The sequence below is a fragment of the Nicotiana tabacum genome, chromosome 23, assembly GCF_000715075.1.
Source record: "Nicotiana tabacum cultivar K326 chromosome 23, ASM71507v2, whole genome shotgun sequence".
In the NCBI taxonomy this organism is placed as follows: domain Eukaryota; kingdom Viridiplantae; phylum Streptophyta; class Magnoliopsida; order Solanales; family Solanaceae; genus Nicotiana; species Nicotiana tabacum.
In genome coordinates, this window is record NC_134102.1 from 8,286,508 (window position 1) to 8,358,596 (window position 72,089).

The window sequence follows — 72,089 nt, forward strand, 5'->3', positions numbered from 1 at the left end:
TCACACTTCGCTCCTACACCGGCACGTGTAGTTTCGGGGTTAGGTCATTTCAACCTACCCTTCCTCGGTGACTAATGACACTCCCAGGGTTTTTATTTATTTAAAGGGTTGACAACTCGTTTCATTATCTTTTATATACTATTCGTTTCATTGGCATCAATGGCCATAACAAAATATACTCTTGGCACGTTGGCCGTATTTCACACTTCGTATTCATCTCTTTCACTTTCAAACATTATAACGGATCATCAACAACAAAGCATTTCTATTCAAAATTTTAAGTCCACATATTGAGCAAATAAGAATGTGAAACACATTGAGATTTCTTACACAATTTGGCCTAATAACCTTCATTTGAATCACGACTTAAAGATATAACATTTAGATATGCAACCCATGCTTCAAGCACATTTTCAAATAGAATATAACATAACAAGAACATCGGAATACATATTGAACATATATCTTTCAACACAAGACTTATTCTGAATAATCAATTCATAATGAACAACTTGAGACTTACAAGGATATAACGGGGTTCAATTCCAAGAGATGAGTTTAGCCAACATACCTTGCTTTGAGCTTTTAAAATTACTACAATGTTCCGAAATTCTTAGCCTTTTTGATCTATTTAGAAATATAGCAAAATTGAACACAAATTAGGAGAAAGTTTATGGTTCCAACTCATTTGAGCATTTTATCAAACACTAGGTGGGTATTATGATTTCAAGGTCCTCCTATGGTGGATTCCTCCATCCCACTACCAAAAGTCTACCTAATTTAGCTCAATATTCTCCCCCCAACCCTTGATAGTATATGCATGCATAATGGACAACTCCCACACCCAAGAATCACTTTTCTCATTATCTATTTTCAGTAAAATAACAAAATTAAGGGCTAGGGAGTAGAGTCTTACCTCTAGGATGAAGACCTAGTAAATTTTCTTGTGAATTCTTCAATTTGGAGCAAGATTTAATGATCAATAAGCTTAGGAACTTCCCCTATCACTCTATGGTAATCTCTCTCTGTAGAAATAACAGATTTTTGCTTCAAAAGTGACCCTTTGCCTCAATATATCGAAATAGGGTCGAGTCAAAAATTAGAGAAAATAAAGCCCCGATGAAGATCTGCGGTCGTACATGAGATAGCATAACGCTTCTGCAGTCCACAAAATGGATTGCATAATGGTCCTCCGGAATTGGACATTTCTGCCTCACTTTGCGAACGGTCTGCGGTCCGCAGACCTATTCTGCGGTCGCATAATGCGCTGCAAAACCTCCCTCCGAAAATTTTTGTGCCGGGTCAGCGATGAGTTATGCGGCCCATAAAATAATTATGCGGCCGCATAATGGATCGCATAATGGTCTAAATATTTGCCCAGATTTCTGCCTCAGTCTGTGGCAGCAGATCAGTTCTGCGACCGCAAAGTGGTCCACAGAAATGCCCCGCACTTCCAAAAACTTTCTTCTACTCCCCAATGCACTGTATAACCCAAAAGGTCCGAATCGCGGCTCGCAAGCTGGCTATGAAGAATCTCTACAATCATCAACACATAGGTCCACTTCGGCACCACGAAACCCCAGGTTTTAGGTAAAGTTTTACGGGGCCTTACATAATATGATAGAGGGAACTGATAGAGCAGAATACTGTGCTCCCATCATGTAAAAATCGTGACTCTGCATCTGATGAGAGTTCCGAGCCATGAACCTATTTTCACCATCTAGAGTGGGCACATCACCTAGGTTGTTGACCAACAATGGAATAATTTAAAGAATCAAAATGTGCACTAAAATTTTCTCTCTTTTCTCTCTCCAATGGCTAGTAACATCTCTTTCCACATAAGTGCGTTTCTCTCATGCTCCACTTGATGAAGCCACCGGAAGGCCCTCTTCCGACGAGTAAACATGGGGAAAACATCCCACCATCAGTCACGAATCTTAACAATGAGGAAATTCCAGGAAAACCTTTTTATGCTACGACGGTCACTGCTCCTTCATATTCAACACTGAACCCTAGGACAAAAAAAGTCACTGCTAGACAAACGACTTACAGCGGGATGCCAACTGTGATATTCAAGGCCAAAGATTACTATGGCATCATGGCAGAATCTTGTAAGTGCACTATTGCGGGTCGATTTCTCAAACCCCGTCCCCAAATTGATAGACTTAGGTCTAGATTCAAAGAATTAATTACTTTGAAAGGTGCTGCTAAAATTGGTGTCTACGATAACTACAATGTTTTCATTGATCTTAACAATGAAGACGACTTCAAAACTGTGTGGTTTAAGAGGGTAATTGAAATAGAGGGTATGCAAATGTGGCTTCAAAAGTGGTCTCCAGATTTCAAACCGGAAGAGGACCTCCCTATTGCTCCAGCATGGGTCCTGCTACCGGGTCTACCTTTCCACATGCATGATTGGCATTACATCAAACAACTCTTGAGCTTTGTTGGCACACCTCTGGCCTTAGATGCATCTACATTTGGAAGAACTAGGCCGAGTATGGCAAATATTAGAGTAGATGTCGATTTGCTAAAACCTCTAGCTGACTCTGTTTTTATTGGTCAAGAATTTGATGAATCCCCACTGAAAGGCTACATTCAAAAAGTGGAATATGAGGGTGTTTGTCACGACCCAAAATCCCGCCACAGGCGTCATGATGGTACTTAGTCTCTAAGACTAGGTAAGCCGATTATAATAACAATTCAAGCCATTTGTTTTATATATAAACCAATAGCGGAATTAATTACAAATATAACAAACTCCCAAGACAGGTAATAATGATTCAGGACCAAGCAGCTCTATCTTGAATCCTTGCGATCACACTTTAACTTTGTCCGAGTCCGATAGCTCAAATAATGTCATGACCCAATTTTTCCTCCGTGTGACATCGTGATGGCACGTAGTCTCTACAACTAGGCAAGCCTAACATTTTGCCGAATAATGAAATAATAATATAAATTTAACCAACTATTCAAAAATACACAACGAATCCCAAAACCCGGAACATCGTGAATCACAAACTACAGAAGGAAAAATCTAGCGTCTCTATACATCATAGTCTAACAAGAAAAAATACAGAAGATAATGGACATGAGAAAGTGTAGAAGGGAACTCCGAGGTCTGTGGACGCGAAAAATATACCTTGAAGTCTCCAAAGCCGTCCCGGCTCACTAATAGTGCGGCTCATAAGGTGTACCTGAATCTGCACACGAAAATCATGTGTAGAGAGTAGCATGAGTTCACCACAATTGGTACCCAGTAAGTGCCAAGCCTAACCCCGGTCGAGTAGTGATGAGGTCAGGTCAAGGCCCTACTGGCAAATATATATAATAAAAACAATATAGAGTGAAATACCGCAATAAAATAAAGGTTGAAATTTAACAACAATAAAATCATAGAAGGTAACAACTCAGAACACAAAAACACAACAGGGGATCTCCCGAGATACCGTCTCATAGTCCCAAACGTAAATGTGCAGGGGGATCTCCCGGAATACCCTTCCGTAGTCCCAAAGTAAATATGCAAGACAGGGGGATCTCCCGGAATACCGTTCCGTAGTCCCAAAGTAAATATGCATTACATGGGGATCTCCCGGAATACCGTTCTGTAGTCCCAAAGTAAATATGCAGTACACAGGGATCTCCCGGAATACCGTTTTGTAGTCCCAAAGTAAATATGCAGTATATGGGGATCTCCCGGAATACCTCTGTAGTCCCAAAGTAAATATGCAGCGCGAACGATAGAAATACATCTACATCACGAAATTCTTACAATTTAGACTAAGTACCAGTGAGGGAAGAAGTAGGAAATTCACTAAGCATGCTGCACAGAATTAACATAAACAATTAAGACATGTAGACATGTTGTATTAGACTAAACATGAGAGCTACACATATTAGAATAACTAATTAAGAATGAAAATAGATTAGTACTCATAAAAATGGTATAACTCAAACTAACAGAAAAACATGTTGCTGCTCAGTAAGAAAATCGGGTTTTACCACAACTAGCCCGTGTACGTACTCGTCACATCACGGACACGGCGCTCACATATCACAATAGTTCCAAATCTTAAGGGTATTTTCCCCACACAAAGTTAGGCAAGCCATTTACCTCGAACCAAGCTCAATCAATCGGTCACAATGCCTTTCCCACGAATATCCGACTCTGAATGGCCCAAATCTAGCCAAAAGCAATTACATTTCATAAATACAACAATAATAGACTCATCTAATTAACGAAATCAACATTTTAGCCAAAATTTCAAAATTAACTCAAAAATCGTCCGTGGGACCCACGTCTCGGAATCGGGTAAAAGTCATAAAATACGAAAGCCCATTCACTCACTCACGAGTCTAACCATATCAAATTTACTAAAAATCCGACCGCAAATCCCCTTCAAAACTCGAAATCTTTGTTGAAGAAGTTCTTTCAAAATTTTTTCAATTTTAACCCCAAAAATACGAAATTAAAGAGCAAATTAATGATAGATTAGTGGGATATAACCATAAAGGAGTTAAGAATCGTTACCCAATCGATATATCTGAAAATCCCTCAAAATCTCGTCCAAATCCGAGCTCTATATCTCAAGTTTTTGGAAAAATGACCAAACCCCAGTTTTTTGGAAACTTTAACACTACCCAGTGATTCCTTAATCGCGATCGCGAAGAACAAGTTTGCTGCCCCAGAAATTACTCTACGCGATGGCGTAAAACACCATGCGAACGCGATGCTCTGGCTCCCCTACTCACATGATCGCGAACATACGCACGCGTTCGCGATGAGCAAAGCGCGTGGTCTAGCTTTGGTACATTTAACCCTACGCTATCGCGACCCTATGTCTGCGTTCGCGAAGCACCACCTCACATCACTATGCGTTCGCATGACCATGTCTGCGAACATGAAGAACAATTCCATCCTCTGCCCATCTAAGCCTACGCAATCGTGGATCACCCCACGCGATCGCGTATAAGGAAACCAGAACTTAGACACCAGAAAACTTCAGCAACCTCCTAAGTCCAAAAATTGATCTGTTGGGCATCCGAAACTCACCTGAGGCCCCCGGGACGTCTACCAAACATATCAACCAATCCTAAAATACCATACGAACTTAGTGGAGCTCTAAAATCACATCAAACAATGCTAAAATCACGAATCATCCTCTAATTCAAACTTAAAGAGCTTGAAACTTTAAAATTCTACAACCGATGACGAAACCTATCAAATTACGTCCGATTGACCTCAAATTTTGCGCACAAGTTATGATCAACATTACGGACCTACTCCAACTTCCGGAATCGGAAAACGACCCCGATATCAAAAATTCCACTACCGGCCCAAAACTCCAAATATTCGACTTTCGCCATTTCAAGCCTAAATGAGCTACGGATTTCTAAAACACAATCCGGACACGCCCCTAAACCCAAAATCACCTAATGGAGCTAACAGAACTGAAGAAATTCCATTCCGGAGTCGTCTTCATACAATTTTGACTATGGTCCAAATCCTAAGGATTAAGCTCTCATTTAGGGACTAAATGTCCCAAAACACTCCGAAACTCAAAACCAATCATCCCGGCAAGTCATAATAGAAGAAATAGATATGGAGAAAGCAGTTAATAGGGGTTCAAGGCTCTAACTCTCAAAACGATCGGTCGGGTTATTGCATCCTCCCCCTCTTAAAATAATTGTTCGTCCTCGAACGAGCATAGAGACATACCTGAAGTGGTGAAAAGATGAGGTTAACGGCTGCGCATATCCTGCTCGGTCTCCCAAGTCGCCTCCTCGACCGGCTGTCCCCTCCAATGAACCTTTACGGAAGCAATGTTCTTTGATCTTAGCTTTCTGACCTGCCTGTCTAATATAGCCACTGGCTCCTCAACATAGGATAGATCCTTGTCCAATTGAACTGAGCTGAAATCCAACACATGGGACGGATCGCCGTGATACTTTCAGAGTATTGAAACATGGAATACCGGATGAACTCCTGTTAGCCTGGGAGGAAAGTCAAGCTCATAAGCAACCTCCCCAACTTGGCGCAACACCTCAAATGGACCAATGAACCTTGGGATTAGCTTGCCCTTCTTTCCAAACCTCATAACGCCCAATCATGAATGCCAAATCATGAACCTTCCGATCCGCATAATTCTTCTGTCTGGACTGGGCTGTGCGAAGTCTATCCTGAATCACCTTCACCTTTTACAAGGCATCCTAAACCAAGTCCGTACCCAATAATCTGGCCTCGCCGGGTTCGAACCAACCCACTAGCGACCGACACCGCCTACTGTACAAAGCCTCATACGGTGCCATCTGAATGCTGGACTGATAAATGTTGTTGTAAGCAAACTCCGCAAGTGGAAAGAACTGGTCCCAAGCACCCCCCAAAATCTATCACACGTACGGAGCATATCCTCTAATATTTGAATAGTGCGCTCGGACCGCCCGTCCGTCTGAGGGTGAAATGCTGTGCTCAACTCAACCCGAGTACCCAACTCATGCGGTACAGCTCTCCAGAATCGTGATGTAAATTGCGTACCCCGGTCAGATATAATAGATACTGGTATGCCATGAAGCCTGACGATCTCACGGATGTAGATTCGAGCTAGCTGCTCGGAAGAATAGGCAGTCATCACAAGAATGAAATAAGCTGACTTGGTCAGCCTATCCACAATCACCCAAACTGCATCGAACCTCCGCTGAGTCCGTGGGAGTCCAACAATGAAATCCATAGTGATCCGCTCTTATTTTCACTCCGGAATCTCTAACTTCTGAAGCAATCCACCTGGTCGTTGATGCTCATATTTTACTTGCTGACAATTCAGACATCGAGCCACATACTCTATTATGTTCTTCTTCATTATCCTCCACCAGTAATGCTGTTTCAAGTCCTAATACATCTTTGCGGAACCCAGATGAATAGAGTACCACGAACTGTGAGCCTCCTGGAGAATCAACTCACGCAAACCATCTACATTGGGCACACATAGCCTGCCCTGCATCCTCAATGCACCATCATCTCCAATCGTGACCTACTTAACATCACCGTGCTGGACCGTATAGTTAAGGACAAGCAGTTAGGGATCATCATACTGACGCTCCCTGATACGATCATAAAGAGAAGATCGAGAGACCGCACAAGCCAATACTCGACTCGGCTCCGAAATATCTAATCTCACAAACTGGCTGGCTAAGGCCTGAACATCCAACGCTAATGGCCTCTCTACTGCTGGTAGATATGCTAAACTCCCCAAACTCTCTGGCCTGCGACTCAAATCATCAGCCACCACATTGGCCTTCCCAGGGTGGTACAAAATAGTGATATCATAATCCTTAAGTAGCTCCAACCACCTCCGCTGACGTAAGTTAAGATCTTTCTGCTTAAACAGATACAGCAAACTCTGATAATCGGTGTAAATCTCACAAGGAACACCTTACAAATAATGCCGCCATATCTTCAAGGCATAAACAATAGCTGCTAACTCAAGGTCGTGGATAGGATAATTCTTTTCGTGCACCTTCAGCTGTCTGTACGCATAGGCAATCACCCTACCGTCCTGCATCAACACCGCGCCGAGACTAATCCGCGATGCATCACAATATACAGTATAAGACCCCGAACCTGTAGGTAATACCAATACTGGTATTGTAGTCAAAGCTGTCTTGAGCTTTCGAAAGCTCTCCTCACATTCTTTTTTCCACCTGAACGGAGCACCCTTCTGGGTCAGCCTGGTCATGGTGCTGCAATAGATGAGAATCCCTCTACAAAGCAACGGCAATACCCCTCCCCCCAAACCAAGAAAACTCCCGATCTCTGTAGCTGAGGACGACCTGGGCCAACTCTGCACTGCTTCAATCTTCTTCGGATCCACTTGGATCCCCTCACTCGATACTATATGACCCAAGAATGCCACTGAGTTTAGCCAAAACTCACACTTTGAAAATTTTGCATATAATTTCTTTTCTCTCAAGCTCTGAAGTGCAGTTCTCAGGTGCTGCTCATGATCCTCCCGACTTCGGGAGCATACCAGAATGTTGTCAATAAACACAATGACGAATAAGTCAAGATAAGGCCGGAACACATTGTGCATCAAGTGCATAAAATTTGCTGGGCATTGGTCAGCCCAAAATACATAACAAGAAACTCATAGTGACCATATCTGGTCCTGAAAGCAGTCTTCAGGATATTCGGCTCCTGAATCTTCAACTGATGATAACCTGAATGTAAGTCAATCTTGGAAAACACTCTGGCACCCTGTAATTGATCAAATAAGTCATTAATACGAGGCAATGGATACATGTTCTTCACTGTGACTTTGTTCAACTGGAGGTAATCAATACACATCCGCATAGAACCATCTTTATTCTTCACAAATAAGACAGGAGCACCGCAAGGTGACACACTGGGCCGAATGAAGCCTTTATCAAGCAATTCTTGTAACTGCTCTTTCAACTCCTTCAATTCAGAAGGAGCCATGCGATATGGAGGAATAGAGATGGGCTGATTGCTCGACATCAAATCAATGCCAAACTCAATATCTCTATCGGGCGGTATGCCCGGAAGATCAGCTGGAAACACATCTGGAAAGTACCTCACTACTGGAACTGACTCAAGTGTAGGGGTATCAACACTGACATCTCTCACATAAGCTAGATACGCGTCACACCCCTTCTCAACCATTCATTGAGCTTTAAAAAAATAAATAACTCTACTGGGAGTATACTCTAAGGTATCTCTCCACTCTAATCGCGGTAAACCTGGCATAGCCAACGTCACGGGTTTAGCGTGACAATCAAGAATAGCATAATGGGGAGACAAGCAGTCCATGCCAAAAATAATATCAAAGTCCACCATGCTGAGCAATAATAAATCAGCTCTCGTCTCAAAACCACTAAGAGCAATCAAACACGACCGATACACGCGGTCCACAATAAGAGAATCTTTCACATGAGTAGATACATAAATAGGGGAACTCAAAGAATCCCGAGATACGCCCAAATACGGGGTAAAATAAGAGGACACATAAGAATATGTAGAGCCTAGGTCAAATAATACCGACACATCTCTATGACAGACCAGAACAATACTTGTAATGACAGATTCAAAAGCAACTACCTCTGTACGAGAAGGAAGTGCATAATATCTGACCTGGCCTCCCCCTCTAAGGCGACCTATACCTCCCCGGCCTCCACCTCGAGCTTGTTGAGCAGGTGGGGTGGCAGCTGGTGCTGTAATCATAACTTGAGGATCTGGTGGAGCACGTTGTGGCTGAAAAGTCTGTGGAGGTGCACCCCTCCTAATCCTGGGGCAATCCCTCACCATGTGGAGAGTGTCGCCACACTCAAAACAAGCTTTGGGAGGACGTGACTTCTATGACTGGCTCAGGCCAGGTCTGCTGGATTGGCCGATAGGAACACCCCGTGCAGGAGGCACACTAGATACTGGCGGTCCATAATAAGGCTCCTGGGGTCTAGAAGGAGTTAGAACACCGCTGGCGGCTGGAAGATCTGAATGAACGGGGCGGCTCACATAACTCATACCATGGCGAGTTGCTGGGACAAGAGCACCAGAATAAGAACCAGTCTCTCGGGACCTCTTGGCCTCCCTCTCCTCTCTATCCCGGGAAAGCATGCCCTCCAATCTCCTAGTGATACTCACAACCTACTGATAAGAAATATCCATCTCCAACTCCTTGGCCATACTAATCCTGATACTGGGGTGGAGTCCCTCAATAAATCGTCGAACCCTCTCTCGAACTGTGGCAACAAAGGCCGGTGCATGTCAGGCCAAATCACTGAAGCAGACTGCATACTCTGACATAGTCATAGCACCCTGGCGCAGCTGCTCAAACTCCGCGCGCCATGAGTCCCTGAGGCTCTGAGGGACATACTCTCTCAAAAACATGTGCGAGAATTGAGTCCATGTAAGTGAAGCTGCCTCAGCCGTACTACTCAGCTCAAAAGCATGCCACCATTGATAGGCTGCTCCTCTAAGCTGGAATGTAGTAAAAGAAACCCCGCTACACCTATAGTACGGAGAATACGATGACACTCCTCCAGAAAACCCTGAGCATCATCTGTAGCAAATTCGATGAAAGTAGGTGGGTGGTACTTCTTGTACCTCTCAAGTCCGAGCTGCTCCGCCTCAAAAGCTACTGCCCTAACCTCGGGCTGAGCTGGAGCTACCGGCTACATTGGTACAACCTCTGGAACCTAGTCGTCCTGAACCCGCTGCTTTGGAGTACCGACGACGGGAGTCTGTGCTCCTACTACGACCTTAATGTGGCCGGAGCAAGTGGAATCAATCCAGCCTGAGCTAAGGTGCTGAACATGCTCAGAAACTGGGCTAGAGTCTCCAGGAGGGCTGGTGCAGCAACAGGTATCTCAGGTGTCTGCCCTCCAGCTTGAGCTACTGGGGGCTCTTCTGTAGCAGCTCGTGAGGGTGCTCTGGCTGCACCACGTGGACGTCCTCGACCTCTATCCCGGCCCCGGCCTCTCGCGGCTCTAGCAGGGGGCACGAGTGCCTGTTCATCAGATCCGCTTGTACGTGTCCTCACCATCTGTGATAGAATAGAATACAAAAATTTAGAATCTCTGAAGTCAACAATTTTCGCACAACAAGGAATCAAAGCAGTGAAATTTTCCTAAGAGTTCCATAGCCTCCCGAAGATAAGTACAGACGTCTCCTTACCGATCCACGAGACTCTAATATACCGTCTTGTGACTCATGTCACCTACGAACCTAGAGCTTTGATACGAACTTGTCACGACCCAATTTTCCCTCTGTGTGACGTCGTGACGACACCTAGTCTCTACAACTAGGTAAGCCTAACATTTTGCGAAATAATAAAATAAAAATATAAATTTAACAAACTATTCAAAAATACACAACGAATCTCAAAACCCGAAACATCGTGAATCACCAACTATAGAAGGAAACATCTAGCGTCTCTATATATCATAGTCTAACAAGGAAATATACAGAAGATAATGGACATGAGAAAGTGTAGAAGGGAACTCCAAGGTCTGTGGACGCGGAAGATATACCTTGAAGTCTCCAAAGCTGTCCCGGCTCACTACTAGTGCGGCTCATAAGGTGCACCTGGATCTGCACAAGAAAACCATGTGTAGAGAGTAACATGAGTACACCACAATCAGTACCTAGTAAGTACCAAGCCTAACCTCGGTTAAGTAGTGACGAGGTCAGGTCAGGGCCTTACTAGCAAATATATATAATAGAAACAATATAGAGTGAAATACCGCAATAAAATAAAGGCTGAAATTTAACAACAATGAAATCATAGAAGGTAACAGCTCAGTATACAGAAAACACAACATGGGATCTCCCGAGATACCGTCTCGTAGTCCCAAACGTAAATGTGCAGGGGGATCTCCTGGAATACCGTTCCGTAGTCCCAAAGTAAATATGCAAGACATGGGGATCTCCCGGAATACCGTTGCGTAGTCCCAAAGTAAATATGCATTACATGGGGATCTCCCAGAATACCGTTCCGTAGTCCCAAAGTAAATATGCAGTACACAGGGATCTCCCGGAATACCGTTTTGTAGTCCCAAAGTAAATATGCAGTATATGGGGATCTCCCGGAATACCTCTGTAGTCCCAAAGTAAATATGCAGCGCGAATGATAGAAATACATCTACATCACGAAATTATTACAATTTAGATTAAGTACCAGTGAGGGAAGAAGCAGGAAATTCACTAAGCATGCTGCACAGAATTAACATAAACAATTAAGACATGTAGACATGTTGTATTAGACTAAACATGATAGCTACACATATTGGAATAACTAATTAAGAATGAAAATAGATTAGTACTCATAAAAATGGTATAACTCAAACTAACAGGAAAACATGTTGCTGCTCAGTAAGAAAATCGGGTTTTACCACAACTAGCCCGTGTACGTACTCGTCACATCACGGACACGGCGCTCACATATCACAATAGTTCCAAATCTTAAGGGTATTTCCCCCACACAAAGTTAGGCAAGCCATTTACCTCGAACCAAGCTCAATCAATCGGTCACAATGCCTTACCCACGAATATCCGACTCCGAATGGCCCAAATCTAGCCAAAAGCAATTAAATTTCATAAATACAACAATAATAGACTCATTTAATTAACGAAATCAACATTTTAACGAAAATTTCGAAATTAACTCAAAAATTATTTGTGGGACCCACATCTCGTAATAGGGTAAAAGTCATAAAATACGAAAGACCATTCACTCACAAGTCTAACCATATCAAATTTACTAAAAATCTGACCACAAATCCCCTTCAAAACTCGAAATCTTTGTGGAAGAAGTTCTTTCAAAATTTTTCCAATTTCAACCCCAAAAATGCAAAATTAAAGAGGAAATTAATGATAGATTAGTGGGATATAACCATAAAGGAGTTAAGAATTGTTACCCAATCGATATCTATGAAAATCCCTCAAAATCTCGTCCAATTCCGAGCTCCATATCTCATGTTTTTGGAAAAATGGCCAAACCCCAGTTTTTTGGAAACTTTAACATCGCCCAGTGATTCCTTAATTGCGATCGTGAAGAACAACTTTGCTGCCCTAGAAATTACTCTACACGATGGCGTAAAACACCACGGGAATATGATGCTCTGGCTCCCCTACTCACGCGATCGCGAACATCCGCACGCGTTCGCGATGAGCAAAGCGCGAGGTCCAGCTTTGGTACGCTTAACCCTACGCGATCGCGACCCTGTCTCTACGTTCGCGAAGCACCACCTCACATCACTATGCATTCTCATGACCATGTCTGTGAACACGAAGAACAATTCCATCCTCTGCCCATCTAAGCCTACACAATCGAGGATCACCCTACGCGATCGCGTATAAGGAAACCAGAACTCAGACACCAGAAAACTTCAACAACCTCCTAAGTCCAAAAATCGATCTGTTGGTCGTCCGAAACTCACCCGAGGCCACCAGGACCTCGACCAAACATACCAACCAATCCTAAAACACCATACGAACTTAGTGGAGCTCTTAAATCACATCAAACAACGCTAAAATCACGAATCACCCTCCAATTCAAACTTAAAGAACTTGAAACTTCAAAATTCTACAACCGATGCCGAAATCTATCAAATCATGGCCGATTGACCTCAAATTTTACGCACAAGTCATGATCAACATTACGGACCTCCTCAAACTTCCAGAATCGGAAAATGACCCTGATATCAAAAATTCCACTGCCAGCCCATAACTCCAAAATATTGACTTTCGCCATTTCAAGCCTAAATGAACTACGGACTTCCAAAACACAATCTGGACACGCACCTAAACCCAAATTCACCTAACAGAGCTAATGGAACTAACGGAATTCCATTCCGGAGTCTTCTACACACAGTTTCAACTATGGTCCAAATCCCAAGGCTTAAGCTCTCATTTAGGGACTAAGTGTCCCAAAACACTCCGAAACTAAAATCCAATCATCCTGGCATGTCACAATAGCAGAAATAGATATGAAAAAAGAAATTAGTAGGGGTTCGGGGCTCTAACTCTCAAAACGACCGGCCTAGTCAGAAGTGTAGTATGAGTAGAAGTTCGGGGCTCTAACTCTCAATAGGGGTTCAGGGCTCTAACTCACAAATATGTGCAGAAGTATAGTATGAGTACACCACGGTCGGTACCCAGTAAGTATCAAGACTAAAGTTAGTGGAGTAGTGGAGAAGTACAGTCGAGACACTCACTAGTCTAATAACTTGTGCAATATAATATATAAAAATAATAGAAAACAAATAACAATGATGGCAACAATAATCAACCAGTGATATACACAGCAGGGCGACAAGAATACTATAAATATTGCGCAACAAATAATGAATACAAGTACAACCAATTAATCAAGTCCTTCTAATATAAACCTTTCGCCTATATGTTTTTCAAATAGAAATCTTCAGGATGTAATACTTTCAAATAAATCTCTTTCAAATAAATATCTTTCAAATCTCTTTCCTTCAAATAAATATCTTTCAAATAAAATTATTTCAAATAAATCTCTTTCGATTAAAAGTCACCATGTGACACAACATTTCAAAATCATAAAATACGGGTCTCAGCCCACTTTCATATTTCCACGACACCTCGTGCCAATTTCTCTTTCACAACCGCAAAGACAACTCACGTGCCAAATATCATCATCATTTAATCACGGCACCTCGTGCCCACATTTCATATCACAACTGCACGGATAATTCACGTGCCAATATCATCATTATTTACTCACAGCACTTCGTGCCCACATTTCATATCACATCTGCACGGACAGTTCACGTGCCAATATCATCATTATTTACTCACGGCACCTCGTGCCCACATTTCATTTCATAATCCGCCTGGGAATAACCAAATGCTCCTAATTTCAACATAGATCAGACTATTATTAATTTACTAACAACAAGTCAAATTGCACAAGGTATAAAAATAAACACAAGGAAAATCACAACATCACATGAAAATTACCAACGCAATAACCCCACATCATCACATATCATCCTTGATAATAGCCACCTTTATCTCTCCTATAGCCAGCCTTATCACTCCGATAATAGCCTCCCTTATCCCTCCCCCCTAACAATATCAATAGCAACCCTTATCGCTCTTATAGCCACCATTATCGCGCCGCCCAGACAATATCCCAACTCATATAACAACGGTGAAATGCTACCCTTATATCCTCAAAATAATAACTCAAATAACACAATAATTTACATGAAATATTATCACGACAACATAACAAAATCAATTCATATCACAATTTGCCCAATGGCCACAACCAATTTCAAAGATATAACAAAATTAATTAATTTCACAAGAAATAGCCCAAGGCTCCACACAATGTGTATAAAAGTTCAAAACAACAACAGATATGGAAAATACTCAGTATAGGGCAACACCTTCATTAATCCAAATTCTTGATAATTATATAACGCTTCGGTTTAAACTTATTTCATTAATTATTTGCAGATGCAAAATTCATAATATAATTATTTTCAGAAAATATCAAATCACCAAACTCACTGAATTTACATAAATATACAAGCAATAACCACATCAAATTGTCATATAAAAATAAATTCAACAAACACGAATTGAGGCATGGCAAATAGATGATTTAATAAATCCCAACAATTATCCAATTTACTACACAATATGCCTAAGACTTTAACCCACTCAATTTTGCACATATAAGCCCGAGTACGTACTCACCACCTCGCGTACATGACTTTTCACATTTCACAAATGGCACATAAGACTCGATTCCTAAGGGATAATTCCCCCACTCAAGGTTAGGCAAGATACTTACTTTTTTGAAGTTAGGCCGATATTCTAAAATTACCTTCTTGCTTGAATTGACTTCCGAACAGCTCAATTCTATCCAAATTAACTCAATTCAGTCAATACTAATTATAGGAATTAATTCCATATGAAAATACTAATTTTCTAACAAAATCTGAAATTTAACTCAAAAATCGCCCTTGGGGCCCATATCTCGGAATCTGACAAAACTCACAAAATTCGACAACTCATTCAATTACGAGTCCACCCATACCAATTTTATCAAATTCCGATAACAACTTGACCTCCAAATCTAAAATTTTTGTTCTTGAAAAGTTTTGCAAATATCTTAATTTCTTCCATTTAAATCCGAAAAAAATGATGAATATAACCATGGATTTATGAAATATAATCACTTTTGGATATAAGACACTTACCCAAATCGAAGTCATGAAGAAATCCTCAAAATCGCCCAAGAACCGTGCTCCAAAAATCCAAAACGAAAAGAAGAAAATGACCATTTTTTGGTCCTTAAGTTTCTGCCCATCCGTCACTAAAAGCCTATTTTTCGTCACTAAAAGTTCATTTTTCGTCACTAAAAGTCCACACCAGAACTTGCTTGCACCAGCAATTATTGTTTTCACTAAAAAGGCTCTAACTCTATCATACGAACTTGGAATTCGACAATTCGTATTCCTATAAGTCACAAATAATAATACGAACCTAGTCGTTCAATTGAAACTCAATTCGGAGCTCATTTACTCAATGCGATACCAATTTCACTCGTTAAACAATTAACTCATGTTTTGCGCTAAAAACCCAATCGCGACTTGATAAAATTAAACCAAACTTTCCAGATCACTCCTATAATTCATTATCAAAATTTCGGAAGTCTCAAAATCGAATTTCGATCTCTAGAACTAAAAATGAACCTTTGGATCATTACATACTTATGCTGAAAATATCGAATTCTTCCAAAACTCTTCCCCGACAGCATATAGTGTATCAACCATAACTTCTTGTATTCAACTCCAACTGCCAAAGGACTACAACTTTCAGGTTTTTCTCATCGTCCAACTCCTTATAAATTGCGAGATATAAGCTCCCAGAGTCTGCCATGTGCAACAGAAATTTCTGGCGATGCACACTGTTGTAGCCAAAATTTGCAGTACTAGCTTCAGTCAATTAATCATAACCTTTTGTACAAATGTCCGAATGATGAATGGTTTATCATTCTGGAAACTAGAATCAAAAGATTCCTTATAAATTTCGAGATATAAGTTTCCAAATTCAGCTATGCGCATAAGAAATTTCGCACATTGCTGTCAAAACAACCATCAGTTAAATATGATCTGAAACTACTCCGAAACTCACCCCGGGCCCTCAGAACCACAACCCAATACACCAACAAGTCCTAAAACATCATACGAACTTAGTTGAACTCTCAAATCTCATAAAATAATGCTAAAACCACGAATCATACCCCAATTCAAGCTTAAGGAACTTAAGAATTTTTAACTTTTATATTCGATGCCGAAACCTACCAAATCAATTCCGGTTGACTTTAAATTTTTCACACAAGTCATAAATGACATAACGGATCTATGAAAATTTTCAGAACTGGATTCCGACTCCGATATCAAAAATTCAACTCCCTGGTCAAACTTTCCAAAAATTCAACTTTCGCCATTTCAAGCAAACTTTCACTACGGACTTCCAAATAATTTTTCGGACACGCTCCTATGTCCAAAATCACCATACGGAGCTATTGGAATCATCAAAATTTTATTTTGGAGTCATTTACATATAATTCACCATCCGGTCAATTATGTCAACTTAAGCTTCCAAAATAAGAATTGTTCTTTCAATTAAATCCTGAATCATCCAAAAACAAAACTTGACCACCCTCGCAAGTCATAATACACATTTCAAAGCTGCTCGAGACCTTAAGCCACCGAACGAAACGTAAATTCTTAAAATAACAAGTCGGGTCATTACATCCTCCCCCTCTTAAAAGATACGTTCATCCTCGAACGTGCCAAGAATTATTCCGAGGATATTAAATTTCTGAGTGTATTATTACACACATACTCGCGGTTGATCTACGTCACCATAATTTAGTATGGGTCTGAAAATACCATCTCTGTTGAGATTATTTCTTTTATCCTCATTTATAAACTTTAAAGCCAACTTCTTACACTCCAATTAATTGCAAAAGGCCTTATTATCACATCAACACATGATATTAGTTTCAACAAGCTATAGCAACTCGTACCTACGCACACAGCAACGTATGCCCATAACCACATCTCTGGTCATAATAGCTGTTTATAATTAATTCCAGCATCCTCAATTAATCTCATATTAGCTAAAATCTCATTTCAAATTTTTGCAACACTGACAGCAACACGCGAGGCATGAAGACCTCATAATTATTTATCCGAATCAATGAGTCGCATTTAACACCACCTGGGCACTCACCTTATAGGCTAAAACGCAATGTTTACAGCATGAATATGGATATATATGCACAGAAGCATATAAAAGATTTATCAAATAAGCCTAACAGGCATGACTCCCCATTAATACTATAGTTCAAAATTAATTTCACAAAGGGTTAATTTAAACTCATAAATTTTTCACCACAAGGACCTCGTCCTTATATAACTTCCACCGTGGCTTGTAGCCCAATTTAAATATTTTACATCATATAAAAATGTGAGGATCTCATCCTCAACTCGGAATCATAAGTATTTTGCACATTATGCCAACTGGAATTTTTTCATTTCCTTTCTTCCTTCTTTTTAATTAATTTTGTAAATAATTTTCACAACACATAATGAACCCCCATACCAATAGGGCATGTAATTCATAAAATTGAATTCAATTATTCCGAAATCACATCAAAACCCACTATAGCGAGTAATAGAAAGTCACGTTTGGACTCATAACTCTCAGTAGTGTACAAAACAAAATGATAAACAGGGGCTAACACCATCAAATCTCCCAATAGGGATAAACACATAAATAGGTTTCGGAATTACGAAGCTCACCTATAAGTGGAGCATAATAGGAGGACTCGCCTCGATACTCAGAACCGAATCAAACTAAGGAAAATATTCCTTTATAACAAATCAGGATCATACCTGTAATGACACCATCTAGTGTAGAAGCCTGAGCTATACCATATCAATTATATCAACGGGTCGAGCCTCCCCCTCTAGGGCGCCCTCTACCCGCCTGCCCTCTACCCCTAACTAACTGTGCATGTGGGGTAATAGCTAGAATAGAGCTTGTAGCCTGAGTATTCTGATAAAATCTGCCTCTCCAAAGTCTGGGACAATCTCTCATGATGTGCCTAGTATCACCACACTGATAACAATCCCTCTGCAGGTTTGGCTGCTCATACTGAGTCTGTGCCAGATAACTAGAATAATCATTATAGGAACTGTGTGTCGGTGGTGCATTAAAAGAATTTACTGGAGCACCCCAAGTATTTTGAAATTATTTTCATGACCCCGCTGATACTGAAATGTAGAATTATTAAGGACGCGGGAATACAACAAGTCCCAGCATCATCCCATACAAATCTCAGCTCTTAATCATATATAAGTTTCGGAGAACCTTTCAATACCACATAAATATATCTCAGGCCAAAACTGATATAACACATGACCCCACAATCTGATCGTTGATAGTGGACTCCCCTCACTTGGTGAGAAGCCATATGACACATTCCGATGATCCATAATACTAACCTTCATCGCTCGTACGACACCGGTCATAAGACATCTCAAACCATTTATTTGGCGCATGTCATCCTCGTGATAGTTAAACTCGCTTCCTCCAGTGTCTTGGTTGCTAGTATGTACCCTTTGCTAAATAGAAGTCCCATACGAATCACATAATCTCTAATACCACCAACTATCTTCAGATCTACATCCACCCCATGACCATACCATGATTGTGATGATTAGGCAACTAATTAAACATTCTTAAGATCATATTTATCAACCAAATGTCAGGACCTGCTGCACCCCCATGTTCACAACTAAATGATCTCTCAATACTTCCGCATCCTCGATCTGGACAACATGTGGTAACAATGGTTAAGCAACACTGGCTCTCTTATAACCCATTTGTAGTATCACGAACCGTTGGCGCATAGTTGATACCGAGTGCGCAATTTCATACACGAGTGGATGCAAAATAACATAAGATATATTCTTCAAGCTGAATAAATGCCGCACGATAAGGAATGAAAGAAGTTGAAATTTTCCTACTAGCTCTGTAGCCTCTCGAAGATAAGTACAGACGTCTCCGTTCCGATCCGCAAGACTCTACTAAACTCGTTCGTGACTCGTAAAACCTATAAACCTAGAGCTCTGATACCAACTTGTCATGACCCATAAGTTCCACCACAAACATCGTGATGGCACTTAGTCTCTAAGACTAGGTAAGCCGATTATAATAACAGTTCAAGCCATTATTTTTGAAATAGATAAATAAAACAGCGGAAATAATTACAAATATAACAACCTCCCAAGATTGGTAATACCGAGTCACGAACTCTTACTGAATACATGAAATGATCTCAAAGATCAAATACTCAATATTGTTTGATTAATAATTAACAGTACAATAAAATAAAAAGACTTCAAGGGACTGCGACGACCAAGAAACTCTACCTTAAATCCTTGCAATCACACTTTAACTCTGTCCGAGTCCGATAGATCCAATGCGTGGCTCTGCACAAAAATATACAGAAATGTAGTATGAGTACACCACGGTCGGTACCCAGTAAGTATCAAGACTAACCTCAGTGGAGTAGTGACAAAGTACAGCCGAGACACTTACTAGTCTAATAAACTATGCAATATAGTATACAAACATAATAGGAAACAAATAATAATGATGGAAAACATAATCAACCAGAGACATAAACACCAGGGCGACAAGAACACCATAAATATTGCGCAAAAAATAATGAATACAAGTACGACCAATTAATCAAGTCCTTCCAATTTAAATCTTTCGCCTATATGTTTTTCAAATAGAAATCATTATGATATAATACTTTCAAATAAATCTCTCTCAAATCGCTTCCCTTCAAATAAATATCTTTCAAATAAAATTCTTCAAATAAATATTTTTCGAATAAAAGTCACCCTGTGATACAACATTTCAAAATCATAAAATACGGGTCTCAGCCCACTTTCATATTTCCACGACACCTCGTGCCAATTTCTCTTTCACAACCGCACAGACAACTCACGTGCCAAATATCATCATCATTTAATCACGGCACCTCGTGCCCACATTCATATCACAACTGCACGGATAATTCACATGCCAATATCATCATTATTTACTCACGACACTTCGTGCCCACATTTCATATCACATCTGTACGGACAGTTCGCGTGCCAATATCATCATTATTTACTCACGGCACCTCGTGCCCACATTTCATTTCATAATCCGCCTGGCAATAACCACCGGCTCCTAATTTCAACATAGATCAGACTATTATCAATTTACCAACAACAAGTCAAATTGCACAAGGTATAAAAATAAACACAAGAAAAATTAACACATCACATGAAGATTACCAACGCAATAACCCCACATCATCACATATCATCCCTGACAATAACCACCCTTATCTCTCCTATAGCCACCCTTATCACTCTGATAATAGCCTCCCTTATCCCTCCGCCCTAACAATATCAATAGCAACCCTTATCGCTCTTATAGCCACCATTATCTCTCATATCGCTCCTATAATTGCCATTCTTATCACTCCTATAATAGTCTCCCTTATCTCTCCACCATGACAATATCAATAGCCTGCTTTATCGCTCCTATATCCACCCTTATCTCTCCTATAGACACCCTTATCTCTCCGCCTAGACAATAACCCAACACACATAACAATGGAAAAATGCCACCCTTATACCCACGTAATATCAACAGTGAAATGCCACCCTTATATTCTCAAAATAATAACTCCAATAACACAACAATTTACACGGAATAGTATTAGGACAACATAACAAAATCAATTCTTATCACAATTTGCCCAATAGCCACAACCAATTCCAAAGATACAACAAAATCAATTAATTTTACAACAAATAGCACAAGGCTCCACACAATGTGTATAAAACCTCAAAACAATAACAGAAATGAAAAATACTCAGTATAGGGCAACACCTTCATTAATCCAAATTCTTGATAATTATATAACGCCTCGTAAACTTATTTCATTAATTATTTGCAGATGGAAAATACATAATATAATTATTTCCAGAAAATATCAAATCACCAAACTCACAGAATTCACATAAATATACAAGCAATAACCACATCAAATTATCATATAAAAATAAATTCAACAAAAACGAATTGAGACATGGCAAATAGATGATTTAATAAATGCCAACAATTATCCAATTTACTACACAATATGCCTAAGACTTTAACCCAATCAATTTTGCACATATAAGACCGAGTGCGTACTCGTCACCTCTCGTACACAACTTTTCACATTTCACAAATGGCACATAATTCTCGATGCCTAAGGGGTAATTCCCCCACTCAAGGTTAGGCAAAATACTTACCATTTTGAAGCTAGGCTGATATTCCAAAATTGCCTTTTTGCATGAATTGACCTCTAGATACCTCAATTCTATCCAAATTATTTCAATTCAGTCAATACTAATTATAGAAATTAATTCCATATGAAAATACTAATTTTTCAATAAAATCCAAAATTTAACTCAAAAATCGCTCGTGGGGCTCACGTCTCGGAATCCGACAAAACTCACAAAATTCGATAACTCATTCAATTACGAGTCCACCCATACCAATTTTATCATATTCCGATAAAAACTCGACCTCCAAATCTAAAATTTTCGTTCTTGAAAAGTTTTGCAAAAATCTTGATTTCTTTCATTTAAATCCGAAATAAATGATGAATATAACCATGGATTTATGAAATATAATCACTTTTGGATATATGACACTTACCCAAGTTGGAGTCGAGAATAAACCCTCAAAATTGCCCAAGAACCGTGCTCAAAAATCCAAAACGAAATGAAGGAAATACCATTTTTTGGTCCTTAAGTTTCTGTCCATCCGTCACTAAAAGCCCATTTTCCGTCACTAAACGTCCATTTTTCGTCACTAAAAGTCCACACCAGAACTTGCTTGCACCAGCAGTTATTGTTTTCACTAAAAAGGCTCTAACTCCATCATACGAACTTGAAATTCGATAATTCTTGTTCCTATAAGTCACAAATAATAATACGAACCTAGTCGTGCACTCGGAACTCAATTAGGAGCTCATTTTTGCAATACGATACCAATTTTGCTCGTTAAATAATTAACTCATGTTTTGCGCTAAAAACCCAATCACCACTTGATGAAATTAGACCAAACTTTCCAGATCAGTCCTATAATTCATTATCAAAATTTTGGAAGTCTTGAAATCGAATTTCAATCTCTAGAACTTAAAATAGACCTTTGAATCATTACATGCTTATGCTGAAAACATCGAACTCATGCAAAACTCTTCCCCGACAGCCTGTAGTGTATCAACTATAACTTCTTTTATTCAACTTCAATTGTCAAATAATTTAAATTTCTGCAAACTAGACACAAAGGACTACAACTTTCAAGTTTTTCTCATCGCCAAACTCCTTATAGATTGTGAGATATAAGCTCCCAAAGTCAGCCATGCACAACAGACATTTCTAGCGATGCACACTGCTGTAGCCAAAATTTGCAGTACTAGCTTTAGTCTATTAATCATAACGTTTTGTACAGATGTCTAAATGATGAATGATTTGTCATTTTGGAAACTAGACTCAAAGGGCTACAACTTTTATGTTTTGATAATTTTCATATTCCTTATAGATTTCGAGATATAGGCTTCCAAATTCAGCTCTGCGCATAAGAAATTTCGTACATTGCTATAAAAAAACCATCAATTAAAAATGATACGAAACCACTCCGAAACTCACCCCAGGCCTTCGGGACCTCAACCCAATACACTAACAAGTACTAAAACATCATACGAACTTAGTTGATATCTCAAATTACATAAAACAATGCTAAAACCATGAATCATACCTCAATTCAAGCTTAAGGAACTTAAGAATTTCCAACTTTTTTATTCGATGTCGAAACCTACCAAATCAATTCCGATTGACCTCAAATTTTGCACACAAGTCATAAATGACATAACGGATCTATGAAAATTTTCAGAGCTGGATTCTGACTCCGATATCAAAAAGTCAACTCCCCGACCAAACTTTCCAAAAATTCAACTTTCGCCATTTCAAGTAAAATTTCACTATGGACTTCCAATAATTTTTCGGACACGCTCCTAAGTCCAAAATTACTATATGGAGCTATTGGAATCATTGTAACTCCATTTCGGGATCGTTTACACATAATTCACTATCCGATCAATTATTTTAACTTAAACTTCCAAAACAAGAATTGTTCTTTTAATTAAATCCTGAATCATCTGAAAACCAAACTTGACCACCCTCGCAAGTTATAATACACATTTCAAAGCTGCTCGAGACCTTAAGCTACCGAACAGAATGTAAATTCTTAAAACGACAAGTCGGGTCATTACAGTATTCTTAAATACTGCATACACTGCAGAAAATTAGGACACAACATGATCAATTGCAGAGCATTAGAGAATAAGAATGTTGCCTCAAATTAAGAAAAATAAAAGCCTACTAAAGAGGCCACTCAGAACATACAAGAAGAGGAAATGGGCACTCAGAATGACAATGCCCTGCTGAATGATACTAATGATAAACTAGGAAGATCTGAAAAGGAGAGTGAAGATGCACTCACAGGTCAATCTCAGAAGATTAAGGAAACACAAGCCATAGAAAACAATAAAAAAAATGAAAAGGTCCAAGGAAGTGAAGAGGACAACAATACAAACACACCCAAGGAGGCAGAAGAACCACAAGAACTACATCATATGAATAAGAAAAATAAAAGTGGTAAAAATAAATTAAAAAAGATGCTAAAAAGAAAAAAAAAGGTAGTGTTTAAGTGTATCTCTAGAAAATACAAAGAGAAACAAAAACAGGAAGGAGGTAGCAATGGCAACAATATTGATGAGATCAAGACAGATGGGCATAGTGCTCAATTTTCAGTTACAAATAAGGATGATAACAGAAGAGAAATAGAGGAAGAGAACAAAGGACATGAAATGGGAGTGTCAGCAGAAGAAACACATGTTAGTAACTCAGTGAAATTGCAGAAAGAGAATGATATTCATTCTGGGGATCAGAGGCGGACCCAGGATTAGAGCAAGACGGGTGCACCACAGTATGCTAATTACTAGCGATAAAATTTGGTGTGCAACTCTTTGAAAACTTAATATTATGATGACTTACCATTCAAATATAAACAAAAAAAAGTACTAAAGAAAAAGAAAGCACCGAACAAAGAGAGATTTCTTCGTAAAATGGATGCTATAGGAAGGGAAGGTGTTTGATTACGTATGATTAGTATTTTAATAAATGAAAAAGAGGCCAATGATCAAAATGGCGTCCAAACTTTAAATTATCAAAATTTAGTAAAGAAATCAAGATTATGGGTATGTTAATAGTCAAATAACTGAACAAGGGTTTCAAACTCTCAGTTGCCATTGCTGAGTCAGAGTCAAAGTGATTGTTGAAGAAGGCAGTTGTAGAAGAATTCTAATTTTTCTATTTGTGGAGCGATATGTTGCAATTTGAGGCTTTTAATTTTAAGGTAGAGATTTGAAAAAGAATAAAACTAATTAAGTTGATTATTATGTATATTAGTACTAAGCTATAGTTGAATTCAAAAAGAAGATAAAAGTTAAAAATAAAGTAATTTGCAGAGTATTAACTATAAAAACTGTTATATTCCAAGAACTAAAATAAAAAGGAGAAAAGGCTGAAGTAGGGTTTCGAACCCTTATCATCCAGCCATTGAGCAAATTTAATTGCCCAACACAACCACTCCTCCATTAGCCTTTCTTTGTTTGGGGGCACAACTCAAATATTTATTGGGTCTCATATATATGGATAGATATATATAACATATATACATTATTTTTGCCGAGACTAACGGGGTCCCGTGACCCCTCAACCCACAACGTAAGTCCGCCCCTGCTGGGGATACTAACAAAGAACAAGATGATGAAGAAGGAGATTCTATGGCTGTTGGACTTCCTAGTTCTCCTAGTCTACCTTCGGATATCAAGAACCAGGAAGAAATTGCAATATTTGTGGAACTGATGTGTGACAACAATCTAGAACATATAGGTAATGCTAATCCTGGGGTAAATGGTGACTTTGGGAAGAGTCCTACTGAAAATGGTGACATTCAGAACAAAGATACTACTGAGAAAATTACTTGAGAACTTGTGGAAGAAAACTGCAATACTCACAGCATGATCAACAACCAACAACTTAGAGGAAGGAGACTTCAGAGACATGTCAATCTTTTGAGGACTGCCTTTGAAGAATCCAGATCCAGCCGAAACAATGACCCAAAGACCTTTATTACATACAGAATCAAGGAAGTTTGGATGATGTTTCATCTAGAGGAAGAAGTATAATCAAGAAAAAAAAGGAAAAACAACAGACCTAAGTCCATATCCAAATCCAAAAGAAATGGAAAGGGACATAGACATAGTGCTACCCCCATCTATTCCATGATCAGTGCCATTTTTTGGAATATTAGGTGTATAAGAGCTCAGAAATCTTACTTTAGACTCAAAAACCTTGTCAACATTAATAAAATGGCTTTTGTTGTTATATATGAGCCCTGTATGAATATGAACAAGATTGAAGGTTATAAAAGATACCTTGGATTCCGATATTGTAGGACTAACTCTAATGGTCAAATATGGTATTTCTAGAAGGGCCTTGATCACACCATTTGTATTGCTGACACTGATCAACAACTCACCTTGAACATGAAAGATACTCCCAATGAGATTGGTACGTTTGTGACTGCAGTATATGCTAAATGCACTCTAGTAGAAAGATAAGATCTTTGGGATTGTATTGGCAACCTCCACAATCAAATTAAGGTTCCTTGGTATATGGGATGAGACTTTAATATTATCATGGATCTGGATGAGAAGCTGGGTGGGCTGCCACATAGAATGTAAAAAATTATAGAGTTTATCAATTGCATGGAGGCTTGTGGACTAAGTGATATTGGCTTTACTGGACCTAAATACACTTGGTACAACTATTGAAGGCCGAGTAAGAGAATCTGGATGAGGTTAGATAGAATTCTCATCAATGATAACTGGGTTCAAAATTTTCAAAATAATTATGTTAAGCATCTATCCAGGTCTGGGTTTGATCGTAGACCACTTTTGCTTAAATGTCAAAACTTGAATCAGACTCACATTAAATACTTCAAATTTATAAACTTCTGGGTGAATCAACTTGATTTTCTGGATATTATACAAACATCATGGAATGAAGAAGTAAGGGGCAATGCTATGTGGAGGCTACGAACAAAAATAAAAAGGCTTAGCAAGTTTATAAGTATATGGTCCAAACACTAAATTGGTGATATCCAGGAACAAGTGGAGGATTGGAAAACTAAGATTGAAATTTTAGAGGAATTGGACATTATGCATAATACTAAACATGGAAGAGAAGACCTGAACAAGGGATATGCTGAATATACTAGATGGCTCAACATGCAGGATTCCATACTGAAACAAAAATTAAAGCTTCAATGGTTTAAAAATGGTGACAGAAATACCAAATATTTTTATAGTGTTTTGAGAAGTAGAAGAATGAGACTCAACATATAAAAGATCAAAAACCATAAAGGCAAATGGGTGCAAAGAGATGATAAGGTGGCAAAGACTGCTGTCAAATACTACAGGAAATACTTCAATTTAAATCTCACTGAACGAGACAACAATATTCTGGATTGCAAACTTCAATTCATTACTGCTCAAGACAATCTTATGTTGACTAGTATGCCTGATGAGTAAGATATCAAGAAATTATTGTTCAACATTAGTAAGGACAACTCCCTAGGACCTGATGGATACAATGGTATGTTCTTTCAAATTTGCTGGAATATTATAAAAATTGATATTACGGCTTTTGTTAAATAATATTTTTTTGGTAAATCTTTAACCAAATTCTACACTCCTACTTGTCTCACTTTAATTTTCAAAATTGATTCTCCCACTAGTTTTGCAGAATTAAGATCAATTAGCCTTAGTAACTTTACTAATAAAATCATCTCTAAGATTATGGCTAATCGATTGAATCCTCTGTTAAGGGGCTTGATTTATGAAAATCAAAGTGGTTTTGTTTCTGGGAGACCAATCACTAATAATGTAATGCTCAGTCAGGAAATAGTTCATGATATCTCTAATCTTAATAATGGTGGTAATGTTGTTCTTAAACTAGATATGGCCAAAGCATATGATAGATTATCATGGTCTTTCTTAATAAGCTGTTATGTAGGTTTGGCTTTAATGATGATTGATGTAATTTGGAGAAGTATTTCTAATGTGTGGTACTCTATAATTGTGAATAGTACTAAACACGGCTTCTTTACTTCTTCCCAATGTCTTAAACAAGGTGATCCCATATCTCCATACCTTTTCATCATTGCTGCTAAAGTTTTATCTAGATCCCCGAATAGTTTGCTACATAACAATGCTTTCATTCCTTTCTCAATGCATAGAAATGGACCTCAGATTACTCACTTGACATATGGTGATGATGATGTGATCTTTAGTAGTGGAAATACCAAGTCCATAAAGTTGATCATGAAACAAATTATGAACTATGAATGTGTTTCTGGACAGAAGGTTAACATGGACAAGAGTTCTTTTCTCACTGATCCCAAAACATGTGCATATAAGATCAATAAAATTAGAGTTAAAACTGGCTTTCTGAATAAAAAATTTTCTTTTAATTACCTTGGTTGTCCTATTTGCATTGGTTGGAAAAAAAATCTCTTTTTTTGATTGCATGTGTGCCAAGGTTATTAATAGGTTGAATCCATGGCAAGGTAATATGCTTTCATGTGATGGTAGACATGTTCTAATTAAATTTGTTATTCAATCTTATCCTATTTGCATTTTATATGCCATTAATCCTCCTAAAGGAACTTTGAAGCTCATTCAAAATGATATTGTTAACTTCTTCTGAGGTACTTGTAATGGTAAAAACAAGTACCATTGAACTTCTTGGGAAATTTATGTTATCCAAAGAATGAAGCTGGAATTGGTATCCGGGGAATGAATGATTTCTCTGATGTTTTATACGTCAATACCACACAAGAGAGGGGGAAAGAGGGGGTGATTTGTGTGGTATTCAATTTTTCGCGTGCACAGATTATAGAAGGACCTGGTTCTTCTATGTATTCCAACTACTACTGTTGCGGAATAATAAGTACAGAAAATAAAGAATACGGAGATTTTTACGTAGAAAATACCTGTCTCAAAAGGTGAAAAAACCACGACCTACTTTCCAGTAGGATTTTTTCAAACTCTCCACTAAATCATTGAGCCAAAAACTGCATTTACAAAACAGTTTTGTAAACCTAGGATTAACTCTAATCCCGTTGTGACAACCGGCCTCTAACTACTGCGACAACTTCAAGTTAACTCTAACTTGAATACTCTGAGTACCTATTACAATTGTCTCAAGATAAAGCTGAAAGGTACAATATGAAAACACCTACTATAATTGAACTAGAATAAAAGGAAGACACTTGGAGCTAGTTCTTCTATCTGGTTCATGTAGCTTCAGGTTCGCACACTTGAATCACATACGAACTGCTTGCAAAATGCCTTGCTATTTTGCTCTCAATTCACTTAACTTCTGCTTTTGTGCGTTACATGTAGAATGAGAACATCCTGCGATTTATAGAGTTAGTAGAGTAGAAAATAACTAGAGTTCTAATGCTACTCTTCCTTGGTAGAAGAGTTCTAGTTGATCTCAACCTCTAACTCCTCCCTTATCTTGGATAGTATTCTCTTTGATTAAGGAGTCATTCTCTTTATCAATTATGCAACCCTTTTCGATCAGGAGATATCTATTATTATGCCAGATTTCATTTATCTCTTGTATGTGCATCTCACGTGCTTTGAATCTGCCCGTGTCTATGCCTACGAGTGATGCACGTACTTTGAATCTCCCTGTGTCTATGCCTATCAGTGATGGACCTGGTTCATCCCTGAGTTCCTTTGTCAATCTTCAAAACTATCCTTTACTTGAGTCAACAAATTTCCCCTTTTTGATGATGACAAACTCCGTGCTTCCATAAGCTTAGGCCCTGTTTCAACTTAGCTCAACATCAATACAATGTTAGAAACATTTTTCCTTTTTATCACTTATCATCAAGGACCAGGTTCATTAGGTTATAAACATCACTGTTCAAAGCACAACTTTTTTTCCACTTTTAGCATCATTGAAAAGTTGCATAAAACATGTAAGATAACCATATTTTAAAACTTACGCATGGCCACTGGGGCTATTTTTAATGCAATCATGGATTAATCATCATAGATCAAGCTAAGAATTTTAACCATCAAAGAAATATAAACAAACGGTTAGAGCAAAAATAGTGAATTTCATTGATGATTGATACGATTCTTCCACAAAGCATAAAAAAAAAATAAAAATATTGAAAACATGAGCAAACAAAAAATATCCCAAACTGGGTCGCTGGTTGATCTACACTAGGCTAGGAGTTTAAGGCTTGGAAGAACTAGGGGCTTGGTTTTTGGCTTGGAGGCATGTCTTGATGAATTCCATCATTCTTCTCCTTTTTCCTTGCTAGTTTAGTTCTGAGAGCATCTCTCTCAGACTCTACCTCAGCTAACTTTTATTCAACCTCTCAATCTTAGCATCCTTAGCCCTACTTTCTTGCACCAAGGCTCGCACCTTGCTATTCACTGGTACCTTCTTAGATAAATCGGGTTCTTTAGGGGTGACATGGACTTCATAGTCACAAGCAGGCAGCGTATTTGCCCCAAAATGATCCTTGCTTGTACCAACTTTCCTTTCTTCTTTGGATTATAACTTTCAATCACTCTCTTCAGTAGGTCTGCGAGGGTTTCCTGTTCAGATGAAACAGGTTCATCTATATTTTTCCCAAGTTGAACCAGCGCTTCATCGGCTTCGCCAGACCCACTTCCCCCTATTTTCTTTACACTCTCCTCTACTCCAGCAGATTTTTCTCCCCTAACAACCATTGCACCTGTGTCTTTGGTTAAACTCACAGGAGTGGGTAAAGAATCAACCACTCTTTTACCCTTTCCCCTCATAGCACTTCGAACACCCTTGCTCTCTTTTTCTTTTTCTTTTTCATTTTTACCACTAATTCCTCCAGACTCTGTAGTTTTAACACCTGCTTTAGACCCTACTAGTACAAACCTATTCTCCAAATTTGTTTTCTCCTCGCAAGAACCTTACGAGCAAGCATCTTTACTCTTTATTTAGAGGTTGGGGTGGTGGAAGGGATGATAGTGGGTGTGGAAGTCTAATCAAACTGAATTTCAGTTTTGAAAAGACTTTGGAGTGTATCCCTAGAATCTAGGTACTTCAATTCGGTTGGGACTCTTTTGAAAAGGACTAGTTTACTTGTAACGGATAAGTCCAAAAGGAGTTTGGAATTAAGTAGGACTCTGCTCATGATCCAAATATTATTATTTTAAATTATGTAGAGTGTAGAAAACATACTGTATTATCTTGATGAAGTAAGTTCTTCAGTGAGAATACTCTTGTGTAAGTCTAAATTTTCCAAAATAGAGAAAATATCATTAGAGATTAAATGAGTCATTTTAACACATGGCACAAGAGTATACTATTGAAAGTATGAGACTGAGCAAAAATCAATCTAATTATGTACACAATTTTCAGATTTGCTAACAAAAAAATATTTTATTTTTCGTTGTGTACTTTGAACTGGTCCTTTTAGGTGATCTTAATCATCCCTAATTTTAACTTGTTCCTTTCAAAGTGATATCTACTTAGGAATTTTGTGAAGATGTCAGCTATTTGCTTGTCAGTAGCACAAAATTCCACAGTGATCAACCCCTTTTCATAGTTATCCCTCAAAAAGTGATGCCTAATATCTATGTGCTTAGTTCTCTTGTGATGAACCGGGTTCTTGGTCATACTAATTGAACTAGTGTTATCACAAAAAATAGGGATACAACCAACATCAATTTCAAAGTTCATTAATTGTTGTTTGATCCACAATAATTGAGCACAACATGAAGCAGCAATAACATACTCAGCTTCAGCAGTAGATAAGGCCATTGAATTTTTCTTTTTGGTGGTTTAAGACACATGACATGAGCCAAGAAAGTGTGTTATACCTAAGGTGCTCTTTCTATCCACAATAAAACCTGCATAATCAGCATCTGCATATCCCATAAGATTAAAATTACTACCTTTTGGATACCAAAGACAAATATCAGTGGTGCCTTTTAGAAATCTCAAAATTCTTTTGACAGCAGTCAAGTGAGACTCCTTCAGATTTGCCTGAAATCTTGCACAAAGGCCTACACTAGAAACAATGTCAGGTTTACTAGCAGTGAGATACAACAATGAGCCAATCATTCCCCTATACAACTTCTAATCAACAGATGAACCAGGTTCATCTATATCCAACTTTGTAGCTGTTGCAATAGGAGTGTCAATTTCTTTGGAATCTTCCATTTTAAAACTTTTAAGCAACTCTTTTATGTACTTCTGCTGATGGATCATAGTTCCATTTGAATTTTGTTTAATTTGTAAGCCTAAAAAGAAATTAAGCTCACCCATCATGCTCATTTCAAATTCACTCCTTATCAATTATGCAACCATTTTCAATCAGGAGATATCTATTATTATGCTAGATTTTGTTTATCTCCTGCATGTGCATCTCACGTGCTTTGAATCTGCCCGTGTCTATGCCTACCAGTGATAGACCTGGTTCATCCCTGAGTTCCTTTGTCAATTTTTAAAACTATTCTTTACTTGGGCTAACAATCTCTAATACACTTACCATCAAAAGATGGTGGCATTTTAGAGTTAGTAATTCTATGTGGGCTGACTATCTCAAGGCAAAATACTGCCCTAGAGTACACCCTGTTGGTAAGAAATGGTGCAGTGGCAACTTTCAAGTTTGGAAACATCTTCTTTGGGCCAGAGACAAGTGTGAAAATCAAATCACTTGGAGGATTAATGCTGGTAACTGTAGCTTTTGGTAGGACAACTGGACAGAATTGGGACCTTTGGCACACATTTGTTCAAGCTACATCACTGCTAGAAATGCCAAAAATAAGGTCAATGATTTCATGATTACTAATAGGTGGGATGCACAGAAGCTATACAATACACTACCTAACCAAATTGCTCTACACATTATATCTATAGAGTTGGGCCATGAAGACAAGAATGATTATGCTATATGGAATGATACTGAGGATGGTCACTTCACAAATGGTTCTGCTTAGAATATGATCAGGAATCACAGAGTAATCAATGTCACAATAAACAAAATATGGCACAAATCCATTCCCTTCAAACAATCTTTCATGTGTTGGAGGATCTTCTTTGGTAGAATCTCCATTAGGGAGAACATTACCAGGTTGGATTCTCAAGAAACTAAGGTTTGTAGATGTTGTCCAACCTGTTATGGAGACCTTGAACATGTCTTTGTGGAGGGTAGAGCAGCTGAGTATGTGTGGAAAGCTATGGGCAATCCATAATCAATCATCAACACTTACCAATCAGAGGACTTCTTAATAGGTGGTGGAACATAAAGGCAAGAAACACAGTTCACAAACTGATATTGCAAGCTCTTCCTATCATTATCTGTTGGGAGATTTGGAAATCTTGGGCTGCATGTAAGTATGGTGACAACAACAACTTTTATTTGTATAGAATGGTTACTCAATGTGTTTGGAATATCAAAGCAGTTCTAAAGGATGCTTTTCCTAATGGCGACACTAATGGTAGACCTTATATCACTCTCCTCACAACCTTCCTAGAGAGGCAAAGGGGCTGATTCAACTTGACAAATGGCAGATTCCTTCTTTTAGGAGGAGATATGAAAAATGTAATTTTTTTGTTAGTTAATTTGGATTGATGGATGGAAAGGCTTTTGTATAGGCTTCGCCTTTCCTTGTTTGCTTGGCAAACCTTTTATGTAGACTTGAGGCAAGGTACCATGTCCCACTCTTATCATTGTAATTTATTTAATCTACATGGTAGGGGTCCAAGTCTAACCCCACACACTAGCTCACAACCGAAGGTGCTGGTTTTGAACATTAAAAAAAAAAGAATAATTCAAAGAATAATTTGAGTATGAGAGCCAATAAATCGAAAAGAAATGTTCTTTTACGTTGGAACCAAATGAGACATTTTTACGGTATTTAGGCAAAGTTGAATGACTTTTAATTTTTCTTATAAAAAATTATTTATTGACGTTGTGTGATACTTAGACAAAGTTAAAGAGTGATTTTTTCAGTATAAAAATACTCCTAATATTTAGCGAACTTAATATAAAATAAAAGTTGAATAGCTATAGGTGAAATTAACCTATGAATTAAGGTCTTATTTGAACTTTCTAGTGTAGATGCATGTCCCAAGTGGTTGACCAAAAATTAATGGCATTGCCCTCATCTTAGCGTGAACGCCAGGTTTTATTTTTATTTTTATTTAAAAAACTTTGCTACTTGGGCATGTTTGTCTGATTTCATTAGCTTCCACCTAATTTAATTGATTGCACTCTCAAAAGCGTGCACAATATTGATTACAAGAATTGACTTTGCAGCAAATTTTTGATTAAATTGGGTTATGATCCTTATTTTTATTTGACCCATTTTAATCCGATCGTTTTTTACCTGATCAGTCTATTTAAAACCTATAGTCTTTGTTCACAACAGGAGCTTATTATGAACAGAGTGGGCGCAAATACGACGTTAATAAGTAGAAACACAAACGATAATAAGTTGAAAGCCTGCATCTCACATCAACCTCAAAACATACTGATCACACAATCAGTACATAACACTCAAGAAAGTACAAATGATACGATACATAATCGTAAAAATCACTCAAAAGACTGAAATGAAAAGGAAAAAGAAAAAGAAAAGAAAGACGATGGAAAAGGGAAATTAATTAAGACAATTAAAATGTCAAAGCCACAAGCTTAGTTGGATGGAGGAGGTGAAAGTGTAGGGATGGTAGGAAGTGAAGGCATGTTGGGAAGAGGAATATTGGCAGGCATTGGTGGTAGAGTCATCTTTGGTACAGAGGGCAATGTAGGCAGAGATGGCAATGTTGGAAAAGATGCAACACTTGGCAATGGTGGCAATGTGGCTGCTGTTGGCAAGTTTGGAATAGTGGGCAATTTTGGCATTGTTGGCTGAGGCAATGATGGGATTGTAGGCATGTTTGGAAGTTGCAGTAGGCCGCGAGCAGCATGTGTTGTAGTGATGCTTGATAAGGACAATAATGCTATGATCAAGAAAAGGATTGAGCAGTTGCAACTGGAAGCAGCCATTGTTTATTTTGCTCAAGATTGATGCTTTCTTTTCCAAGGAGGTTAAGTTGTGTTTTGAGTTGATTTGAGTTTGATCATTAGTACTAAAGGGTATATATAGGGGAAGTTAATTATTGGGGGACTATGACGATTTGGTGAGATGTTGTACTACTTTTAAGTCAAGAAGTTTTCTGAAAGTAGTTATGCGTAGATGAAATTTAGATCAACGATATTTTGTGGACATTTGATACAACACTAGTTGGTAAAATCTTTTCTATAGTTTTAAACTAATATTCTATATTGGTTGGGAAGGGACCCTTGTTGTATTGGTCACACGGGTTTGAGCTGCAAAAACAACCTCTTGTAGAAATGTAAGGTAAGATTGTGTACAACGGACCCTTGTGATCCAGACTTTTCCGGACCCCACGTGTAACGGGAGGTTAGTGGACCGGGCTGCCCTTTTATTCTCTATTGGTTGGCACCATTGATAGGATGGTAATCTTGCAACTGCGTTAATACACATAGAACATTCTAAGAAATTCATATTTTTTCCTCTTGAGTAGCATGACTAACAAAACCACGAAATAATTAAAAAAAAAAAAGACAGCAGAATGAAATGTTAATTAACTGGTTTACTGTTTCTCATTTTCCTATAGTTTCTCCTATAGTACAGTTTATTGACAATTGATCCTTGCGATTTTGTTCAACTACCTAGGACATGTTTGCTTGCCCAATAATGGTCAAATAACTAATCAGTTCAACAATACTTTGAAGCCTAACACATTTCCATGTGTAATTTGTCCTCCGAAGAAACAACATGCTTGTTAGGGAGCTAAAAATAATACGTAGTAATATTGATCTCATTAAAAGAATTATTCCTATTAGATTAAGCAAATGTTTGGGTTCTTTACCTTTTCGGAAGTAGTAAAAACTGAAAATGAAGGCGAATATATCATATTTGAACATTTACTCATATAATAACTTCAATAACTATGTCTCAATCCCAAACAAGTTGGGGTCGACGATATATAATGAATCCTCACTTATCTTTAAGCTCAACTCATTCATTATCATTACTAAAATTAAATAAAATTAGAAGTGAAAAATCAAATAAATATATATAAGTAGTAGTAGTAAAATAATAATAATAATACAAAGGCTACTGCATAATAAATGTATAACACTCAAGCGAGCATAACTGATACGATACATATCGTTAAGAATCACTCAAAAGATAAAAACAACAACAGAGAAAAAGGGAAGAAAAAAAAAATCAAACGGCAGAGACCATAGGGTAAGACAGGAAAATGTTGGAAGCCGCAAAATCAGTTGGACGTAGGGCTGTGCATAATTTGGTAAATACCGAATTATCGTATCGAAATCGAAAATTTTAGTATTCGGTATTCGATATTTTGGTATTCGATATGATATTTGGTTTAAGTTTTAAAACACAATTGGTATTAGATATGGTATTTGATATTTTAAAATGAAAGACCGAAATACCGATAACGTACCGAAATATATATTATATTAAATAATACATATTTTATTAATTATAATATAAGTATAAGAAATCTAAAATTTTACTTTCCATTATTCTCTAAGTTCATCAATTAACTCTAAGCAAGTAACACGACATTTCTCTAAGTTTTCTCTCTCTAAGTTGGTATATGTTAGTTTTAGACAAAACTTTTGTCAACAAACGTTTTTAGTTTTGTACTTTTGAGTACGTTAATTAAGAATATTACCGTCTATGACTCTATGCACTAGTTAGTATTCAAACCGAATAAACCAAAATTATCGAACCGAATAAACTGAAACCGAAAGGAGAAAAATCGAACCATACCGAATTTAATTAGGTACGGTATTGGTATAACATTTTACGAAATCGAATATCAAAAATACCGAATCGAAATGTCTAAATACCGTACCGTACCGACCGACGAACACCCCTAGTTGGATGGAGGAGTTGCAAGTGTAATGTAACGACCCGACCGATCGTTTTGCTTTCTAGATCCCCTTCCCCCTAAATAAGACTCTCCGTATATGCTTTTACTATTTTATGATTTGCGGGGATGGTTAGTCCGGGATTTGGAAAGGTTCGGGTTGAAATCGGAACACTTGGTTCCTTAGTTGACTTTTAAAAAGGCCAAGTTTGACTTTGGTCAACATTTTGAGTAAACGACCTCGGAACCAGGATTTGACGATTTCAATAGGTTCGTATGATAATTTTGGACTTCGACGTATGTTCGGACCAGGTTTTGGATGACCCGGGAGTATTTCGGCCTTAATATTGATAGTTGGCACCTTGAAGGTTTTAAAGTTCTTTAAATTTTATTTGGAGTAGGTTTTGGTGTTATCGAGGTCCGTTTGGGATTCAAAGCCGGGAATAATTCTGTATGGTGATTTGAGACTTGCACGCAAAATTTGGTGTCATTCTGAGAAGTTTAAGTATATTTCGGCGCATTCGGAGTAAGTTGGAAGAACTAGAAGTTCATAAGTTAATTCAATTTGGTTTGGGGTGTGATTCTTAGTTGTGATGTTATTTTATGTGTTCCGAGGGTTCGAGCGAGTTCGTTTTATGATTTCAAACTTGTTGGTATGTTTGGGTGGGACCCCGGGGGCCTCGGGTATTAATCAGACGAGGCACATAACTCATTTGGGCTTGGAAGGACAGCTAAAGCACCAGGTTTCTGGTGTAATCGCACCTGCGGAGGGCTAGCCGCAGGTGCGAGCTCGCAGAAGCGAGCCATGGACCACAGAAACGGCGCATCACAGACTGCCCAGTGATCGCAGAAGCGGCAAAGGATCTCACCTGCGAAAGCGCAGGTGCGAAGAAGAAGATCGCAGAAGCAGCTTTGGGCATTGGCCAGTGGTCCGCAGAAGTGGGGAAACAAGCGCAGGAGCGGGACCGCAGAAGCGGAATCCCGTCCGTAGAAGCGAAACAAGCCAGCCTTAGGCACTTCTACAGAAGCGATGCCGCAGATGCGGCCCAGCGACCGTAGGTGCGGATTCGCTGGAGGCAGAGTGGTCCTTTTAAAACAGGATTTAGGGTATTTTGAGTTCATTTATTGTACACGTGGAAGCTTTTAGAGCTTCAAAGAGGGGGATTTCCACCTAGCTAATTGAGATAAGTAATTTCTATGCAATATGAGTTTAATACATGGATTATGGATAGATTTAACAAGTAAAATTTGTGAAATTATGGGTTTAGATGAAAAACTTAGGTTATGATAAAAAATGAGATTTAACCACGAAAATGGTTATGGGCTTAAGTGAAAACTATATATTTGAGTTCGTGAGGTTATGGGTAAAGACTTTCTTAAACAATTCTCGGAATCCGGGCACGTGGGCCCAAGGGTGAATTTTAGGAATCTTTCAATTTGGGTTGGGTAAATACTCTATTAGTTAAACTATGAACTCTTGAGCATGTATTGATTAATTTATATAATATTTGACTAGTTTCGGGTAGTTTGGCAACAAGTTGAGGATTTAAAGCACATTTATGGATCAAGAGTGAGCTTGAGAATGAGGTAAGTCTCTTGCTTAACCTTGTAAGAGAGAACTCATCTCCTTAGGAGTATTTTTGTTGTGAATATTTTGTGTGGGGAGCTATATACGCACTAGGTGACGAGAGTCTGTGCGTGGCTATATTCTACGTGATGTCCAGGTAGTCTTAGGCTTACACCATGCCTTGTTTGCTCTATTATGTTGGTCAAATCTATTAATCGTCTTAACTCGAGCTGAGATTAAGGATTCTAAGATTTAAAGTCTCCCGTTTAAATTTCTTATGTGTGGGAAAAAATGGAAGAATTTTATAATAACTTTGAGAAATCTATGTTCACTCGCATCACAAGTATTTTCGCGAGCGAAGTAAACATTTCCTCTACTCTCATGGGAGCGGGCTGTTCGCCTCGACAGGTTAATAGATACATCTATGGTTTGTGTCGTTCGACCCTCGGCAGTGCACAATATATTTTTGGATCGGTCCGTACGACCTCGGCATAAATCGTGCGTGACAATACTCGGAGGCTAACTTTTACTTGATATTAATTCATGGCTTGAGCGGTTACAATTATTTAAAAGACAGGAATTGATTCAAAATTTATTGTTAGTGAAGGAAATTATTATTCACTGCTTGTTATTGAGTTATTATTATTATTTACACAACTCATGCTTATTTATAAGTTCTGTATTTCTTTATTGTTAGCCTATAGTAAGTGTCGATGTCGACCCCTCGTCACTACTTCTTCGAGGTTAGACTTGATATTTACTGGGTACATGTTGTTTATGTACTCACGCTACACTTTTGCACTAACTGTGCAGGATCTGAGGCAGGTGCATCTTGCGGGTGGACATACCGGTGCGCACCCCCATTACCCGGAGGCCTAGTGGTGAGCTGCATCCTGAGTCGTTCTGCAGCACCTAGAGCCTTTCTTTTGTACTTATTTTCTGTCTATGTTATTTGAGACAGTAGTTAGAGTTTTGTATATTCTGCTAGTGCTCATATACTTGTGACACCAGATCTTGGCACACACTCTAGTAGACTTTATGGTTTTGGGGCATTTACACAGTTATGCTTGCATTCACATGTTCTCACTTTAATCATTTGACTCTCTATTTCTCGAATTTCTAAACAAATGGGATTTAGTTACTTGGAAATTACTTAAAAGAAGAAATCACATGGTAAATTCATCGTAGGCTTGCCTAGCGGCGACGTTAGGCGCCATCACGACCTATAGGAGAAATTAGGTCCTGTTAACATGGTATCAAAGCACTAGGTTCATGTAGGTCTCACAAGTTATGAGCAGGCCTAATAGAGTCTTACGTATCGGTGCGGAGATGTCTGTACTTATCTTCGAGAGGCTATAGGGTGTTAGGAAACTACTCTTTCTTCATATCCTATCGTACAATTGATTTGGTAGTAAGTATTTTTCTCTCATTCTCTCACAGATTATGAGAACGCGCACAACAGATATACCAGACCATGGAGGAGTTGCTCCTCCTATTGCTAGAGGCCGAGGGAGGGCTCCAGTTCGTGGTAGAGGACGAGGGCATCCTAGAGTTGCTCCAGTTACCACACTAGTGGATCCAGTAGAGGATCCCATTATTGAGGAGCAAGGTGAGTTGCCTACAGCAGGACCAGCCCCGGTGGATTTCATGTCCGCCCTGGGATTCCAGGAGGTCATGGGCAGTATGCTACTATTCATGGATTCTATGACTCAGGCTGGTTTATTTCCAGCAGACCCTGTCATATCTCAGGCGGGGAGGGGGGAGCACGCACCCCTACCACTCAGGCTCCAGGGCACGCAGCTGCCGTATATCAGATCCTGGGCGCACTGCCCGTGGGTGGAGCTCAGCCAGTTGCAACAACTATACCTGAGCCCATCCCAGCTGCGGCCGGCGATCCGCATAGGCTATTGGATAGATGGACCAGGCTACAGCCTCCTGTCTTTGGAAGGGAGTGACACGAGGATCCCATGACTTTATTGACCGGTGCAGGGACAGACTGCACAACATGAGGATATTGAAGTCTCATGGGGTGCTTCTTACTACTTTCTAGCTGGAGGGCAGGGCCCGTAGGTGGTGGCAGTCATATCTTCTTGGCAGGCCAACAGGTTCACCTCCCATGACTTGGGACCAGTTCACATGCCTCTTCTTGGACATGTATATTCCACTCTCTCAGAGGGAAGAGTTGCGATTTCAGTTCAAGCAGCTCCAGTAGGTCCAGATGTCGGTGACCGACTATGAGGCGAGATTTTATGAGTTGTCTCACCATGCACTTATGATACTTCCGACCGATGCAGAAAGGGTGCGGAGGTTTATTGCAGGTTTGCACTCAGCTAGCCAGGCCACTATGGCCCGAGAGGTTGAGATGAGGACTTCTTACGAGGTAGTTGTAGAGATAGCTCGGAGGATCGAGGGTGCACGTCAGCGTGGCCAGGAGTAGGTTACGAGGGATAAGCGGTTTCGGTATTCTGGAGAGTTCAGTGGTGCCCTGGCTGGGGCAGGGGTTAGTTCGTGAGGGGTCAGTCTAGCAGGCCCACATATCCAGCACCACCGCCTCTTTGGGGTGCTTCAGTGCGACATTATTGCAGTGCCATGCCAGAGAGTTCTTACCACCCGCCAGCTATTCAGGGATCCTCATGGGTACTCAGGCCATCAGGGTCAGGCTTCCGATCTGCAGTCCGTCGTTCCGAGAGGTTATTATGAGTGTGGGGATCCTGTCCACATGAAGAGGTTTTGTCCCAGACTTCGGGGCAAGGCAGTGCAGCAGAGACACCAGCCTATGATTACAGCACCAACTGCCCCCCACCCGTCCGGCCATCCGGAGGTGGAGGTCAGACAGGAGGAAGCCAGTCAGGTGGCGCTCCCGCCAGATTCTATGCCTTTCCAGCCCAACCAGATACAGTGGCCTCAGATGCCGTGATTACATGTACCTTTTCTGTCTACGGTAGAGAGGCTTCGGTACTATTTGATCTAGAGTCGACATATTCATATGTTTCATCTTTGTTTAAACATTATTTGGGTGTTCCTCGTGAGTCCTTGGGTACTCCTGTTTATGTGTCCACACCAGTGGGCAATTATGTGGTTGTGGATCTGATCTATCGATCCTGCATTGTTATATTCTGTGGTTATGAGACTAGAGCGGATCTTCTGTTGCTTGATATGACCAACTTTGAGGTCATCCTGGGCATGGATTAGTTATCTCCATATCACACCATCCTTGATTGCCATGCCAAGACTGTTACCTTGGCGATGCTAGAGTTGCCTAGATTGGAGTGGAAGGGTTCGTCTGTCAATACCTTTTTTAAGGCTCGACACATGGTCGAGAAGGGGTGCTTGGCTTATCTAGCCTATGTTCGGGATACTACCACAGAGACTCTGGTGATTGATTCAGTGCCCATGGTCCGGGAGTTCTCCGATGTGTTTCCTTCTTATCTTCTAGGCACGCCATCAGATAGCGATATCGATTTCTGCATTGATTTGGCTCAAGGTACCCAGCCTATATCTATTCTACCGTACCGCATGGCTCCGAGAGGGTTGAAGGATTTTAAGGAGCAGCCTGAGGAGTTTCTAGCGAAAGGGTTCGTCAGACCGAGTGTATCGCCTTGGGGTGCACCAATGTTATTTGTGAAGAAGAAAGATGGTAATATGCGGATGTGCATTGATTACTGCCAGTTGAACAAAGTTACCTTTAAGAACGAGTACCCATTGCCGTGAATTGATGACTTGTTCGACTAGTTGCAGGGTGCTAGGGTGTTCTCTAAGATCGACTTGAGATCGGGGTACCATCAGCTGAAGATTCGGGATTTTGATGTCCCGAAGACGGCGTTCCGGACTAGATATGGACATTATAAGTTTCTAGTAATGTCCTTTGGCTTAACTAATGCCCCGATGACATTTATGGATTTGATGAACAGGGTGTTCAGGCCATATATTGATTCGTTTGTCATTGTATTCATTGATGACATTTTGATCTACTCGCGTAGTGTGGAGGAGCACGAGCAGCATTTGAGAGTGGTACTTCAGACCTTGCAGGAACAAAAACTATATGCTAAGTTCTCCAAGTGTGAGTTCTGGCTAGATTCATTGGCATTCTTGGGACATGTTGTATCAGGAGAGGGTATTAAGGTTGATCCCAAGAAGATCGAGGCAGTTCAGAGTTGGCCTCGTCCTATAACCGCGACTGAGATCAGGAGCTTCCTAGGGTTAGCAGGTTATTATTGTCGGTTTTTGGAGGGCTTCTCATCTATTGCAGCACCCTTGACTAGATTGACCCAGAAGGGTGCTCTGTTCCGATGGTCCAATGATTACGAGGCGAGCTTTCAGAAGCTCAAGACCGCATTGACTACAACATCGGTGTTAGTGTTGCCTTACGGTTTCGGGATGTATACTATGTATTGTGACGCTTCACGTGTTGGTTTGGGTTGTGTATTGATGCATGAGGGGCGAGTTATTACATATGCTTCGCGTCAGTTGAAGCCCCATGAGAAGAATTACCCTGTACACGATTTGGAGTTGGCCGCAATTGTTCATGCTCTTAAGATCTGGAGACATTATCTTTATGGGGTGTCCTGTGAGGTTTACACCGATCATCGCAGCTTGCAGCATTTGTTCAAGTAGAGGGATCTCAATTTGAGGTAGCGCAGGTGGCTTGAGTTATTGAAGGATTATGATATTACCATCCGGGTAAGGCGAATGTAGTTGTAGAAGCCTTGAGCAGGAAGACAGAGAGTATGGGTAGTTTGGGATTCATTTCAGTGGGGGAGAGGCCACTAGCTCTGGACATTCAGTCTTTGGCTAACAGACTTGTGAGGTTGGATATTTCTGATCCCATCTGAGTTCTTGCCTACGCCGTCGCTCATTCATCACTATTCGAGCAGATCAAGGCTCGCCAGTTTGATGATCCACACTTGTTGATTCTCAGAGAGATGTTACTATCGGTTACTATCGGTGAGGATGCTGTTCTGCGACTTTAGGGTCGCCTATGTGTTCCTAATGTTGATGGCTTGAGGGATAAGATCCTATAGGAGGCACACAGTTCTCGGTATTCTATTCATCCAGGTGCTACGAAGATGTATCGTGACCTGAGGCAGCATTATTGGTGGCGTCGGATGAAGAATGACATAGTTGAGTATATTGTGAGGTGTCTAAATTGCCAGCAGGTCAAATATGAGCATCAGAGGCCAGGTGGCCTACTTCAGCAGATGACTATACGTGAGTGGAAATGGGAACACATTACTATGGACTTCATAGTTAGGTTTCCGCGAACCTTGCAGAAGTTTGATGTTGTTTGGGTCATTGTTGATAGGTTGACCAAGTCAACACACTTCATTCCGGTTGTGACCACGTATTCTTCAGATAGGTTGGCCCAGACTTATATTCAGGAGATTGTTCGGTTGCATGGTGTGCCCTCAATTTACTTTGCATTTTTGGAGAGCAGTACAGAGTGAGTTGGGGACCCGTGTAAAGCTCAGCACAGCCTTTCATCCGCAGACCGATGGGCAGTCGGAGCGGACAGTTCAGATCTTGGAGGTTATGATCAGAGCATGCGTGGTTGACTTCAGAGGGTAGTGGCACCGATTCTTGACTTTAGCCGAGTTTGCTTACAATAACAGTTATCAGTCTAGCATCGAGATGGCTCCATTCGAGGCTTTATATGGTCGGTGATGTCGTTCTCCCATCGGATGGTTTGAGCCCGGTGAGGCTAAGTTGTATGGCACTGATTTGATGAAGGATGTCTTGGAAAAGGTAAAGTTGATTCAGGAGCGACTTCGCACAGCACAGTCAGACAGAAGAGTTGTGCAGATTAGAAGGCGCATGGTTTATATTTTATGGTGGGCGAGAAAGTTCTCTTGAAGGTCTCGCCGATGAAGGGGATCATGAGGTTCGGAAAGAAGGGCAAGTTGAGCCCAAGGTTTATAAGTCCATTTGAGGTATTGAGATGAGTTGGAGAGGTTGCTTATGAGCTTGCCTTGCCTCCCAGTCTATCAGGAGTTCATCCGATTTTCCACGTATCTATGCTCCGGAGGTATCATGCCGACATGTCACATATGTTAGACTTCAACACGGTTCAGTTGGATGAGAGCCTGGGTTATGAGGAGGAGCCAGTTGCCATTGTTGATAGGCAGGTTTGCCAGTTGAGGTCCAAGAAGATTTCTGCGGTAACAGTTCGATGGAGGGGCCATCCAGTCGAGGAGGCAACTTGGGAGGCCGAAGAGGACATGCGGAGAAGATATCCACACCTATTCAGCACTTCAGGTAGGATCCTAGACCCGTTCGAGGACGAACGTTTATTTAAGAGGTGGAGAATGTAACAACCTGACCGATCATTTTGCTTTCTAGATCCCCATCCCCCTAAATAAGACTCCCCATATGTGCTTTTACTATTTTATGACTTGCAGGGATGGTTAGTTTGGGATTTGGAAGGGTTCGGGTTGAAATCGGAACACTTGGTTCCTTAGTTGGCTTTTAAAAAGTCCAAGTTTGACTTTGGTCAATATTTTGAGTAAACGACCTCATAATCGGAATTTTTCGATTTCAATAGGTTCGTATGATGATTTTAGACTTGGACATATGTTCAGACCAGGTTTTGGATGACCCGGGAGCATTTCAGCGCTTAATATTGATAGTTGGCACCCTGAATATTTTAAAGTTCTTTAAATTTAGTTTGGAGTAGGTTTTGGTGTTATCGAAGTCCGTTTGGGATTCCGAGCAAGGGAATAGTTCCGTATGGTGATTTTATACTTGCACGCAAAATTTGGTGTTATTCCGAGTAGTTTAAGTATGTTTCGGTGCGTTCGGAGTAAGTTGGAACAACTTCAAGTTCATAAGTTGATTCAATTTGGTTTCGGGTGTGATTCTTAGTTGTGATGTTTTTTTATGAATTCCGAGGGTTCGAGCGAGTTCGTTTAATAATTTCAAACTTGTTGGTATGTTTGGGCGGGGCACCGGGGGCCTCGGGTGTTAATCGGAAGAGGTGAGGAACTCATTTGGGCTTGGAAGGACAGCTAAAGCACCAGGTTTCTGGTGTAATCGCACCTGCGGAGGGCTAGCCGCAGGTGAGAGCTCGCAGACGTGAGCCATGGAACGCAGAAACGGAGCAGCACAGGCTGCCCAGTGATCGCAGAAGCGGCGAAGGGACCGCACTTGCGGAGGCACAGGTGCGAAGAAGAAAATTGCAGAAGCGACTTTGGGCATTGGCCAGCAGTCCGCAAAAGCGAAGAAATAAGTGCAAGAGAGGGACCGCAGAAGCAGAATCCCATCCATAGAAGTGAAACCCGCCAGCCTTAGGTACTTCCGCAGAAGCGAACCTTGGTCTGCAGAAACGATGTCGCTGATGCGGCCCAGCGACCACAGGTGCGGAATCACTGGAGGTAGAGTGGTCCCTTTAAAACGGGACTTAGGCTATTTTGAGTTCATTTATAGCACACGTGGAAGATTTTGGAGCTTCAAAGAGGGGGGTTTCCACCTAGCTAATTGAGGTAAGTAATTTCTATGCAATATGAGTTTAATACATGGATTATGGGTAGATTTAACAAGTAAAATTTGTGAAATCATGGGTTTAGATGAAAAACCTAGGTTTTGATAAAAATGAGATTTAACCACGAAAATGGTTATGGGCTTGAGTGAAAACTATATCTTTGAGTTTGTGAGGTTGTGGGTAACGTGGGCCCGGGGGTGAATTTTAGGAATCTTCCAATTTGGGTTAGGTAGTTACTCTATTAGTTAAGCTATGAACTCTTGAGCATGTATTGATTAATTTATATAACATTTGACTAGTTTCGGATAGTTTGGTAACGAGTTCATTTAAAACGAATCGCTGGAGGCAGAGTGGTCCTTTTAAAACAGGATTTAGGGTATTTTGAGTTCATTTATTGCACACGTGGAAGCTTTTGGAGCTTCAAAGAGGGGGATTTCCACCTAGCTAATTGAGATAAGTAATTTCTATGCAATATGAGTTTAATACATAGATTATGGGTAGATTTAACAAGTAAAATTTGTGAAATCATAGGTTTAGATGAAAAACCTAGGTTTTGATAAAAATGAAATTTAACCACGAAAATAGTTATGGGCTTGAGTGAAAACTATATATTTGAGTTTGTGAGGTTATGGGTAACGTGGGCCCGGGGGGGGGGAGGGGGGTGGGCCCGGGGGTGAATTTTAGGAATCTTCCAATTTGGGTTAGGTAGTTACTCTATTAGTTAAACTATGAACTCTTGAGCATGTATTGATTAATTTATATAACATTTGACTAGTTTCGGGTCGTTTGGCAACGAGTTGAGGATTTAAAGCACATTTGTTGATCGAGAGTGAGCTTGAGAACGAGGTAAGTCTCTTGCCTAACCTTGTAAGAGGGAACTCATAACGTTAGGCGTATTTTTGTTGTGAATTTTATGTGTGGGGAGCTACGTGCGCACTTGGTGACGAGAGTCTGTGTGTGGCTATATTCTACGTGATGTCCGGGTAGTCTTAGGCTTACACCATGCCTTGTTTGCTCTATTATGTTGGTCATACCTATTAATCGTCTTAACTAGAGCTGAGATTAAGGATTCTAAGATTTAAAGTCTCCCGTTTAAATTTCTTATGTGTGGGAAAGAATGGAAGAATTTTATAATAACTTAGAGAAATCTATGTTCACTCGCATCGCAAGTATTTTCGCGAGAGAAGTAAAAATTTCCTTTACTCTCATGGGACCGGGTCGTTCGCCTCGGCAGGATAATAGATGCATTTATGGTTCGTGCCGTTCGACCCTCGACAGTGCATATTATATTTCTGGATCGGGCCATATGACCTTGGCATAAATCGTGCATGACAATACTCGAAGCCTAACTTTTACTTGATATTACTTTATGGCTTGAGTAGTTACAATTATTTAAAAGACATGAATTGATTCGAAATTTATTGTTACAACAACAACAACAACAACAACAACAATAACCCAGTGAAATCCTACTAGTGGGGTTTGGGGAGGGTAGTGTGTACGCAGACCTTACCCCTACCTCGGAGAGGACAAAAAGACAAAAGGAGACAATATCAGTATCACCACAGAAATAATAGGAAAAATAGGAACAACATGAAATCCAGTAGAAAGATGCAAAGCAAAAATGATAGCTAGTAAATAGGTCTGGCACTGAAACGCAAAATAGTAAGACATGACATTGCCACTAGCTAGCTTAGACAAAAACCCTACCAGACTAGTCTCACAACGGTACGGAGTAAGTGCCATGTCCTCGGAAATCTGAAGCCTCGCCATGTCCTGCCTGATCACCTCTTCCCAATAATTTTTCGGCTGCCCTCTACCTCTTCTCGTGCCCTCCATAACCAGCCGCTCACACCTACTTACCGGGGCATCTGGGATCCTCTTCTGTACATGCCCAAACCATCTGAGCCTCGCTTCCCGTATCTTTTCATCAATGGGAGCCACGTGCACCTTCTCCCGAATATCATCATTCCTGATCATATCCATCCTAGTGTGCCCGTACATCCACCTCAACATCCTCATTTCTGCTACTTTCATCTTCTGGATATGTGAGTTCTTAACAGGCCAACACTTAGCCCCGTACATCATGGCCGGTCTAACCACCGCTTTATAGAATTTACCTTTGAGTATCGGTGGCACTCTCTTGTCACACAGGACTCCAGATGCTAACCTCTACTTCATCCATCCTACTCCAATACGGTGTGTGACATCCTCGTCGATCTCCCTTCCCCCCTAGATAACCGACCCAAGGTACTTGAAGCTCCCTCTACTTGGGATGACCTGTGAGTCAAGCCTTACATCCACGCCCATTTCCCCCGGCTCAGCGCTGAACTTACACCAGGTATTCCGTCTTCGTCCTGTCAGCTTTAAACCCTTAGACTCAAGAGCCTGTCTCCAAACCTCCAGCCTCTCATTAACACCGGCTCGTGTTTTATCAATCGAAACTATGTCATCGGCGAGTAGCATGCACCATGAAACCTCCCCTTGAATATGGTGTGTTAACATGTCCAACACCAGGGCGAATAAGAACGGACTGAGCGCAGAGCCTTGGTGTAGCCCCATAACAACCGAAAAATGCTCAGAGTCGCCTCCTACTGTCCTTACCTGAGTCTTAGTCAAAATTTATTGTTAGTAAGTGTCGATGTTGGATTAATTGCTTACATAATCCATGCTTATTTATGATTTCCGCATTTTATTTATAGCCCATAGTAAGTGTCGATGTTGACCCCTCATCACTACTTCTTCGAGGTTAGACTTGATAATTACTGGGTACATGTTGTTTATGTACTGACGCTACATTTATGCACTAATCATGCAGGATCTGAGGCAGGTGCATCTGGTGGACATACTGGCGCGCACCCCCGTTACCTGGAGGCCTAGTGGTGAGCTACATCCTGAGTCGTTCTGCAACACCTAGGACTTTATTTTGTACTTATTTTCTGTCTATGTTATATCAGACAATAGTTAGAGTTTTTTATATTCTACTAGTACTTATACACTTGTGATACCAGATCTCGGCATACACTCTAGTAGACTTTATGGTTTTGGGGCATTTACACAGTTATGCTTGCATTCAGATGTTCTCACTTTAATCATTTGACTCTCTATTTCTCGAATTTCTGAACAAATGTGATTTAATTACTTGGAAATTACTTAAAAGAAGAAATCACATGGTATATTCATCGAAGGCTTGCCTAGAGGTGACGTTAGGCGCCATCACGACCTATAGGAGAAATTAGGCCGTGACAGGAATGGTAAGAAGTGACGGCATTTTGGGAAAAAGGTATAAAGGTCGATCAATATTTTAGGGATATTTTAGTCGTTCAATATTTAGCGTGAAACATTCGTGCTTTTATAATAACTAGTATCTATGAACGTGCGTTGCACATTAATACTGGCATGCGATGGTTTAAACATTTAATTATATGAAGGAACAATAAAGTTTAATTAATGAGAGAAACTTTATGTATGATAATACAATAATTATCTAAATACCAAAAAATATTATTACATTAGCATAATACATAAATTTAAAATAAAAGGACATCATTAAAACTTACACAAATGATCAATTTGTCAGGTTAGTTAGATAATTATGTATTACTTCCTATGGTCCACTTTAAGTGATTTTTTGGATGCTTTCAAACGTATTAAGGAATTCATCTTTTAGCATTAATTAACAATGTAATTGGCCATATTAACCTTAAAGTGGACCGGAGGGAGTATAGTTTAAAAATATTTAATGTGATGGTATCTTACTGAACACCTTTTTGTGGACGATATATTTTTGTGTGTATGTTTCCTCCTAATGATTTGGTTGTTCTGCCTTACCAGAACTCTTGTTGTCGCATCTTGATATCCCTCTTGAAAGTTCAACATACAGTTGTTTGTGCGAGAAAACATATTGCGGTTATTTATTATATTTGCAAAATATAAACATACTAAAATTATTTTGACTCAAATTTAAAAGGATATTCCTTAGTTTCGGAAGACCAAAGTTGAACTAAGGGATAAGAATATACTTAGAAGTAGATTGACCAATATCATAATTTTTACATGTATAACGTTACTGTCAAAACTTCTATATATCATCTATGTGCTATTACATAAGCTATTCGGCGTATCTAACAGTAGCATGAAGGGCATATTGTTTTTCAAAATCAACCTATAAACAATGGAAGATTAAAGTAAGGTAGAAGGCCGTTTGATATTAAAGTATTTAAGTATTCTTCTTGGTAGTAATTATTGGTATCATTTTCTGCTGAGTCAAAAACTGAAAATATTTTATTTTTACTATAAAATTTTGCAATCAACCTTTTATTTGGTTGATCAAGATATTTATTTCTGCTAGCTAAGATAACTTTTTAGTTCTATCATGCAATTTGCACAAATTGCGTTTTAATCTAATGATAGAAATATTTCTTCTATTAAATGCATTACTATTATCATTGGGGTTGATAATCAAGTATTCAAGAAGAACCAAATCATCTTCTATTGGATGCTCATCTTCGTTTTTGACACGAAGCTAGAAGACACTGAATACTGGAACTGTTCTTGCTTTATATTTCTTGTCAGTTGAATCTTTTTCATTTGAGGCCAGAAGTATAACTTTGGCAAGCTAGCTTTTACAGTCTATGCTTTTGTCGATTTTGGAACTACTGATAGTACTTGACAAAAATCACATCCCAAACCATTAATTTTTCACCAAACGGTTCATTAATATCCAATTTATCTCTAGAACTCTGGGCAATTATTTAGATCGTTTGACACTTAGCCATAAGTACTTCATCCCATATTATCAATTTTGGTTTCCTTATAAATTTAGTATCATTGCTATTATTTGATATATATATATATATATATATATATATATATATATATATTATAAATTTAGCATCATTGCTCTGCTTTGATATATTTGTGATGATTATTTAAGTTGTTTGAAGAGGTATATCAAATCTAAAGTGGGTGGCCTCACAATAAAATTGTTGTTGGTACACCACTTGCTATTATTGCTAACAATGCCATGCCTATTGATATGATATTTGTAAGTAATGCACATGGAAATATTATTTTGATTCCGCCGGAGGTATCTACAAAGAATAATCCCGATATATTAGAGTCTACTCTTTATAATATAGTCTTGAAATCTTGTTCTTATTTAGGATTTAGCTTTGATTGTGCTTCCTCATACACGTACATATCATTTTGATTCTTAATAATATACTAACCTTTTTACTTTGTTTTCTAATTTTTTTAATCTCTAACGCTCTTTTTATGAAATAAATTTGTGTATCCTAAGATTTATTTTTAACTTATATAATAAGTTTACTCATACGATGAATTTAAAAATAATTGAATTGGATTCTCTTGCTAAATAAATAATTAAATGATCTAATTATTTGGTTTTAACATAAAAAATAATTTATTCTATGTTGATTCAGATCTTAATATTAGTTCATCTCTTATTTTGAATATTTAATCTTAATTATAATTTTATCCACCATAAATTTTATTTTCAAAGAGTAAAAGATTTATATGACATTTCATTTTTAGATGTTTATGTTTATAGAATCATTAGTGGCATTGTGTAATGACCTGACTTGTCATTTTAAGAATTAACGCCCCGTTCAGTGGCTTAAGGTCTCGAGAAGCTTCGTAGTATGTATTATGATATGCGGGTGTGGTCGAGTTTGATTTACTGAAGATTCAAAATTTAATTAAAAGAGCAATTCTTATTTAGAAGCTTAAACGGAAAGAGTTGACCGGAGAGTTGACTTTTGAGCAAACGACCCCGGAATAGAATTTCGAGGATGGAAATAGCTTCGTATGATAATTTTGGACTTAGGCGTATATTCGGATTTGGATTTGGAAGTCCGTAGGACAATTCGACATATTTTGGCGAAAGTTGAAAAATATAAGATTTTGGAAAAGTCCGACCTAAGGGTGAATTTTTGATAATGAGGTCGGATTTCGATCCCGGAAATGGGAATAGCTCCATTAAGTCAATTATGACTTATGTGCAAAATTTGAAGTCATTCCGGATTGATTTGATACATTTTGGCGCAAATTATAGAAGTTGGAAGATTTGAAAACTTATAATTCGATTCGATGCGCGATTCGTAATTTCGACATTGTTTGACATGGTTTGAAGCCTCGACTACGTTTGTATTGTATTTTGGGACGTGTTGGTATATTTGGTTGAGGTTCCGAGGGCCTCGGGTTGATTTTGGAAGGTTAGCGGATCAATTCGGACATGAAGATAAGCTGCTGGAATTTTCTGGGCAGCAACATGAATAGTGATTCCCAGGTGCGTCAACAGTACCGCAGGTGCATGAACAGTACTGCAGATACGAATCTGGGCAGAATGTTAAGGACAAAAAATTGGTCATTTTGCCATTTTCGTTTTTGGATTTTTGGAGCTCGGATTTGGGCGATTCTGGAGGGATTTTTCATAAGCTTGGTTGGGGTAAGTGTTCTATATCCTAAAGTGTTTATATTTCATGAGTCCATGATTATATTCATCATTTAATTCGAATTTAAATGGAAGAAATCAAGATTTTTGTAAAATCTTCCAAAAACGAAAATTTAAGATTTAGAGGTCGAGTTGTTATTGGAATTCAATAAAATTGGTATGGTTGAACTCGTATCGGAATGAATGTTCGGATTTCATGAAAATTATGTCGGGTTCCGAGGGGCGGGCCCCGCGTTAACTTTTGTGACTTTTTAAAATAAATTTTTAAGTCGGCGTATTATTATCCGAAATTGTTTCCGATAAATGTTAATGAAGTTATACAATTAATTTGGTTAGATTTGAGCGGTCCGGAGGTCAATTCAAGCAAAAAGACGATTTTGGAATATCGGCATAACTTCAAAAAAGTAAGTGTCTTGCTTAACCTCGAGTGAGGGAATTACCCCTTAGGCATTGAGTCTTATGTGCCATTTGTGAAATGTGAAAAGCCGTGTACGCGAGGTGACGAGTACGTACTCGGGATTATACGTGCAAAAATTCATTGAATTAAAGTCTTATGCATTATTGTGTAGTAAATTGGAAAATTATGGAAAATTATTAAATCATCTATTTGCCATGCCTAAATCCTTATTGTTGATTTTGTTTTTATATGATAATTTGATGTGATTGTTACTTGAAATATTTATGAAATTTTGTGAGTATTTTAGGTTTAATATTTCTTGGAATTAATTCCAATATGAATTTTTCTCTACAAATAATTAATTAAATGAGCTTAAGAAGAGGTGTTTATATAATTATTGAAAATTTGAATTTAATGAAGACTTTTCTTTATGATTAGTAATTTCTATATCTATTGATTATTTTTGGGTGTTATGCACATTGTGTGGAGCCTTGGGCTATTTGTTGTGAAATTAATTGATTTTGTTATATCTTTGGAATTTGGTTGTGGCCATTGGGCAAATTGTGATATGAATTGATTTTATTATGTCGTGATAATTTCCCGTGTAAATTGTTGTGTTGTGTGAGTTATTATTTTGGGGAGATAAGGGTGACATTTCACCGTCGATATTATGTGATTATAAGGATGGCATTTCACTGTTGTGTTTGTTGGAATATTGTCTGGACGGAGCGATAAGGGTGACAATATGTCACGACCCCAAATTATCCCTCCGTAAGGTGTCGTGATGGCACCTAGTCCTTACGACTAAGTAAGCCTAATATTGCGAAAAATATAAAGGAACACAACATTTTAAAGATAAACAACATATTATAAATAGCCAAGAGTAGTACCACTCAGCATATATAAAATAATTTTCCAAGACCCGAAATATCACTAAGTCACAAGCTGCTATAATCTATGTAGCTCTATACAAAAGTCTGAGGATAATAAAGAAAGTATCTAGGCGAGGGTGTAGAAAGGGACTCCGAAGATCTGCGGACGCAAGCAGAAGTACCTTGAAGTCTCCTAGAATCAGCAGCACATACTAACCCCGAGGCTGATAGCTCGCACCTGGATCTGCACACGAAAACATGTGCAGGGAAGGACATGAGTACACCACAATGGTACCCAGTAAGTGCCAAGCCGAACCTCGGTCGAGTAGTGACGAGGTTAGGTCAAGGCCCTACCGGAGTAAATATAATAAATTAAACAGTAAAAGATATAAGTGAAATTTATAGTAACATAGTTAGAGAAATTCTCGAAAATTTAACAAGTAAAGGGAGCCCTCGGCTCAAAACAAGGTAAACACAGTGGGAAAATCTCTCGGGATACCGTCCCGTAGTTTCAAATGAATATGCAGTACAGGGGGATCTCCCGGAATACGTCCGTAGTTCCAAAGGAAATATGCAGTACATGGGGATCTCCCGAAATTATGCAGTACAGGGGGATCTCCCGAAATACGTCCGTAGTCCCAAAGTAAATATGCAGTGCTGGGGGATCTCCCGGAATACGTCCGTAGTCCCAAAATAAATATGCAGTACAGGGGGATCTCCCGGAATACGTCCGTAGTCCCAAAGTAAATATGCAGTGCTGGGGGATCTCCCGGAATACGTTCGTAGTCCCAAAGTAAATATGCAATACAGGGGAATCTCCCGAAATACGCTCGTAGTCCCAAAGTAAATATGTAACGCAAGATGAAATGACAGGTATGACATCGAGTTATAAAATTTATACTGGACACAGATAAGGCAAATGAGGACTTAGCTTAACATGACGCACAGAATGTCAATTAGGCAGTTAAAACACGTAAACATGCTTTTATAGTCTAAACTACACAATTAGACATATTAGTACGACTTAATAAGAGAAACAATTGATGATTTAAAAAGGTTAAACAGGATTTTTGCAATAATAACTCGTGTACATACTCGTCACCTCACGTACACAACGCCCACACACCAAATACTATCAAGATATCCTAAGGGGGAAGTCCCCAACACAAGGTTAGGCAAGCTACTTACCTCGAACCGCTCAAATCACCTCAAAAACACGTTCTTGCCACGAGTATCCGACTCCAAATGGCCCGAATCTATTCAAATAAATTGCATAATATAAATATAACTACGAGTAACTAATTTAGCTAATTAATTCGAAGCTAAAGCGTGAAATTAGGGAAAACTTCAAAAAGTCACCCCGGGCCCATGTCTCGGAATCGGGTAAAAGTCGCAAAATACGAACGCCCATTCACTCACGAGTTTACTCGTACCAAAATTGCTCAAATCCGATACTAAAATCTCGATCAAAACCCCAAAATTCGGCCTAAGAAATTTTCTCAATTTTTCACCCCAAATCCGAAATTTAACAATGAATTCAAGCATAGATTAGAGGAATATAACCATAAAGGACTTAAGAATCGTTACCCAATCGATAACTCTGAAAATCCCTCAATCCCTCATCCAAAATCCGAGTTCCCAACTTAAGGTTTTGATAAAAATGGCATAACCTCCGTTTTTTGGAACTTTAATACTGCCCAAACGCGTCCTTCTTCGCGAACGCGGCCACACCCTCGCGTTCGCGAAGTACAATTTACTTTGGCCCAAAATCCTCCATCGCGAATGCGAAGACCACTCAGCTTGACCCTTCACGAATGCGGGATCTCCATCGCGAACGCGAAGCACGAAATCTCGCCTGCCTCCAGCTCTTCTTCGCGAACGCGAGGACCATGTCGCGAACGCGTAGCTTCGAGGTTCCACACCTTCGTGAACGCGAGAGCGATATCGCGGATGCGAAGAGTAATTCAGCTACCCTTCCCAGATACCTTACGTGAACGCGAGGACTCCCTCGCGAACGCGATGAAGAAAATGCCTGCAATAGAACACCAGAAATCTGCTATCTTCCAAAGTCCAAAAGTGATCCGTTAAGCATCTGAAACTCACCCGAGGCCCCCGGGACCTCGACCAAACATACCAACCAATCCTAAGATACCATACGAACTTAGTCGAGCTTTCAAATCCCATCAAACAACGCTAAAATCACGAATCACCCTCCAATTGAAACTTAAAGAATTTGAAACTTCAAAATTCTACAACCGATGCCGAAACCTATCAAATCACGTTCGATTGACCTAAAATTTTCGCACAAATCATAATCAATATTACAGACCCACTCCAACTTCCGGAATCAGAAAATGACCCCGATATCAAAAATTCCACTACCGGCTCAAAACTCAAAAAGTTTGACTTTCGCCATTTCAAGCCTAAATGAGCTACGAACCTCCAAAACACAATCCGGACATGCTCCTAAACCCAAAATCACCTAACGGAGCTAACGGAACCGACGGAATTCTATTCCGGAGTCATCTTTATATAGTTCCGACTACGGTCCAAATCCTAAGGCTTAAGCTCTCATTTAGGGACTAAGTGTCCCAAAATACTCTGAAACTCAAAACCAATCATCCCGATAAGTCACAATAGCATAAAAAGATTTGGGGAAAGCAGTTAATAGGGGTTCAGGGATATTACTCTCAAAATGACCGGTCTGGTCATTACACAATAGGAGCGATAAGGGTGGCTATTGTTATTGTCTGGACGGAGCGATAAGAGTGGCTATAGGAGCGATAAGGGTGGCAATAGGAGCGATAAGGGTGGCTATTGTCAGGGACGATATGTGATGATGTGGGGTTGTGGTGTTGATAATTTTCATGTGATGTTGTGATTTTTTTGTGTTTACTTTTATACCTTGTGCAATTTGATTTATGTTGAAATTGAAAGCCTGTGGCTATTGCCAGGCGGATTATAAACAAAATGTGGGCACGAGGTGCTGTGATGAAACGATAATGATAATTGGCACGTGAATTGTCCGTGCAGTTGTGATATGAAATGAGGGCACGAGGTGACGGAGAAATATGATGATTTAATTATGGGCACGAGGTGCCGCGGAAATATAAAAATGGGCTGAGACCCGTGTTTACGAAAAATATGAAAATGGGTTGAGACCCGTATTTTTATGATTATGAAATGAGGTGTCACATGGCGACCTTTTAATTGGAAGAATTATATTCAAAATATTTATTTGAAAGTATTTTTATTCAAAAAGAATTATATAAAAGAATTGTATTTGAAAGATATTTATTTGAGAAAATTATATTTGAAAAGATTTATTGAAAGAATTATATTTGAAAATTAATTATTTGAGAAAACTACATTTGAAAGAGAGTTATTTGGAAGAATTATATTTGAAGGATATTTATTTGAAAAACTTGAATTAATTGGGCGTACATATATTTATTAATTGTTGAGTGATATTTATGGTATTCTTGTTGTCTTGCTGCACATACCACTGGTTGTTTTATCCTGCCCTTATTGCTATCTGTTTCCTAGTATTTTGTATATTATATTGCACAGGTTATTAGATTAGTGAGTGTCTTGACTGTACCTCGTCTCTACTCCATTGAGGTTAGTCTTGATACTTACTGGGTACCGACCGTGGTGAACTCATACTATACTTCTGCACATTTTTGTGCAGAGCCAGGTATTGGAGATATCAGACTTGAGCAGAGTTAAAGCGGGACCGTAAGGATTCAAGGTAGAGCTGCTTTGTCGTCGTAGTCCCTTAGAGTCTTTTTATTTCATTGTACTGTTAAATTTTAATCAAATATTATTGTATATTCGGTCCTCATGATCATTCCATGTATTCAGTTAGAGTTCGTGACTCAGTACTACCAGTCTTGGGAGGTGTTATATTCATATATATTCCGCTGTTAGTTTTGGTTGTATATTGTAATTATTTCTGTTGTTAGTTTCAAAAATAAAATGGCCTCAAAATGTAATAGAAATCAGCTTACTTAGTCTTAGAGACTAGGTGCCATCACGACGCCTGTGGTGGGATTTTGGGTCGTGACAAGTTGGTATCAGAGCTCTAGGTTCATAGGTTCTACGAGTCACGAACGAGTTTAGTAGAGTCTTGCGGATCGGTACGGAGACGTCTGTACTTATCTTCAAGAGACTACAGAGCTAGTAGGAAAAATTCACTTCTTTCATTCCTCATCGTGCGACATTTATTCAGCTTGAAGCTTATATCTTATGTTCTTTTGAATCCATTTGTGTATGAAATTGCGCACTCGGTATCAACTATGTGCCAACGGTTTGTGATACTACAGAGGGGTTATAAGGGTGCCAGGGTTGTTCAACTATTGTTACAACGTGTCATCTAGATCGAGGATGCGAAAGTATTTAGAGATTATTCAATTATGCTCATGGGGGTGCAACAGGTTCTAACATCTGGTTAATAAGTATGATCTTAAGAAGGTTTAATTAATTGCCTAATCGTCACAATCGTGGTAGGGTCACGAGATGGATGTAGATATGAAGATAGTTGGTGGTGTTAGAGACTATGTAGTTCGTATGGGATTTCTATTTAGCGAAGGGTACATACTTGCAGCCAAGGCACTGGAGAAAGCGAATTTAACTGTCACGAGGATGACATGCGCCAAATAAATGACTTGAGGTATCTTATGACCGGTGTCCTACGAGCGATAAGGTTAGTATTGTGGATCATCAGAATGTGTCCTATAGCTTCGCGCCAAGTGATGGGAGTCCAGTATCAATGATCAGATTGCGGGGTCATGTGCTATTTCAGTTTGGGCCTGAGATGTATTTATGTGGTATTGAAAGGTTCTCCGAAACTTGTATATGATTAAGAGGTGAGATTTGTATGGGATGATGCTGGGGCTTGCGGTATTTCCGCGTCCTTAATAATTCTACATTTTAGTACCAGCAGGGTTACAAAAACAATTTCAGAATATTCGGGGTGCTACAGTAAGTTCTTTTAATGCACCACCAGCACGTGGTTCTTACAGTGGTTATTCCAGTTATCCGGCAGAGATTAAGTATGAGCAGCCGTGCCGCAGAGGGGTTGTTATGACAGTGGTGATACTAGAAACATCAAGAGAAATTGTCCCAGACTTGGGAGGGGTAGATTTCAACAGAACACTCCAGCTACAAGCTTTATTCCACTTGATACTCCACGTGCATAGTCAGCTAGAGGTGGAGGACAGGCGGGTAGTGGGCGCGTAAGAGGTGGAGGGCCGACCCATTGATTTAATCACTATGATTTGGCTGAGTCCAAAACACCAGATGGTGTCCTTACAGGTACGATCCTGATTTTTATTATAAAAGGATATTTTCCCTTAATTTGATTCGGTTCTGAATATTTAGGTGAGTCCTCCTATTATGCTCCACTTATGGGTGAGCTTCGTAAATTTGTGACCCACTTATATGTTTATCCCTGTGGGTAGATTTAAATATGTGAGCCCGTGTATGTCATTTTATTTTTGGTACACCATTGAGGGCTATAAGCCCAAAAGTAATTTTTTATTATTCATTACAGCGGGTTTAATGTATTTCGAAATAATTGATTCTAATTTTTATGAATTATATGCCCTACCGGTAGGAGGGTTCATTATATGTTGTGAAAATTGTTTATGAAATATATTGAAAAGAAGAAAGAAAGGAAATTGAAAATTTCAGTTGGCACAATGTGCAATATACTTGTGATTCGGAGTTGAGGACGAGATCCTCGCATTTTTACATGATGTGAAATATTTAAACCGGGCTTCAAGCCGCGATGGAAGTTATGTAAGGACGAGGTCCTTGTGGTGAAATATTTATGAGTTTAAAATTTTTCCTTTGTGAAATTTAATTGTACAATAGTATTAATAGGGAGTCATGCCTGTTAGGCTTATTTGATAATTCTTGTATATTTTTCTGTGCATATTCAGCCATTTTGGTGATGTAAACATTGAGTTTTAACCTATGAAATGAGTGCCCAGGTGGAGTTAAATGTGACTCATTAATCCGAGTAAGCAATCATGGGGTCTTCATGCCTCACATTCTATTGTAAGTGTTGTGAAAAATTCGAAATGAGGTGGTGGTTAATATGAGATTAATTGATGATGCTGGAATTAATTATGAACAGCTTTTAAGACCAGAGATGTGGTGATGAGCATACATATGATGTGCTTCATGTCCTGATATCATTATGATAATGCAGTGCTTGTAATGCTGAGATTGGTGTTATTGATATATACCTTGTGGTATTGTGTTGGGTTGTGGATGTGTTGTTAGGAGTTGTTTTGGTGTTACTCTGGCAGGTGGATAGGCCCAATTACAGGGGAGACTCTGCCGAAATTTTTGAAAAATTTGGGAGTTAGTAAAATTTGGAAGATTGAGATTTGCAAAGGAAGAGATAAGTTATGTTATGTGTTTGAGGACGAATGATCCTAAGCGGGGGGAGAATGTAACACCCCAGAAAACTTTTGAAGTACTTCAACACTATCAAGAATATTGATGTGTGCGCAGGCACGAGTTGCTATAGCCAGTTGAGACTAATACCGTGCGTTATTGTAAAAAAATCAGACCTTTTGAAATGTTGGAGTATAAGAAATTGATCATAAAGTCTACACATATAGATAAAAGAAATAATCTCAAATGAGATGATGTTGTCAGGCTTATCTCAAATGCGGTAACGTGGAATCAACCGTGAGTATATGTGTAAAAGTAAAATCATCCATTTGGTAATCTCAGAATAATTCTTAGAACGTTCGAGGACGAACATTTGTTTAAGAGGTGGAGAATGTAACGACCCGACTTGTCGTTTTAAGCATTAATGCCCCGTTCAGTGGCTTAAGGTCTCGAGAAGCTTCGTAATATGTATTATGACATGCGGGTGTGGTCGAGTTTGATTTACTGAAGATTCGAAATTTAATTAAAAGAGCAATTCTTATTTAGAAGTTTAAATGGAAAGAGTTGACCGGAGAGTTGACTTTTGAGAAAACGACCCAGGAATAGAATTTAGAGGATGGAAATAGCTTCGTATGATGATTTCGGACATAGGCGTATAATCGGATTTGGATTTGGAAGTTCGTACGACAATTCGACACATTTTGGCAAAAGTTGGAAAATATAAGATTTTGGAAAAGTCCGACCGAAGGGTGAATTTTTGATAATGAGGTCGGATTTCGATTCCGAAAATGGGAATAGCTCCATTAAGTCAATTATGACTTGTGTGCAAAATTTGAAGTCATTCCGGATTGATTTGATACGTTTCGGCGCAAAATATAGAAGTTGAAAGATTTGAAAACTTATAATTCGATTCGATGCGCGATTCGTAATTTCGGCATTGTTTGACATGGTTTGAAGCCTCAACTAAGTTCGTATTGTATTTTGGGACGTGTTGGTATATTTGATTGAGGTTCCAAGGGCCTCGGGTTGATTTCGGAAGGTTAACGGATCAATTCGGACATGAAGATAAGCTGCTGGAATTTTCTAGGCAGCAACATGAACAGTGATTCGCAAGTGCATGACTAGTGATTCGCAGGTGCGTGAACAGTACCGCAGGTGTGAATCTGGGCAGAATGTTAAGGACCAAAAATTGGTCATTTTGCCATTTTCATTTTTGGATTTTTGGAGCTCGGATTTGGGCGATTCGGGAGGGATTTTTCACAAGCTTGATTGGGGTAAGTGTTCTATATCCTAAAGTGTTTATATTTCATGAGTCCATAATTATATTCATCATTTAATTCGGATTTAAATGGAAGAAATCAAGATTTTTGTAAAATATTCCAAAAACGAAAATTTAAGATTTGGAGGTCGAGTTGTTATTGGAATTTAATAAAATTGGTATGGTTGAACTCGTATCGGAATGGGTGTTCGGATTTCATGAAAATTATGTCGGGTTCCGAAGGGCAAGCCCCACGTTGACTTTTGTTGACTTTTTGAAATAATTTTTTAAGTCGACGTATTATTATCCGAAATTGTTTCCGTTGAATTTTAATGAAGTTATACAATTAATTTGGTTAGATTTGAGCGGTCTGGAGGTCAATTCAAGCAAGAAGATGATTTTAGAATATTGGCATAACTTCAAAAAGATAAGTGTCTTGCTTAACCTCGAGTGGGGGAATTACCCCTTAGGCATTGAGTCTTATGTGCCATTTGTGAAATGTGAAAAGCCGTGTAAGCAAGGTGACGAGTACGTACTCGGGATTATACATGCAAAAATTCATTGAATTAAAGTCTTATGCATTATTGTGTAGTAAATTAGGAAATTGTGGAAAATTATTAAATCATCTGTTTGCCATGCCTAAATCTTTATTGTTGAATTTTTTTTATATGATAATTTGATGTGATGGCTACTTGAAATATTTATGAAATTTCGTGAGTATTGTTGGTTTAATATTTCTTGAAAATTAATTCCAATATGATTTTTTCTCTGCAAATAATTAATTAAATGAGTTTAAGAAGAGGTGTTTATATAATTATTGAAAATTTGAATTTAATGAAGACTTTGCTTTATGATGAGTAATTTCTATCTCTATTGATTGTTTTTGGGTGTTATACATATTGTGTGGAGCCTTGGGCTATTTGTTGTGAAATTAATTGATTTTGTTATATTTTTGGAATTTGGTTGTGGCCATTGGGCAAATTGTGATATGTATTGATTTTGTTATGTCGCTGTGATAATTTCCCATGTAAATTGTTGTGTTGTGTGAGTTGTTATTTTGGGGAGATAAGGGTGGCATTTCACCGTTGATATTATGTGGTTATAAAGGTGGTATTTCACTGTTGTGTTTGTTGGAATATTATCTGGGCGGAGCGATAAGAGTGGCTATAGAAGCGATAAGGGTGGCAATAGGAGCGATAAGAGTGGCTATTGGTATTGTCTAGGCGGAGCGATAAGGGTAGCTATAGGAGCGATAAAGGTGGCAATATGAGCGATAAGGATGGCTATTGTCAGGGACGATATGTGATGATGTGGGGTTGTAGTATTGATAATTTTCATGTGATGTTGTGATTTTCTTGTGTTTACTTTTATACCTTGTGCAATTTGTCTTGTTGTTGGTAAATTGATAACAATCTAATTTATGTTGAAATTGAGAGCATGTGGCTATTGCCAGGCGGATTATAAAATGAAATGTGGGCACGAGGTACTGTGATGAAATGATAATGATAATTGGCACGTGAATTGTCCGTGCAGTTGTGATATGAAATGAGGGCAAGAGGTGCCGGAAAAATATGATGATTTAATTATGGGCACGAGGTGCCGTGGAAATATGAAATGGACTGAGACCCGTGTTTACGAAAAATATGAAAATGGGCCGAGACCCGTATTTTTATGATTATGAAGTGAGGTGTCACATTGTGACTTTTTAATTGAAAGAATTATATTCAAAATATTTATTTGAAAGTATTTTTATTCAAAAAGAATTATATGAAATAATTGTATTTGAAAGATATTTATTTGAGGAAATTATATTTGAAAACATTTATTGAAAGAATTATATTTGAAAAGTAATTATTTGAGAAAACTACATTTAAAAGATAGTTATTTGGAAGAATTATATGTGAAGGATATTTATTTGAAAAACTTGAATTAATTGCGCGTACAAGTATTTATTAATTGTTGAGTGTTATTTATGGTATTCTTGTTGTCTTGCTGCGCATACCACATGTTGTTTTATCTTGCCCTTATTGATATCTGTTTCCTAGTATTTTGTATATTATATTGCACAGTTTATTAGACTAGTGAGTGTCTTGACTGTACCTCGTCTCTACTCCATTGAGGTTAGCCTTGATAGTTACTGGGTACCGACCGTGGTGTACTCATACAATACTTCTGCACATTTTTGTGCAGAGCTAGGTATTGGAGATATCAGACTTGAGCAGAGTTAAAGCGGGACCGTAAGGATTCAAGGTAGAGCTGCTTTGTCGTCGTAGTCCCTTGGAGTCTTTTCATTTCATTGTACTGTTAAATTTTAATCAAACAGTATTGTATATTCGGTCCTCGTGATCATTCCATGTATTCAGTTAGAGTTCGTGACTCAGTACTACCAGTCTTGGGAGGTGTTATATTCATATATATTCCGATGTTAGTTTTGGTTGTATATTGTAATTATTTTCGTTGTTAGTTTCAAAAAACAAATGGCCTCAAAATGTAATAAAAATCGGCTTACCTAGTATTAGAGACTAGGTGCCATCACGACGCATGTGGTGGGATTTTGGGTCGTGACATATTGACTATTACCAACCATTTTTTTTCTCTTTCTCACACATTTATATTCTTAAATATTTACTTAGTTGTTGTTTAATAATTGGATATTTTTCAGTATTACACGAAAAATTAATAAAAAAATATTATTTGAGTAGGAAAATAATTCAAATATAATATAAAAATATATTATCGTGGGGATATTTTTTTTTTCTCAATTTCAACTCTTTATGCAGTCAATTTAATATTACTTTTATTTTTTCTTGGTATTTGAAATTATGGAGTGGTAATGTATTACCAATATGGAGGATTCTTATGAAATTAATTTTATTAAACCTTCCTATATATTTTTAATAAAATTTAATAGGCAAAATTTTATTAATTTTAAAATTTTAAATATTAGAATAGCAAAGAAAGTATTGTAGTCCAAAAATAGGTTATTGTAGTTATGTCCTTTCCCTATGCGTTCTTCCATTTAGTATTTTATAGCTATTTTGGTCTATTAATATTCTATTTTTGCTTTTATAATAATATACGCTCTCCTTTTTCTAAATCGATTTGGACAGTATAATACATTCTCAAATTAGTCCAAAAAATAGGTTATTGCAGTTATCCTTTCCCTATGAGTTCTTCCATTTAATATTTTAAGGTTGCTTTGGTCTATTAATATTATATTTGTGCTTTTATAATAATATATGCTCTCCTTTTTCTAAATCGATTTGGACAATATAATACATTCTCAAATTAAATTAGTAATAGGACATTATAATACGTTTCAAATTAAATTAGTAATAGGAATTTTTAAGAAGTATATCTTAAAAATAATAGGATTACATGACTAAAAATATGTCTCTACCACAAAAGTAATTATATTAGAAGGTAACATAACGTGTTCCTAAAGGTATTAGGTATACATGCTAACATGTAGTATTATATGTCTATGCCCAAAGGTAATTATATTAATAGGATTCCTAAAGGTAATCATGTAAGATTCCTAACGTGTAGGATCATGTCCTAAAACTAATACGATTATAAGACTAATATCTAAAATCCCGGTTATGTTCTTTTATTATGAGTTATTATGCTTAATATTATAAGGTTATTATTGTAAACCGATATTGTATTTATACTTTTATATATATATATATATATATATTAGGAGTTATAATTACCTTCACATATACTGGAGAAATACACTTAAATCAATAACAGACAACGGGATGACATTAATACAAAGGCTATAGCGCAATCAATGAATAACACTTTGTATATGGGTAGAAACGAGCTCAATGCTCGATCGAGCCATCTGGAACAATGGGTCAAGGCTCGGCATAAGAAGTCGAAGGTACCGATATAACTGAGCTCGATATCGAGGGTCAAAGTTCGAACAAGACCATCAGATTTGCCCTCGAGCTTATCGGGGCACGACCGACCCCGCTTCTAACGATCTCAAAGAAAAGCTTTACCCACTCACACGACAAGTCTCTGTGATTCTCGCCATTGTCCAATCATTATGACGGAAATTACGGGATTAAATAAAAAAGGGAGCCAACGGTCTACATAATTTCCTATAAAATAATGTCTTAAAGGTTTCATCTCCATATATAAAGGAAATGGAGTAAGTATTTGGGGAGGGTAACATACTTAAGAGAACAAAATACCATTTTTTCCAGCTTTGTTCATATTATTCTGGCTTCAATAATATCACATCTAAATTCGAAGGAAATTAACCTTGGGAGGCTTAAGTTGTTCAATCTGTATGGTTTGTATTTATTTTTCTACTTATTCTTCCATATTAAATCTGATTTCTCGCTTTGTATCAAATTAGATCACATATCCTTATAACCACGTATAAATTCAATTGTTATCCGATGTTTTGGGTAAATAGTTTGGCGCCCACCGTGGGGATAAGGATAATAGTGGTTATTTGGTACAAACTTTCATAACACACACTACTTTACACTTGCTCTTTGAAGTATCTTTGATCTCAGGCCGAAAATGGCAAACTCTCAACTGGCACCTCAACATATCGACAACGAGGCTGGTCATCAAGGTGAGAATAACGACATGGTGCCCGCTAATGCAGGGCCACCTGTTGATGTCGTTGGGATTCAGACTACAGATCCAATCTATGTAAATTCCCATGTGGTCATCGACACGAACTTGCGGACCGACCCTGAAAATAGCATCCGTGGTGGAGCCCGATATGCAGCTCTAAACACACAAAACATTGAAGAAGCCGGGATTAGTCTACGCATGATCTTTGAAATGCTACAAGCTCAACATGTGGCGATAGCTCAGTTGCAAAGCCAAACCCAGGCACCAAGCATGGTTGAACTCGATCCACCCCAAGAAGTCACCCGCATAATGGAATCGTCCATGGTAAGGTCGAATGAACAAGAATCGGGGACTAACCCCAAAATTATAAAAATGTTTGAAGAGCTGACAAAGCGGATAGAGTCAGGAGAAAAGAGGATCGAAGCGAACGATAAAAGGGTCAAAACCTATAATTCCAGGGTAGATCAAATCCCAGGAGCGCCCCCGATATTGAAGGGGCTGGATTTCAAGAAGTTCGTGCAAAAAACTTTTCCCCCAAGCGCGGCCCCAAAATCGATCCCCAAGAAATTTCGTATGCCCGAAATGCCTAAGTACAACAGAACGACCGATCTGAACGAGCATGTAACCTCTTATACATATGCCATCAAAGAGAACGACTTAGAAGACGACGAAATCAAATCTGTTTTACTGAAAACATTTGGGGAGACCCTGTCGAAGGGAGCCATGATATGGTATCATAACTTACCTCCTAATTCTATTGACTCATTTGCTATGCTTCCAGACTCTTTCGTAAAAGCACATGCCGGTGCCATTAAGGTCGAAACCAGGAAATCAGACCTTTTCAAAGTCAAACATAAGGAGAAAGATGCTCAGAGAGTTCGTGTCCCATTTTCAAATGGAACGAATGGATCTTCCTTCGGTCGCTGATGATTGGGTTGTTCAGGCTTTCACTCAGGGACTCAATATTCGAAGCTTGGTGGCTTCACAGCAATTAAAGCAAAGCCTGATAGAATACCATGTCGTTACCTGGACCGATGTACACTCGGTATTAATCAAAAATCAGAGTCGAAGATGATCAACTCGGGGCACCTTCGAAGTCTATATATCCCGCCATGACTCTCGGTAGACCCAAGAGGGACATCGATCGTGAACCAGGATCAAACGGGGATCGATATCAGCCCTATAATGGAGATCGAAGGAGCAGTGGGTCGGGGAGGAATCCCATGAGGAACGACATGAGAAGTGATCGAGGTCGAAGCAACCCCGGGGGCTTATGACGAAAAATGGCTTCGACAAGACCATCGGGCCTAAAGAAGCACAAAGGCTATCGGAGTACAACTTTAATGTCGATGTTGCCTCCATCGTATCTGCTATCAGGCGCATTAGTAATACCAAATGGCCTCGTCCTCTACAATCCGATCCAGCTCAAAGGGACCCTAACCAGATGTGCAAATATAATGGCACTCACGATCATAGAACGGAAGATTGTTGACAGTTGAGGGAAGAAGTATCCCGTTTATTCAACAATGGGCACCTTTGAGAATGTTTGAGCGATCGAGCTAAGAACCACTTTAGAAACAGGGATTCTAACAAACCGACATGACAAGAAGATACCGAACCTCAACATGTCATAAATATGATCATCGGTGGAGTCGACATCCCACAAAGGCCTATGTTGAAACGCACTAGAATCTCCATCACCAGGGAGAAACGAACTCGAGACTACATACCTGAAGGAGCCTTATCCTTCAGCGACGAGGAAGCAAAAGGGATCGTACAACCTCACAATAACGCACTGGTAATATCTGTACTCGTAAATAAAACTAGAATTAAACGAGTGTTAATTGATCCAGGTAGCTCGGCCAACATTATTCGGTCGAAGGTCGTAGAACAATTCGGTCTACAAGACAGGATCGTGCCAATAGTCCGAGTCCTAAACGGGTTCAACATGGCATGTGAAACCACCAAAGAAGAGATAACGTTACCGGTCAATACCGCCGGAATCATATGAGAGGCCAAGTTTTATGTAATCGAAGGGGACATGAGGTACACCGCCCTTATTGAAAGGCCATGGATTCACCACATGTGAGCAGTACCCTCAACTCTTCACCAAGTGTTAAAATTCCCAGTCCCAGGGGGGATCAAGACAATCTACGGGGAACAACCAGCCACAAAAGAGATGTTTGCCATCGAAGAAGTGGTTCCGATATCAATGCTCACAACACCAAAGGAACCGAATTCTGGCGCCGATCCAAAAGCCAAATAGCAATTACCAATTCCGACAACGATCCGATCAGAAAAGGAAAAGACTTACTCCGACGATGATTACGGGGTTCCCCGATCGTTTATAATCCCCGATGATTCCGACGCAACCAAATCGACGATCGAAGAGCTGGAGCGAGTTGTATTAATCGAGCATTTGCCCGATTGGAAGGTATACCTGGGCATATGATTAACTCCCAAACTTAGGAAAATATTTGTTCAATTCCTTATAGTTAACATAGATTGTTTTTCTTGGTCCCATCATGATATGACAGGGATCCCACCAAAAATAATCACTCACAGACTAAGCATGGACCCAAAAATTAATCCGATCAAGCAGAAGAGGAGGCCCTAGTACGAGGTCAAACATGCTTTCATCAAGGACGAGGTATCTAAACTCCTAAAAACGGATCCATTCGAGAGGTTAAATACCCGGATTGGTTAGCAAACGTAGTGGTAGTCCCTAAAAAATAGAATAAACTAAGAATGTATGTAGATTACAAAGATTCGAATAAGGCATGCCCCAAAGACTCTTTTCCTTTGCCCAACATCGATTGTATAATCGATGCCACGGCCAACCACGAGATCCTCAGTTTTCTCGATGCCTATTCCGGGTACAACCAAATACAGATAGACACGGGTGATCAGGAAAAAACCTCTTTCATAAACAAAACGGCACATACTGTTATAATGTAATACCGTTTGGATTAAAAAATATCGGTGCCACATACCAATGCCTAGTAAATCAGATGTTCGAAGAACAAATAGGAAAATCGATAGAAGTTTACATTGACGATATGTTGGTTAAATCCCTGCGAGCAGTGGACCATTTAAAGCATTTGCAGGAAATCTTCAGTATATTGAAAAAGTACAACATGAAGCTGAATCTGGAAAAATGCGCATTCAGAATCGGGTCAGGTAAATTTCTTGGGTTCATGGTATTCAACCGAGGAATCAAGATTAATTCTGACAAGATCAAAGCTATCAAAGATATTACGGTAGTGGACAATGTGAAGGTCGTGCAAAGACTAACCGGGCGCATCGCCTCCCTGGGGCGATTCATCTCGAGGTCCTCCGATAAGAGTCATTGATATTTCTCGTTGCTGAAGAAGAAGAATAACTTCTCATGGACCCCAGAATGTCAAGGAGCTCTATAAGAGCTCAAAAGATACTTATCGATCCCACCACTGCTTCACACACCAAAGACGGACGAACAGCTATACTTGTATTTGGCAGTATCAGAGATAGCGGTAAGTGGAGTCCTAGTCCGGGAAGAACGAGGTATGCAATTTCTGATTTATTATGTTAGTCGAACCTTGGGTGAGGCCGAAACTAGATATCCCCACCTGGAAAAATTGGTGCTCGCTTTGCTTAGTGCCTCGAGGAAGCTAAAATCATACTTCCAGTGTCACCCCATATGTGTCGTAACTACTTACTCGTTAAGGAACGTTATGCATAAACCCGAACTCTCGGGCCGATTGGCCAAATGGGAAGCGGGTACGATATTGAATATCGATGTCGGACCGCCATTAAGTCCCAAATATTGGCAAATTTCGTGGCTGATTTTACACTGACCATGATACCCGAGGTCGAAAGAGAGTTATTAATTAACTCAAGGACACCTTCGGGAATCTGGACCCTCTCTACAGACGATGCCTCGAACGCCAAAGGGTCCGTACTTGGTATCGTACTAAAGCCATCAATAGGTAATATAATTAGATAAACTATTAAGACTGTGAAATTAACTAACAATGAGGCTGAATATGAGGCCATAATTGCAGGCCTTGAATTAGCCAAAAGCTTGGGAGCAGAGGTGATCGAAGCCAAGTGTGACTCCCTCCTTGTGGTAAACCAAGTTAACGGAACATTTGAGGTCATAGAAGAGCGAATGCAGAGATACTTAGACAAGTTACAAGTGACGTTACATCGGTTTAAAGAGTGAACTTTGCAACATGTAACTCGGGATCAGAACAGCGAAGCCGATGCCATCGCTAACTTGGGATCGTTGGTCGAAGAAGACGAGCTTAAAACAGGAGAGGTTGTATAACTTATGAGATAGGTAATGGAAGAAGGCCATGCCGAAATCAACTCGGCGAGCCTAACTTGGGGCTGGAGGAATAAATACGTGGAATATATAAGGACTGGAAAACTACCCTCGAACCCAAAGGAATCGAGGGCTCTACGTACCAAGGCAGTCCGGTTTAGTTTATCCGAGGAGGGAACCTTCGTCAGAAGAATGTTCGATGGACCGATGGCAATATGTTTAGGACCAGGGGATACCGAATACGTTTTCAGGGAAATCCACGAAGGTACCTGTGGAAATCACTCAGGCACCGAATCATTGGTATGAAAAATAATCATAGCCGGTTACTACTGGATCAACATGGAAAAAGACACAAAGGAGTTCGTTCGAAAATGCGATGGATGCCAGAGGCATGCCCCGATGATTCATCGGGTAGGAGAGCCGTTACATTCGGTATTGTCACCATGGCCGCTCATGAAATGGGGGATGGACATCATCGGCCCCCTTCCATGGGCGGCTGGTAAGGCCCAATTTATTTTATTTATGGCTGACTATTTTTCTAAATGAGTGAAAGCACAGGCATATGAAAAGGTCAGAGAAAAAGAAGTCATCGATTTTATCTGGGATCACATTATATGTCGATTCGGAATACTGGCCAAGATTGTGTGCGACAACGAAAAATAGTTTATTGGCAGCAAAGAAAGCAAGTTTCTTGAAGACCATAAGATCAAAAGGATCTTATCCACTCCTTACCACCCTAGTGGGAACGGATAAGCAGAATCTACCAACAAAACCATAATCCAAAACCTCAGAAAGAGATTGGTTGACGCCAAAGGAAAATGGAAAGAAGTGCTGCCCGAGGTCCTATGGGCGTACCGTACAACTTCGAAGTCTAGTACCGGATCCACACCATTTTCTTTGGTTTACGGCACCGAAGCTTTAATACCGGTCGAGGTCGGAGAACCAAGTATCAGATTTTGACATGCAACAAGGGAATCAAATGACGAGACTCTGAGTACGAGCCTGAAACTATTAGATGAAAGGCGTGAAGCCACCCTTGTCCGTTTGGCCGCCCAAAAACAGCGGATCGAGAGATATTATAATCGAAGGGCTAACCTTCGATATTTCAATACTAGGGACTTAATATTAAGAAAAGTTACACTGAACACTCGAAACTCGAACGAAGGGAAATTGGGGCCGCACCGAAAAAGGATTATACTAGCTCGGAACGATGAACGGCGAGCAATTACCATGCAACTGGAATATATATCACTTAAAACGATATTATTGCTAAGGTATGACCCCAATCCTTTCTTCTATTTTTCTTTTTTACATTTCAAATTGACACTTGCAGGCAACTTACAAAGGATGATACGAGATCCTATGTCTGAAAGCACGCGTTGCAATCTTTTTCCCTTGAACCGGGTTTTTCCTAAATGGGCTTTTTTGGCAAAGTTTTTAACAAGGCAACAAGTAAATCATGCTAACTTAGAATCAAAGGCCGGTTGTAATGATCACGACAACATTTGAGGCAGGCCTCTCTTCGGTCAACCTCAAACACTCGAGGGTGAGATCCTTGGGGATGTCGAAATTAACATGGCATTTCAACTTCGAGATTAAAGGGCCTTGATCGACAAGATTTATTGTAAGGGCCAAACGGTCAAAAGAACTGTGCCCGCTCTAATCACTCGAGCCGTAACACAAAACGTGTATACATGTATGACTATTATGCATAAGAATAAAAAAGGAGATCTTCTTTGCAGATAAATATCTCGTCTTCAAAAAAGTCACTTGCATTTTTTAAAGAATTTCCTACACCTAAAAGATATCAAGGGCCACCTTATTCCGAGTTCGAACATTCGTTGCACTCGGGGACTGTGGGCATCTCCCGAACTCAACGGCTAAGACCGTTCCGAGTTAATAAAACTTGAAGGCGTAAAG